This window comes from Plecotus auritus (assembly GCF_963455305.1).
Source record: "Plecotus auritus genome assembly, chromosome: 3".
NCBI classification, from domain to species: domain Eukaryota; kingdom Metazoa; phylum Chordata; class Mammalia; order Chiroptera; family Vespertilionidae; genus Plecotus; species Plecotus auritus.
In genome coordinates this window covers 95,651,097-95,720,294 of record NC_137772.1, presented here as the reverse complement: position 1 = coordinate 95,720,294, position 69,198 = coordinate 95,651,097, and the positions used below count along the sequence as shown (strand labels likewise).

Sequence of the window (69,198 nt, the reverse complement as noted above, 5' to 3'; positions counted from 1 at the left end):
TTCTTTTTTTGAGGTCTAGGCCATTCAGCATCCCTTTCTCCTCCCCACCCCCAGCTCATCCCACTCCACCATCTACTCCGGCTTCTGTTCTGTTGATATTATAGACGTCCTAGTTCCTCCAGTGAGGATCTGGGAATTTGCTAACAATCATCCTCACTCAATTTTTGCCTTCATTTTGCAGTTATTCCAACTGCAATTTTAAAATTCTAAGATACAAATTTATGACTACCCATTCTAGTCTTTTCTACTCTCATTTCTGTCTCCCCACCCATTCCTCACCTCATAAAGACTTCTATTTATGTATCTCAAAGTTGAACCACCCTAAAAGGTCTCCAGATAGGTCTGCTGCTTCAGGAGCTACTGGCCTACAGCACAGCCTTGAGAGCTTTCATTTCTACCATCTACTCACAGAATACAGGCAAACACCACAACCTGCACTTACCTCCCATCTTGATGCTCTTCCCAGCCTCAATTACCTCTCTACCCTCTTTCCACTCTCTGTGATGGATCCTGTCCATCAACTGCTCTGTATCTGGGACAGCTCTAGGCACTGGGGAAACTCAGATAAAAAGGACACAATTCTTGCCCTTAAATTGCTGCCAGCTATATTTGATTTTGAAAGTAAGATGACAGTTTGAAAACAATGTGCTAATTTTTCTTAAGCCCAAAGTCAGGCTGAGGGGGTTCTGTTTTCCCACATAACCCTTTGACCTTTCATGTATTACCTATTGGTGTACTCACCTTGTTTGATGGTTTTTGTTTGTTTGTTTTCTTTTTTTAAACCAGAGCTATGTCTTTGAGCCCTTTTGCTGTGTTGTGGGTTTACAAGTATTGTGGGCCACTGATTGAGAAGCGCTGTTAGGTGGGCTGGCTGGGGTTGTTAAGCAAAGCCTCTGGCTCAGACATCCTCTCTGCTGGGTCAACCAGCAAGCAGTGTCCTGACTAGATGGCTGTCCTCAGGGTGGCAAGAAGAGGAACAACTGACAGAACCTTTGGGGTTCCCTGATGCTGGCCACGATGCTGCTTGCCCTGGCAATGTGGTTGTTTTTAATATATAGTCTGAGAACCTGAGCTTGTAACACCCACAATGAGTACTTTCAAAATAAAATCTCTCCACATAAGGCTCCTCTCCCTTCTAGCCTATTCAAAAAGTAGCCTATTGCCCACCCCTTCTCTCTGTTCTATCTACCTCTCCTGGGGTCTCATCAACATTTAAATACACGCATCTCTCTCATGTTGAAAAAGAAAAAAAATCATTGTTGTAACCCCACATCCTTTTTCATCACCTGCCACTCCTTTACACAGCACATTTCCTGGAAGTATTGTCCATATTTGTAATCTCCATTTCTTTTCAATGCCAGATAGGGTTCAGTTTCCTTAGACACTGTTGACTCCTCCCTTGTTCTTGGAATAGTCTCTACCCTGACTTCCATAATATGATGCTCCAGGTTTTCTTCCCACCCCTCTGGTCCTGTCTCCCATGCAGCTTCCTCTATGTCTTTATGGACTGGAGTTCTCAAAGTTTGCTCCTAAGCTCTCTTCTCTTCTTTGCACCCTCTCCCTTGGCCCGTGATTTTAACTGATGTACATATGACTCCCAATGAGAATCCAGCTCTCACATCTTCTCTGTCGATCAGGCCTGTCTATCTTACTATCTCCTTGACAGATTTTCTTGGCTGTCTCAAAGGTACGTCCAATTAAAATTATACAAACTGAACTCATGATCACCACTCCCACTCTGCCATGATTCTCTTCCCCCTATTTCTCATCTCACCAAGTGGTACCATCATTTGTCTTAGTATCAAGCCAGAAATTAGATGTCATCCTTAAAAACTCTCTCTCCCTTAACTATTTATCAGTTCATCACCAGGTTCTGTCATTTCACCTTGCTAGATGTGCCCTGAAATATTTCTCTTGCCTCCTACCCCACTTTCATCTTAGTCCATTCTTTCCATCTCTCTAGGCTAGCTTATTACACTGGTCTTTCAAATGGCTTCCCACACCCATTCATGCCCTCTTATCCAGTCACCATACTCTAGCTGGAGTGCTCTTTTTAAGGGAAATCTGGCCATGTCATCCCCTCAGCAACCTAAACAATCGAAATAACTTCCTGTTGTTCTTAGAATGGAGACCAGAATTATAACAAGCCATGTGTCATCACAATCCCCCCTTTCTGCAGGCATTGTCTGTGCTTCAACTATACTAGCGTTCTTTAGTTCCTTCAATGACCAACTGTGCTTTCTCTTCAGGCACAGACTTTTGCATTTGCCAGTTTCTCTCTCTGGAATACTCTTCCTGGCTCATTGTGACCTGGTAGACTGCTGCTTGGTTGTCATAATCATTGTTGCCTGCTTGACTAGATGTATCCCCTATTTATGCATTCAGAGGACCTTAACAAAGTGGTCATTTCATATTTTTGTGTTCCTTTAATCATTCTCTCTTTTCATCTCTATGCATCATGAAGACCAGATGACTCTGTGCACCACTGTACCTTCACTGTCTAACATAGAGCTTGACATGTGCTTATTACAACAGATGCGTCTATGCTTAGCAGTTAATACTGAGCCTAGCACACAGAAGGAGTCCTTCAAATGTTTCTGAAAGGGTGACTGAGCACATGCACTATGAATGTTCTGATGCCTTTTCTAATCCCTTGGAGGAAACTAGAAAAATTCTCAAAATGTTCACTCTTAAAAAAAAAAAAAGACTATTTTATTAAAGCATTTTTCATGGGCAAGACACAATATGTAACAAAACAGACACAGTTCAAATAATTGTTTCACCCCACTGGGAAATTTCCTTACTGGAAGAAGCATGAATAAAGGGCACACTGAGTGACAGTGGTTAATTCCCATAACCCCTCAAGAATTGACCCCAATGACCCATGGACTCTTCCAGGCATGAGTAGTCTAATGTGAAAAACATTATACTGTGAACAGGCTGTGCTTTGATGCTTTCACTTTTCCATAATATTTTCCAAAATTCAAAGTATTATTTCTGAATCATCTCTAGGTGAATTAGATCATTTTCTTCTCAGTCTGTCTGACTAGCAATGTCCTACTGTGATAATGTTGATTCTGTGTCACCCCAGGGCTCTCATGGGGTAGAGGTTCTAAGCACTGATAATTTTTTGTTGTAGACTAGAATCTTCTCTCCTGGAGGGAAAGAAGCTGCCTTTTAAACATAAAGATTCCTTAGTTCCTCAGGGTTTTAGGTTAAACATTTTCCTGCTGAAGGGAAATGGGTTGATTCCACCAATCCACAGGTCTCCCACTGCATGATGATCCCGTGATCCTATTAATGTTTGACAGAGTGGCAAGTCTAAATGTGCAATTCCACATAACCCCTGAGTTTTCTCCTGGGGATGAAATTGAATAGAAAATGGAATATATTGTAGTGATGAGAATCTGGCTATATGCTTTGGAATAGTAACTAGCTGCACAGCTTGGTCACCTAGGAAACAAGCAAAGCCCCATGTGAGGATGTTGGAGAGCTTATGCTACTGACTCAAAATTTATCTGGATTTGGCTTCATGTTGGGAGCACATGTGATATTTTATCTGTGAGCCTGGGAACACTGACAAATGGTGTTCTAAGTGATTTAAGAGACCAACAGTGCATAAACCAAAAAGATCAAGATGCAAATGCTGGCTCTATGTTAAAAAGGTGGAATGTGGGTCAGTGAGCTGTGGAGAGCTTTGGGCTGTTTTGCAAATTATGCTAGATAGCAGAATAATGTTAGAAAAAAAAAAGACTGAAAACGTCTGCACATTTGGTTTACATTGATGCCAAACATTAAGATATTTGAAAACATTCAAATGTCTGGCATTACAATAACAAATGTTTTGGATAAAGAATTATGCGGATGTTTTTTTTTTTCTTCAATTCCTTATTATGGTGCTGCAAAAAAATCATTTTGAAAAGTTTCTTTATTATATGTAACTAGGATTGACATTACATTTCAAAATATAACCTGTGGCTATCCGGAGAGCTGTTTTTTTGTTTTGTTTTGTTTTGTTTTCTTTTGCTTTTTAAAAAACACAAAACATTTTCTGATTTTATCATGCAATTTTCCCCAAGAGAAAGATTATAGACATTTTAACTTGACCTGCCAGCAACAGCCCACACAGACAGCCACACCCTTCTCCCTAGAGCACTCCCTTCCCTTGATATCACCCCTTGTTTCTTCCCACATCTCTGGAGATTCCTTTGCCAGATCGTACAGATCAATCTGACTTCTTGTATTGGAGTCTCCCTGTTACACTAGTTCTACCCGCTGCCCTCACCCCCCAACCCCTACTCATTCTCATTTCCTTGGTGATTCTATGCATGCTCGTGACTACGAGTACAATCATTATGCTGATGACTTCTAAATTTGTGTCTTTGAACATTTCTCCCAGATGAGCTCCACCCCTAAGTCCAGTTTCCTACACGGCAACTCACTTAGATGTTTCAGAGATGTGTCAAATTTAACATGTCCGGCACAGAAATGATCATCTTCCTCCCAAACATGCAGCTCTTCCTCCATGTTTCTTAGTAAATGATCCTACCATCCACCAGAAACCAAGGAGTTATCTTTGATATCTCTATCTGTCCCACCTTTTACACCCAATCATCCAATTGTTCTCTTCTTTCCATCTCCACTATCACCCCCTCAGTCCAGGCCAACATCATTGCGGACCCAGATGACTGCACTGGCCTCCTGACACCCCTGTATCCACTCCTGCCTCCTAACAATCTCTTCTCTACACCAGGTAGAGAAATGTTATAGGAATGCAAACCCAGTCATGTTACTTCTTTGCTTAAAGCCTTTTTGTGATCTCCTAACATCTTAGGAGTAGTAGCAAGAATGGGCTTGCAGAGCAAGACTATGAATTGTGTCTCAGAAATGTTGAGCTTGAAATGCCTGTGGGACGTTCAGTTAGGGTCTATGGGGCAGATGCACATAGAGGTCGCAGTAGGAGATGTAACTAGAGTAGTAGCTGTTGTAACTAAGAACCAATGGAGATGTTATAAAGGTTAACTGGATGTTCCCTCAGACAGGGCTCACAGAATGGCAATGACACAAGTGGGGCCACAGCATTCTAGAGGTTTTAGAGGCTGGGGAAGTCTAATTTACTGAAGCATTTGGGGGGCAGTTTTGATCATTGATATACAATCATGTCAATTTGTTATGGCAGAAATCAGGCCAGCAGGAAGCGACAAACCAAACGCACTTGGAGGTTCAGAAAAGGAGTGTTTATTTGCACCAGTGCTGGCTCAGCGGAGTCCCCTCCAGGGGCTGAGTCCCGCTTTTTGCCTTATATATACATCCCTAGGTTCTTTGTCTCCTATATATGGCATGCATACTACACATTCTAGGCATTCTTTCTACGTTATGTGCTAAGCTTCCAGGTATCTGTTGCAGTTTGGGGAGGGGGAGCGGGCGCCACAACCAAGCAGAGGTCAGAACCTCGCCACAGGCCCAGCCCCTCTAGAGGCGCGGGTGGGTGGCCCGCCTCTCCTACTTCTATGCAGCACCGCCCTCCCACGGTTGCCCTTGTTCTCGGCTGTTTCTCCCGCTGCATTGCCCCCCGCAGCCGCTCAGGAGGATGCCGCCAAGGAGCTGAGCAGGGCCCTCCTGCTGACCCTATGGGGCCCTGGCCTCCAGAGCCGGCCCGACAGACATGACTTCCAAGCCGCATTCCGACTAGATTCCCTACAATGCCTTAGACAACCTGAGACAACAGAAGCTTAACCAGCTGTGGCCCCGCTAAAGCAGAAGCAGAAGAAGCAAGCGAGATTGCAGAAGCTGAGGCGTGGTTATGGTGGTGCAAGCAGGGAGAGGGCTTGCCATCTCAAATTGATTAACTTAAAGTGAGAAATATAACTATCAATTTCTCCCAAAGAATGTATTGAATTCACTGCTTAATACATTTTTTCCCCCTAAAGACAAATTACTGTAAGACAAATTATACCTGTAATCAGGAGACTGCTCAGTGAACATAATATCCAAGCTAGGGAAGTGAGATGAATGATTCTTATTGAATTGTTGGTCCAGATTATTCACATACAATTTTCTAGGCACTGTTGATGCTGTGCCTTAAAGTTCTGTTTTTGCTTAGCTAAACTTGAAATTGGGATAACAAACAATGAAGCAGCTTTTACTTATATATGAGAATTTTTTCTACAAATGGTTTTTCTTCCCTTTATAAAAACAAACAAACAGCACACAGCTGGAAAACACACACACACACACACACACACACACACACACAACAGAACAAAAACACAAAACCCCCACAAAGCTGTGGAAATGTTCACCATTTAGTTAGAAATATTTAGCTCAAAATGTATCATAATTCGAAAGTTAACTTTGCACTTTCAACAGGGACCAGCTGGAAGAATGTTCTACTTTATTAAACTTTACTTTGAAGAAGATAAAGTAGTTGAGAGAATAGTCATTTGATTCCTCTCTTCTGCTTGGGTCTTAGAAAAAACAACAACTATAGAGTGATAAGCACCATTCTTCTGGTGTAATTGCCTTTGGGGGGAAGGGATCAGCGAGAAGCAATCTTGACTCTAATGAACAGAAATTGGGAGAGGCGAGCTGAGTGGCCTGAGCTAAGAAATGCTAAAATTTGTAGTCTTCCTCCTACTCTCTCTGCCCATTAGGATGATAGTGAGAATTTAACTTACAGCCAGGCACTCTTCTGCACCCTTGAAATATATTAACTCACTGAATGCTTAACCTCTATGAGATAGGTGCTCTATCTCTACTTTTCAGAGGAGAATAGTGAGGCAGGTAAGTTGCTAAAGGTGCATAGCCAGGAAGTGGCTGTGCTGGGATTTGAAGCCAGGTGGTTAGATTCCTAAATTCACAGTCTCAAGATCCCACCCTCTTCCTATTGTTCTCGCTAGAAGTGTATGAGAGAAATAGAGTCCCAAGTTGGGCCTCATGGTCCCTGAAGAGCCAATAACATCGTGACTGCGATAGGCCATGATCAACTTGAAGAGACATATGCCTACAGCCATGGAGATTTCCTGCTGAGGACCAGGGTAGGGGAAGGGGCTGAGGTGAGGGCTGGGATGTCAGTGCCTTTTCTATTTTTTCTTTCTTACCCACATGCCAAAACATGGGATTATTTTCTTAAGTAGCCTGGCTACAGACTGTTTACTTCAGGCAAACCTTTTGGCAGAGTGGGGAGAACAGAGTGTGAACCACACGTTGAGCTCTCAAGTCAGACCACACAGGTTCCCCCTCCTCTGGTCTGTGCATTGGACACATAGGCAACACCACATGGTCTTGTTCTTTCTCTAGGCCACCTACCGACCACATTCTTCTATTCCAGTTTCTTCAGGAAGAGCAAAATATAAGTGTTCACATTTCAGCTTTCCTGGTTAAAAATCCCACTCCAATTGTGCCTCTGAGATGAAGGTGCTCCCAAGCCAGCTTGACCGATATTGGATAGACACAAGTAACATCAGTTTTGTATTTGTACACAATCCCTTTATTTTCTTCTATATATGGATAACATTATCACTGTGCTATTGTCTTTTTCTGTTTAACACTCAGCAAGTGACATTACTTATCAGCTAACAATGGTGATGACAGTGGGGATGGGCATGTAAATTGCCTCACGTTTCCCTATGAACTAAAGTAGGGAGGACTAACGTAGAGAGAAAGTTATGAGCATTAAGTGCGAGTTAGTGCCAGGGGGAGAGAAAAGTCAGAGCAGACTCTGGGAACATCACTATTACAGAGAGGAATAGACGAACAAGGGGTCCAGAAAATGAGGATAATCTATACTAATAAAAGGGTAATATGCTGAGAAACCAAGATGGTGGCATAGGTAAACACCTAAACTGCTGCCTCGCATAACAATTTCAAAACTACAACTAAAAGACAAAATAGACATCATCCAGAACCACAGGAAGGCTGGCTGAGTGGAAATTCTACAACTAGAAGGAAAGAGAAAAGCACACAGAGACTCAGAGGAGCTGCAGGAGGCAGAGGTACTGAGATGCGCACGCGGCGAGGACTGGCAATTGAGTGCGCGGCTGGCTTTCTCAAGCGGGAGGGAGACAAAAGCTCCCGACTGCACTGAACTCCAGTTCTGGGCGAGACTCTGGGGACCCAGACCCATTCAGGGAGAAACTGGACTGTCTGGCAGCAGGTGGAACTTGAGGGCAGCTTTCTCTCAGAGGTGCTTACAGCAATTACCCTGGGACACTGAGACACAGGGGCCTATTAGGGCAGGGCTGATGGCAAACCAATGCTGTCTGTTCTGCCCTGAGACTCTGCCCCATCCAAGCTGAGCACAGAGGCTTTTGCAAGTCTTGTCTCATAAGGGTGTCTCCAGCACAGAAGTTCTCCCAGTGTAGACACAGCTGATCCTCACAGCCAATTGGCCTGGAGGTCAATTCCGCCCGGTGATACCAACAACAATCAAGGCTTAACTACAACAAGACTGTGCACACAGCCCACAAAGAAGTGCACCAAGAGTGTCCACCTCAGGTAACTGGGGAGGCTGAGCCACTGGGCCATATAAGACACCTAGCACACAAAGCCACTCTTTTAACTCAGAGAAGCAGCCAAAATGTGGAGAAAAAGAAACAGATCCCAAATGAAAGAAATGGAGGAAAGCAAATGACTGGATATAGAGTTCAAAACCATGGTTATAAGGGTTTTCAAGAATTTTCTAGAAAGACCGATAAATTTAGCAAGACCCTCGAGGATATGAAAAAGGACCAACTAGAAATTAAGCATACACTGAAATAAAAAATATTATACAGAGATCTAACAGCAGACTAGAAGATCACAAGAATCAAGTCAAAGATTTGAAATACAAAGAAGCAAAAAACACTCAACTGGAAAAGCAAAAAGAAAAAAGAATCCAAAAATATGAAGATAGTATAAGCAGCCTCTGGGACAACCTCAAGTGTATCAATATCCGACTTATTGGGGGTGCCAGAAGAAGAGTGAGAGCAAAATACTGAAAACCTATTTGAAGAAATAATGACTGAAAACTTCCCCAACCTGGTGAAAGAAATAGACTTACAAGTCCAGGAAGCACACAGAACCCCAAACAAAAGGAATCCAAAGAGGACCACACCAAGACACATCATAATTAAAATGACAAGAGCAAAAGACAAAGAGATAATATTAAAAACAGCAAGAGAAAAACAGTTAGTTACCTACAAGGGAGCACCCATACGATTGTCAGCTGATTTCTCAACAGAAACTATGCAGGCCAGACTGGAGTGGCAAGAAATATTCAAAGTGATGAATAGCAAGAACTTACAACCAAGATTGCTCTACCCAGCAAAGCTATCATTCAGAATTGAAGGTCAGATAAAGAGCTTCACAGATAAGAAAAAGCTAAAGGAGTTCATCACCACCAAACCAGTATTATATGAAATGCTGAAAGGTATTCTTTAAGGAGAGGAAGAAGAAGAAAAAGGTAAAGATAAAAATTATGAACAGCAAATACATATCTGTCAACAAGTGAATCTAAAAATAAAGTGAATAAAAAATCTGATGAACAGAATAAACTGGTGAATATAATAGAATCAGGGGCATAGAAAGGGAATGGACTGACAATTCTCAGGGAAAAAGGGGTGTGGGGGGTGCAGGAAGAGACCGGACAAAAATCATACACCTATGGATGAGGACAGTGGGGGGTGGGGGGCTAAGGGCAGAGTGTGGTGTGGGAACCAGGTGGAGGGGAGCTATGGGGGAAAAAAAGAGAACAACTGTAATAATCTGAACAATAAAGATTTATTAAAAAAAAGGTAATATGCTAATTAGAGTGGATGTCTTCCTGATGTCCATCTGGGACAAAGCCACAGCGGCTGCGAGGCCCAGGGCTCACAGCAGCCTTGAGCCCCAGTGGCTGCGCAGCAGCAGTGGGGTGATGGGGGCAGTGCCTTACCCTGATCAGCCTGGTTGCCTCCTGCAGAGGAAGGCCATACTGCGGCTTAAGCCCGCTCCCCATGCCATCAGTAGGATCCCCTGAGGGCTCCTGGAGAGGGGGCTGGCCCACCCCAGTGCATGAATTTTTGTGCACTGGGCCTCTAGTCTTACCTAATAATAGACAAACATAAATTGACCGTACTTCCGCTACGTCCAGAGCCAATCAGAGTGAGTATGCAAATTAACCCAACAAAGATGGTGGTTAATTTGCATACATAGGCACCCAGAGGCCTGGGTCCCGGGAACTTTCTCGGCACCCAGGTCACTCTGAGGTAGGCCCTGCATGGGCCCTGAGCAACCTGGGAAGGGCCTGAGCCAGGAGGCTTCTGTGGAGGGCTGAGCCTGTGATCGGAGCCGAGGGGGCCCCTGCCTAGGCCTAAAGCCTCGGCCAGAGGCTTTAGGCCTGGGCAGGGGCAGAGCCAGCAATCAGAGGGAGCTGGGGGGCCCCTGCCCAGGCCCCGAGGCTTTAAGCCTTGGCAGGGGTGGAGCCGGCGATCGGAGGGAGCTGGGGGTCCTGTGCCCAAGCCTTGAGGCTTTAGGCCTTGGCAGGGGCGGAGCCGGTGATCGGAGTCGAGCGGCAATTGGTGTGAATTACAGAGGAAACACTTTTTCTGACCGCTCATTGGCTAAGCTCCCTGTATGCCACTGGCAATAGTCTTAGTAACTTGGGTATAAGAATCCAAAAAGGTGATTTAGGGTTTTTCCGCCACACTCCTGGGTGAAAAAAACAAAGGTCCACTGCTGGAGGGCTAAGAAATGTCATATCCTGCCCTAGCCGGTTTGGCTCAGTGGATAATGCCTCGGCCTGCCAACCGCAGGTTCTGGGTTTAATTTTGATCAAGGGCATGTACCTAGGTTGCAGGCTCCTCCCTGGCTGGGGCCCAGGTCAGGGCTCATGCAGGAGGCAACCAATCAAAGTGTCCCTCTCACATTAATGTTTCTCTCTGTCTCTCTCTCTCTCTTCCACACTCTAAAAATCAATGGACACATAACCTCAGGTGAGGATGAAAAAAAAGAAAGAAAGAAATGTCATATCCTATGAAAGACACATCTTGAAAATGCCTAAAGAAAGTTGTCATTTTTTCATGGTGAAGGGACTGGAGTCCATGTTGATGAAAACACCTTGGTGGCTGCGGTGGCTGGCAGTGGCTGCAGCAGTGGGGTGATGGGGCTGGTGCCTTCCCCTGATCAGCCCGGTCACCTCCCACAAAGGGAGGCCCATGGGGAGCAGACCTAAACCATCAGTAGGACATCCCCTGAAGGCTCCCAGTCTGTGAGAGGGGGCAGGCTGGGCTGAGGGACCACCCCCGACCCCCGCAGTGCATGAATTTCATGCACTGGGCCCCTAGTACATTAATAAAAGCCAAAGTAGGTGACAGTTTTGGAAAGGGGCTTAGTCATCAAGGATGTCAAATATTATGTGGAGGTTGAGTAGGATGAGATTCATGAAGAAGTAGCCTGACAGAAAACTGAAACAGGGTGTCATTAAAACTATGGAGAAGCTATGGCTCATGTTGAGAGCTGGGCAATAGCCAGATTTATTTATTTTAGTCCAATAGTTGCATATTTAAATTGGACTTGAGAATTAGGCAACATAGACCTGAATTCAGGTGTGTGGGCTGAGAGATTATTCCATTAGGCAGGTGTGGACTGGATGTCCTAATTGGGACAATCTCCATTAAAGGGAGCTCAAATTTTATGGCTCAGAGTCATTTGCAAAACTGCCCTGCATATCTTCAACTTGTTAATAAATAACTTTGGTTCTCAGAGGAATCACCCATGCTTTCTTGGGAGAGTCATACCACTTCTTTGGGCTAGTAACCTCAGCTCCAGGTCCCTTAGATCAATAACCCCCATTTAGTTGAGATAATAAAATTGTTTTCTTAGTGTCTTTAATCCTAGGAAATAAAGAAATGATGAAATAGATAAAATCTATTGTATTCATATTCCTGTGTTAAGTTCAGGAACAATCTTTGTATATTTGAAGTGTAAAATTTAAAAGAAATTCTCCATATTATTTAATCAACTGTACTTCTACCCCCAGGATCTTTGCACTTGCTACTCCTTTGCCTGAAAATCTCTTAGTCTCAAGAGCCTCATGCCTTGCTTTACTAAATACTCAAGTCTTTACTCAAATATAAACATATCAATAAAACTTCCTTTGGTCACTTTCTAAAAATGTTATACTTCATCACTCCACAATCTGCTTTATTTTCTTCACAGCACTAGCCACCATTTGACATACTCTTTATTCTAATTGTTGATTTGGCCCCACTGATTGTATCACCAGGTACTGTTCTAGGTGCTGGGGATGTAGTAGTAAATAAAACAGACTTGCTTTTTTGGGGAGAAAATGCCTCTATGAGCTGTTTGGGGTTGGAATGAACCCATAAGTGTATAGTTGAGTAACAAAAAATAGCTGAAAGATCTTCTCAGGCCTGATAGAAATGAAGAGTACAAAATTGTGCAAAAGGATTTCAAGCATCTTAGCACAAATTATTTTATTAATTTATATTAAGTTAATAAAAGTTTATTTGGTGATAAGATATCTTAATCTTAAAAATATATATATTCAGGGTTCTGGTCAAGATGGCAGAGTATGTGGACACTGTATTCACCTCCTCTCATGAACACACCAAAATTACAACTAAATTGTAGAACTATCAAGCTGTAGAACCATCTGAAAACTAGGTGAACAGATGTCCTATAGCTAAAGATATAAAGAAGAAGCCACATTGAGACTGCTAAGAGGGGTGGAGACACAAATCAGACTGGCCCCACATCCATGTGTGGCAGTTGAGATTCCAGAGGGATATCTTAGCTGCAGAGGTCCCATTGAAGAATGAGGGGTCTCAGACTCATGTTGGGCTCCCCAACCCAGAACAGCAGTTCCAGGAAGAGAAGCCCATATAACATCTGGCTGTAAAAATCAGCAAAGATTCCTCCATCTCAGTGAGAAGAAAGGCTACCAGGCACCCTCTTAAATGGTCAGCACACAAACACTTGTTTGTAGGCACGCACCATGGGCTCTGGTGGAGGGTCTGTGGCTTAAGGAGTGCCAGAGACATACAGAGAGAAACTGAGTTGTGTGGTTTTGGTGTAAGAGCTAAAGGGACGGCCATCATTGTCTCTGTGTTGAACTCTCCTGTTGCACAGACAAGAGACACTCCTGGAGCAACAGGTCAGGTGATGAGGAAGACTCTGCAGCTGGACCCCACAGGACACCTACTACATGAAGCCAAATTGCCAAGTCTAGAAAGTGTAGAAGATCTACCTAATGCATAGAAACAAACACAGAGAGGCAGTCAAAATGGGGTGTCAAAGAAACATGTCCTAAATGAAAGAACAAAAGAAATATCCATCAAAAGGTCTAAATGAAATAAAGTCAAGCAAGCTACCAAAAAGAGTTCAAAACACTGATTATAAGGATGCTCAAGGAGTTTAGTGAAAACATCAACAAAGCGATAGTAAGCATAAAAAAGGACATAGAAGCCATAAAAAGAACCAATAAAGAATACAATAACTGAAATGAAGAATACATTAGATGGAATCAACAGCAGATTAGATGAAGCAGAGGACTGAATGAGTAATTTAGAAGAGAAGGTAGCAGAAAACACCCATTCAGAACAGCAAAAAGAAAAAAAGTTCCAAAAAACTGAGGATAGTTTAATGACATCTGGGACAACATCAAGCATAATAACATTCTCATCATAAGGGTACAAGAAGGAGAAGACAGAGAGCAAGGGATTGAGAAAATATTTGAAGAAATAATGATTGAAAATTTCCCTAACCTGATGAAGAAAATAGACAGTCTAGGAAGTGCCAAGAATCCCAAACAAGATGAACCCAAAGAGGCCCACACCAAGACACATCATAATTAAAATGCCAAAGTTAAAGACAAAGAATATGAAAAGCAGCAAGAGAAAAGCAATTATCTAAAAATGAGCTCCCATAAGGCTGTCAGCTGATTTTTCAACAGAAACATTTTAGGCCTGAAGGAATTGGCATGAAATATTCAAAGTGATGGAAAGCAAAGACCTACAACCAAGACTATTCTACCCAGCAAAGCTATATTTTAAAATTAAAGGAAAAATAAAGAAAGGGCTTTCCAGACAAGAAAAAAGTAAGGAGTTCAAGACCACCAAACCAGTATTATAAGAAATGTTAAAATGACTTCTTTAAGAAGAAGAAGGGGAGGAAAGGAAACATAAATATGAATAATAAATACATGGCAATTACTGCTTACCTATTAAGAATCACTTTAATTGTAAATGGCTTAAACCCCCCCAATCAAAAGTCATAGAGTAGCTGAATAACATGATAAGAAAATAAGACTCATACATATGCTGTCTACAAGAGACCCACTTCAGCTTAAGACACACACAGACTGAAAGTAAAAGAATAGAAAAAGATATCTTATGCAAATGCAAAAATTTTAAAAAGCTGGGGTAGCAATATTTATATCAGAAAAAAATAGAATTTATAACCATGGCTATAAGATACAAAGAAGAACATTATACAATTATAAAGGAATCAATCCAAAAGATGATGTATCTCTTGTAAACATTTATGCACCCAACATAGGAGTACCTAAATACAGGATGGGGCAAAAGTAAGTTTACAGTTGTTGGTATGGAAAATAATGGCAATGATTAATAATGCAAGAATAAACTCTGTGTTTGGTATACTCACAATTGTAAACCTAATTTTGCCTCACCGTGTATATAAAGCAAATACTGATGGACATAAAGAGAGAGACTGACAGTAATACAGTCGTAACACCTCATTGACATTAATGGATAGATTTTCCAGATAGAAAATCAAGAAGGAAACAGTAGCCTTAAATGACACACTAGATTAGATGGATATAATTCATATTATTAGAACATTTCACACCAAAGCATCAGAATATACATTCTTTTCAGGAGCACATTGAACATTTTCCAGAATAGACCACCTGTTAGACCACAAAACAAGTCTCATTACTAAATAACACAATACTAAACAATTACTGGGCAAACAATGAGATCAAGGAAGAAGTTAAAAGGTAGCTGAGACAAATGAAAATGAAAACGCAATAATCCCAAATTTACGAATCACAACAAAAGCAGACCTAAGAGGAAAATTCAGAGCGATGTAAGTTTACCTCAATACACAAGAAAAACCTCAAATAAACAATCTAACCTTATACGTAAAGGAGCTAGAAAAAGAACAACAAACAAAGCTCAGAGTGGGTAGAAGGAAGGAAAAAATAAAGATCAGAGCAGAAATAAATGAAATAGAGTAAAAAAAAAATACAAAAGATCAATGAAACCAAGAGCTGGTTCTTTGAAAAGATAAACAAAATTGATAAATCCTTAACCACACTCATCAAGAAAAAAAAAAGGGGGACACAAATATATAAAATCAGAAATAAGAAAGAAGTGTCAACTGACAGCACATCAATACAAAGAATTATAAGAAAGTACTATGAACAACTACATGCCAATAAATTGGATAATCTGGAAGAACTGGATAAATCCTAGATACACACAATCTTCTAAGACTGAATCAAGAAGAAACAGAAAACCTGAAAAGATTGATTACTACCAAGAAAACTGAATCAGTAATCAAAAAATTCCTAATAAAAGTCCCAGATGCATGAATGGCTTCACAGCTAAATTTTACCAAACATTCAAAGAAGAATTAGCATCTCTCTTTCTCAAACTATTTCAAAAAATTCACGAAGAGGGAAGATTCCCAAGATCATTTTAGGAGTCCAGCATTACTCTGATTCCAAAACCAGGCAAAGACATTCCAAAATAAAAGTTATAGGCCAATATCCCCGATGCACAGAGATGCAAAAATCCTTAACAAAATATTAACAAACTGAATTCAGCAATACATTAAAAGTATTATACACCATGATTAAGCAGGATTTATTTCTAGGATACAATTCTGCTGGCCAGACTCTGGTGCTTCCACAGTTCCAGCACTGCCCACCTAGCCTTTTGGTTCCAGCCTATCGATGGTCACTCATTCCCACCGGCTCTGCTGCCCACATTGTGGCTGGACTGGACAGACAGCACAGGCCTGGCGGGAAGAGCCACTGCTCTGCCCACTAACTGACTTAGGCAGAGACAGATGGATCACATATTTTATTTTGTTTGGGATCAGACCTGGGCCTGCACATTCCAGCCCAAAGGGCCCAAGACCTAGCAGGCCCCACTGATCATCAGCCCTGGACTGGGTGGGCTCCTGGCACCCACCTGTACCTTCCATCTTCCCCTTTGGGCAGTGTGCACCAAGTGTCACTTTGCTGCAGCTTGTTTATTTCCAATAAAAGTTTCTGTGACTTTATTAAAAAAAAGAAAGAAAGAAAGAAAAGACAGGCCAGGCAGCAGCAACAGATTAGGAAGCACCATCCTTGTTTCCCTCTTACAGGTGAAGAAACCAAGACTCAATAGGCCAAGCCACTTGCCTTGCATCACAAAGGAGCAGAGCCAGAAGTTATACCAGATCTGGAGACAGGAAAATGGCTACTTGGGATAAAAAGACAGTCAGCCACAGGGTCAAGGTGGCTCCTGCCGAGAGGACGAGGACGAGCAAGTTCCTGAAGATTTCATTGTCGATGGGAATGACTACTATGCCTGGAATGTCAACCACAAGAAATGGGAGAATGAAGAAGAGGAGGAGGAGCAGGAGGAGCAGCCATCACCAATACTGGCCTTGGGCAGGAGGAGCAGCCATCACCAATACTGGCCTTGGGCAGGAGGAGCAGCCATCACCAATACTGGCCTTGGGCAAGGAAGGCACAGCTGCTGACCCAACTTTGGCTCCTGTCTCTGCACCCAGGGGTCCCCTAGACTTCAGGACCACATTGAGGAAGCTCTTCAGCTCCCACAGGTTTCAGGTCATCACCACTTGCCTGGTCATTCTGGATACCCTCCTGTTGCTGGCCCAGCTCATTCTGTACCTGAAGATCATTCAGCCTGACAAGTCCCCACAGTATGCCACTACAGGAGCATTGCCATCTTGACCTTCTTTATGATGGTGGTTTTCTTTAAAATATTTGTTTTCTGCTTGGAGTTCTTCCACTGGAAGTTTGAAATCCTAGGCTCCATCGCCATCATGGTTTCATTCCTCCTCAAAGTTATCCTCCTGTTCTGAGTGTGAGGCTCTTGGCCTGCTGATTCTGCTGTGGCTGTGGCAGGTGGCCTGGATAATCAATGGGATAGTTATCTTGGTTAAGACATGCTCAGAACGACAACTGTTAAGGTTAAAATAGACAAATACACAATTGGCTACCAAGATCCAACACCTTGATTCAGCTGATCTGAGAAGAAACAAGGAATTAAAAGACATAACAAGCTATTGAGATAGCATGGACTTCGTGGGGAGGTGAATTAGAGGAGTACCTGCTCCACTTTAAAGAGAAGACCCTGCCTCATGAACTTGTGCCTGTGAACGAGAATGAGAACCACCTCTCCTGGGACTGTTTGCAGGACAGGTTGAGTTTGATGTCTTTGCCTCCCTCCCACTCAGCTTGGATTCTGCAGGAGCATAGTCTTCCTTGGTGTGACTGATAGCTTTCCATCCCATTTCCACCTACATGTATCAAGAATGTATCATAAGCTGTTTAGTCATATTGAACACTTTATTCTTGCTTGAAAATGTACAATTACTAGTTGTATATAAAATTTAATCTAATTAAAAAGGAAGGATGAAAATTATATGATCATATCAATAAATGCAAAAATACAATTGACAAAATTCAGCAAACATCCTGTTTAATAAAAGCCTAATATGCTAAGTGTTCTGTCGTCCAATCATCAGTTCAACCAATCAAAGAGTAATATACTAATGATATGCTAAGCCATCTTTGACCACATGGGGGCAGCCATCTTGTGTGTTAGAGTGATGGTCAATTTGCATATTACCTCTTTATTATATAGGACTGATTAAAGTATTACATATGTCTCTTATTCCCCTTTTGACTTCTCCCAGGACACTCCCACTCCACCCCCAAGCACATGCCCTCACCCCCCTAGTGTCTATGTCTATTGGTTATGCTTATATGTATGCATGCAAGTCCTTTGGTTGATCTCTTACCCTCCCCTCTTCCCTACCTTCCTTCTGAGATTTGATGGTCTGTTTGATTCTTCTCTGTCTCTGGATCTATTTTGTTCATCAGTTTATATTGTACATTATATTCCACAAATGAGTGAGATCATGTGATATTTATCTTTCTCCAACTGGCTTATTTTGCTTAGCATAATGCTCTCCAGTTCCATCCATGCTGTTGCAAATGGTAAGAGTTTCTTCTTTTTTACAGCAGCATAGTATTCCAATGTGTAGATGTACTGCAGTTTTTTAATCCACTCATCTGCTGATGGGCACTTAGGCTGTTTCCAAATCTTAGCTATTGTAAATTGTGGTGCTATGAACATAGGGGTGCATATATCCTTTCTGATTGGTGTCTCTGATTTCTTGGGATATATCCCTAGAAGTGGGATTACTGGGTCAAAAGGGAGTTCCATTTTTTAATTTTTTGAGGAAATTCCATACTGTTCTCCACAGTGGCTGCACCAGTCTGCATTCCCACCAGCAGTGCACGAGGGTTCCTTTTTCTCTACATTCTCTCTAGCACTTGTCCTTTGTTGATTTGTTGATGATAGCCATTCTGACAGCTGTGATTGTTATTTTGATTTGCAGCTCTCAGATGATTAGTGACTTTGAGCATGTTTTCATAGGTCTCTTGGCCTTCTGTATGACCTCTTTTAAAGAGTTTCTATTTACGTCCTTTGCCCATTGTTTGATTGGGTTGTTTATCTTCCTTTTGTTAAGTTGTATGAGTTCCCTGTAAATTTTGGAGATTAAACCCTTAGCAGAAATAACATTGGCAAATATGTTCTCCCAGGCATTGGGCTTTCTTGTTATTTTGTCGATGGTTTCTTTTGCTGTGCAGAAGCTTTTTATTTTGATGTAGTCCCATTTGTTTATTTTCTCCTTAGTTTCCACTATCCTAGGATCTGTATCAGTAAAGATATTGCTACGATATATGTCTGATATTTTGCTGCCTGGGAATTCCTCTAATATTTTTATGGGTCCCGGTCTTACATTTAAGTTCTTTATTCATTTTGAGTTTATTTTTGTGTATGGTTGTAAGTTGGTGGTGTAGTTTCATTTTTTTGCATATATCTGCCCAATTTTCCCAACACCATTTATTGAAGAGACTGTCTTGACTCCATTGTATGCTCTTGCCTCCTTTGTCAAATATTAATTGAGCGTAATGGCTTGAGTCTATTTCTGGGTTCTCTGTTCTGTTACATTGGTCTATATGTCTGTTCTTGTGCCAGTACCAGACAGTTTTGCCAACAGTGGCTCAGTAATATAGCTTGATATCTGGTATTGTGATCACCCCAACCTTGGTCTTCTTTCTCAGGATTGCTGCAGCTATTTAGGGTAGTTTTTTATTCCATATGAATTTTTGGAGAGATTGTTCTAGGTCTGTGAAGTATGCCATTGGTATTTCAATGAGGATTTGCATTGAATATATAAATTGCTTTGAGTAGTATGGACATTTTAATGATGTTGATTCTACTAATCCATGAGCATGGTATATTGTTTCATTTGTTTATGTCAGTTTTTTTCAACATCCTGTAGTTTTCTGAGTACAGGTCTTTTACCTCCTAGGCATCTTTATTTTTTTGTTGCAATGGTAAGTGGGATTATTTTTTTAGTTTCTCTTTCTGTGAGTACATAGTTGGTGTATAAAAAAGCTATGGATTTCAGGGTGTTAATTTTATATCCTGCTACATTGCCAAATTCATTTATTAAGTCTAATAGTTTTTTATGGAGTCTTTAGGGTTTTCTATGTACAATATCATGTCATCTGCAAATAATGACAGTTTTACTTCTTTTCCAATTTGGATTCCTTTTATTTCTTCATTATGGCTAGCACTTCCAGTTCTATGTCGAACAAGGATGGTGAAAGTGGGCATCCCTGTCTTGTTCCTGTTCTTAGGGGAAATGAATTTAGTTTTGCCCATTGAGTATGATGTTGGCTGTAGGTTTGTCATATAAGGCTTTTATTATGTTGGGTATGATCCCTCTATTACCACTTTGCTGAGAGTTTTTATCAAGAAATTAGTGGCCCAGTGCACGAAATTCATGAACATTAAAAGGGAGACCCAGAATCAAGTCTCCGCCCACCCACATGCACCTCAAAATCGTGTGATACCTAGACCTGGCAGCCCCCCCCCCCACCATTGGGCTAGATCCAGACCTGGCCAGTCCCACCCTTGTCAAGCCCCGCTGGGCAGGGGGTGTAGCCTCAGGTCCCCTGGACCGGCGCCAGGACAGGGGGCATGGCCTGAGGTCCCCCAGATGGGATGGGGGTGTGCCTTGAGGTCCCCTGTCAATCCCCGCAAGGTGGGGGTCATGGCCTGAGATCCCCTGCCAAGCCCCGCTGGGTGGGGGATGGCCTGAGGTCCCCCGTCAAGCCCTGCCAGGTGGGGGGTTGCAGCCTCAGGTCCCCCATCAAGCCCTGCTGGGCAGGGGGCATGGCCTCAGTTCCCCCAACCCAGCACTGGGGGTCCACCTTGAGGTCCCCCGTCAAGCCCCACTGGGTGGGGAGCACGGCCTGAGGTTCCCTGTCAAGCCCCGCCAGGCAGGGGGGTGCAGCCTCAGGTCCCCTGGCCCAGTGCTTGGGCAGGGGGTGCAGCCTGAGGTCCCCTGTCAAGCCTCACCTGGTGGGGGGCGGGACCTGAGGTCCCTCGGCCTGGCGCTGGGGCGGGGGGAGCAGCCTGAGGTCCCCTAGCCCAGTACCAGGACTAGAAGCGCACCTTGAGGCCCCCCGTCAAGCCCCGCTGGGTGGGGGTCGTGGCCTTAGGTCCCCCAGCCTGACGCCTGGGCAGGGAGCATGGCCTGAGGTCCCCTGTGAAGCCCCACAGGGGCGGAGGAGGGCGTAGCCCAGCCGTGGGCCGGATCCGGCTGTTCTATCCGGTTCTCTTGCTCTCCCCTCCACTCCTTAACTTTGAATTTATATTAGTTCACACAAACACTACATCTATGCTTTTGTTCCGGCCCTCCAGTCCAGTTTAAGAACCCATTGTGGCCCTCGAGTCAAAAAGTTTGCCCACCCCTGGCGTAGCCTCAGGTCCCTGCTGATTGCTCGTTAAGGCTCCTTAACGGAACTTGGCCTCAGCTGTGGGTGCAGCCATCTTTGTGACCAAGTGATGGTCAATTAGCATATTCTCTCTTTATTAGATAGGATGGTGATGGATGTTGTCAAATGCTTTTTCTGCATCAATGGTTATGATTATGTGATTTTTGTCTCTCAATTTGTTTATGTGATGTATCATGTTCATCAATTTGTGAATATTGTACTATCCTTGCATCCCCAGAGTAAATTCCACTAGGTCATGGTGTATGATCTTTCTAATATAATGCCGGATCCAATTTGCTAGAATTTTGTTGAGGATTTTAGCATCTATGTTCATCAGGGATATTGTCCTGTAATTCTATTTCTTTGTAGTGTCTTTATCTGGTTTTGGGATTAGGGTAATGCTGGCTTCATAGAAAGAGCTTGCAAGAGTTCCTTCCTCTTGAACTTTTTGGAATAGCCTAAGGAGGATAGGTTTTAGTTCTTTGAATGGTTGGTATAATCCCCCTGTGAAGCCATCCAGACCAGGGCTTTTATTTGCTGGAAGTTTTTTATTACTGCTTCAATTTTATCAGTAGTTATCGGCCTATCCAGGTTTTTTGATTCTTCCTGATTGAGTTTTGGAAGATTGTAATTTTTCTAGGAATATGTCCATTTCTTCTAGGTTGACCAGTTTGTTGGAATAGAGTTGTTGATAGTATTTTTTAATAATCCTTTGTATGTCTGTGGGGTCAGTTGTTACTTCACCTCTTTCATTTCTGATTTTGTTTACTTGGGTCCTCTCTCTCTGCTTCTTGGTGAGCCTGGCTAGTTTCATCAATCTTGTTTATCCTTTCAAAGAACCAGCTCTTGGTTTTGTTGATCTTTTCTATTGTTTGTGTGTGTGTGTGTGTGTCTATTTCATTTATCTCCACTCTGATCTTTATTGTTTCCTTCCTTCTGCTTATGCTCTCTTGTTGCTCTCTTTCTAACTCGTTGAATTGTAGGGTTAGGTAATTTATTACCATTGTTTCTTGTTTTTTTCCTGTAGGCTTGTAGAGCTATGAACTTTCCTCTCAGGACTGCTTTCACTGTGTTCCATAGATTTTGGATGATTGTGTTTTCATTGTCATTTGTTTCCAGGATGCTTTTTATTTCTTCTTTGATCTCTTTGGTAACCCAGTCATTGTTAAATAGCATTCCCTTTAGCCTCCAAGTGCTTGACTTTTTTTCATTGTTTTTATTGTAGTTGATTTCTAATATTATTCCATTGTGATCAGAGAGGATGCTTCATATGATTTTTATCTTCTTGAATTTGAAGAGGCTTTGCCTGTGTCCCAATATATAGTCTATCTTTGAAAATGTCCCATGTGTGCTTAAGAAGAATGTATAATCTGTTGCTTTGGGATGAAATGTTCTGAAAATGTCATTAAATTCCATCTGATCCAGTGAGTCATTTAGTATTGGTGTTTCTTTGTTGACTTTTTGTTTGGAGGATTTATCCAGTGATGTTAATGGGATATTAAGATCCCCTACTATGATTGTATTTCTATTGATCTCTCCCTTGATATCTTCCAGAAGTTTTTTTTTTTTTTTAAAGTATTTGGTGCTCCTGTATTTGGTGCATATATATTTACCAGACTTATATTCTCTTGTTGAATTGCTCCCTTTAGTATTATGAAGTGGCCTTCCTTATCTCTTATTACGGCCTTCACTTTGAAGTCTATTTTATCATATATAAGTATTGCTACCCCAGCTTTTTATTCATTTTCATTTGCCTAAAATTTTTTTTCCAACCCTTCACTATCAGTCTGTGTGAGTCCTTTGTTCTGAGGTGGGGTCTCTTATAGACTGCAAATATATGGGTCATGTTTTCTTATCCATTCAGCTATCCTATGTCTTTTGATTGGAGCACTTCATCCATTTACGTTTAAGGTTATTATTGATAGGTACTTGTTTGTAGCCATTTTTATTCTTTACTAGTGCCCTGGTGCAGGGATTTGTGCACATTGAAAGAAAATCGGGAGCCTGCGCGCCCCAGGAGTTTCCAGGTACCTGTGAGCCTCAGGAAAGTAGCATGGGGAGTCTGTCCTTCTCCCAGCAGCTTCCTGAAAAAATATTTCCAAATGTCTCTTCTGTAGCCAGGGTCACACCTTGCTGGCCAGGAGGTCCCCAGTGTCCTTGGTCCATGCTGGATGCTTTCCACTGCTTGGAGCCGGATAAGAGATGCTCTGAGGTGAACAATACAAAGTTGGGGAGCTTGGAAGGCTGGGGTGCTCTCTTGCAAACACCCTCACCCTTCAGATCCATCTCTCTGACTTTTACCCTGATTGTCAGTTGCCACCTTGTGGCCACTTTTATGTTGCTGCCTTCCTCTGTAGTTCCAGGGCAATTGGGAAGGGATGAGATTTGATCTCATCTCGATGCCCAAGGCAGAGTTCTAGGAGCCCGCTGTCAGTATCAGGCTCATCCTAGTTACTCTGAGTGTCCGCGCTTCATCCGTTTCCTGGAGATTGAACCTGTAGGCTTATGTGGTATGTGCCTTGCAGCAACTTCTGGCTGAGCTGTGGGCTTCCTCCAGGCCAGGTACCAGCACTACCGGGGTCTATCTGCAGAAGCTGTGGTCCGTGGGCCCGCCCACCAGCGGGAGTCGCTGGGGATCCGTGGGGAACGTGGGAGCCCAGATGCCAGCCAGGCCCAGGAAGGGCGTGATGGGCTCTGCGTGGATACACATGGGAGACCCGCTAGTTGGATTGGAATTTTCTCACTGTTTCCAGGACTCTCTCTGGAGGTGGGGACTGGTCCGACTTGGACGAGGCAGCTGGGGGTGGTAGGAAGGAGGGAGGGAGAGGCCGATCACGGTCCTGGGTAAGATGCGTTCTTAGTATTTCAGTTCCACATCCAAAGGAACATGGCAATAGCTAAGGGTGGCCCTGATGCCCAAGGGGGAGTTCCAGGGGACCGGCGTAGGTATCAAGGTCCTCTTGGTCACGCTCTAATGTTACACGCTGCATTTGTTTGCAGTAGATTGTACCTGCAGGGTTTGGGGGTGATTTTCCACACAAATTCTGGCCCAAGTGTGGGGCTGCCTGAATTGAACAGGTCAGACCAGCACCTGCTGGTGCCCCTCTACCCACCAGAGCACATCAGCACTCTGCAGGGATCCAAGAGTGGGTATTCAGAGCCAGGATGCCAACCTTTCCAGGAAATGGGGCCAGGGCCAGATGGTAGGTGGAAGTTGTGAAGGGCTTGCTCGTGGACATGCGTGGGTGTTGGTCACTGAGCTGGACTTCACCAGTGCTCACTCTCAGCATGGGGGCCAGCCCAGGCAGTATGTGCATGAAGCACCTCTGTGGGTTTTTCCCAAGCCTGCATCTGGAGACCTAGAGGGCAATTGGTAAGAGATGTGGTGCAGCCGCAGGGTGGGGAGAGAGAGTTCCAGGGGACGGCAGCAGCTGATCTGTGGTCATTCTGGCTACACCCCCACCACTGGGTGTTGGGACTGCAGTCTGCTGACTGGAGATTATGCCTGCCAGAGGCCGGTGAAGCACACGCCCAGCTGTGCTCGCCAGCCGTGAGCCCAGCTCCTGGCTGAGCAGCACTCCTGCTATGGGAGTGCACTGACCATCAGGGGGCAGCTCCAGTGTTGAGCATCTGCCCCCTGGTGGTCAGTGTGTGTCATAGCAACTGGTAGTTCTGGTCGTTCCGCTGTAATGTTCACTGGGCTTTTATATATATACTAGAAGCCTGGTGCACTAAATTAGTGCATGTAGGGAGAGGGTCCCTCAGTCCGGCCTGCACCCTCTCGCAATCCAGGACCCCTTGGGGGTTATCCGGGACCCCTGCGGGATCGGACCTAAACCAGCAGTAGGACAGCCCTCTCACAATCTGGGACTGCTGGCTCCTAACCGCTCTCCTGCCTGCCTGCCTGATCGCCCCTGACCCCTCTGCTTTCCTGCCTGATCGCCCCTAACCACTCGCCTGCCTGCCTGATCACCCCTAACTGCTTGCCTGCCTGTCTGATCACCCCTAACCCCTCTGTATGCCTACCTGATCGCCCCTAACTGCTCGCCTGTCTGCCTGATTGCCCCTAACCGCCTCTGCCTTGGACCCCGCCACTGCAGCTTCATCAGGAAGGTCATCCGGAAGGACATCCAGGATGATGTCCAGAAGGTCATTTGGCTGTCCAGTGTAATTAGCATATTATGCTTTTATTATTATAGACTAGAGGCCCAGTGCATGAAATTCATGCACAGGTAGGGTCCCTAGGCCTGGCCGATCGGTGATCAGGGCCAATCTGTGAGGTGATTGGAGGGGCTATTGAGGGGCCCCCGCTGGCACCCACCTTGGCTGGCCTGGGGCCTGCGGGCTGGGGGAAGCTCCTGCGTCTGCCCCCTGGTGGTCGGTGCACATCACAGCAACCAGTCGTTCTGCTGGTCATTCTGCCATTTGGTTGATTTGCATATTAGGCTTTTATTATATAGGACTAGAGTCCCAGTGCAAAAAATTTGTGCACGGGGGTGGGGGGCGGAATCCCTCAGCCCAGCCTGCACCCTTTTGCAACCTGGGACCCCTTGGGGGATGTTCAACTGCCTGCAGGGATTGGGCCTAAACTGGCAGTCAGACATCCCTCTCTCAATCCAGGACCACTGGCTCCTAACCGCTGGTCTGCCTGCCTGCCTGATTGCCCCTAACCACTCTGCCTGCCAGCCTGATCACCCCTAACTGCTCACCTGCCTGCCTAATCACCCCTAACTGCTTGCCTGCCTGCCTGATCGCCCCTAACAACCTCTGCCTACCTGCCTGATCACCCCTAACCACTTGCCTGCCTGCCTGATCACCCCTAATCCCTCTGCCTGCCTGATAGACCCTAAATGCTCGCCTGCCTGCCTGATCACTCCTTACCGCCTCTGCCTGCCTGCCTGATCACCCCTAACCTCCTCTGCTTGCCTGCCTGATTGCCCCTAACTGCTCGCCTGCCTGCCTGATTGCCCCTAACTGCCTCTGCCTTCATGCCTGATGGCCTCTAACGATTCATCCTGTCTGCCTGATCACCCCTAACCACTCGCCTGCCTGCCTGATTGCCCCTAACTGCTTGCCTGCCTGCCTGATCACACCTAACTGCCTCTGTCTCAGCCCCCGCTGCCGCAGCTTCATCCAGAAGGACGTCCAGAAGGTCATTCGGCTGTTTGGTCTAATTAGCATATTACACTTTTATTATTATAGACAGATGCCTGTGTTCCTTCTTCCCTTTCTACTTCTGCTTTTTACAGCAGTCCCTTTAGCATTTCTTGCATTGCTGGCTTGGTGGTAATAAACTCCCTTAGCCTTTTTTTTTTGGTCTGTGAAGCTCCTGATTTCCCCTTCAATTTTGAATGATACCCTTGCTGGGTATAGTATTCATGGATTCAGTCTCTTGCTTTGCAACACTTTGTATACTTCATTCCATTGCCTTCTGGCCTGATGTGTTTCTGTTGAGAAATCAGTTGATAGTCTAATGGGAGATCCCTTGTAGGTAACTTTCTGTCTCTCTCTGGCAGTCTTTAAGATTCTTACTTTGTTGTTGATGTTTGCCAATTTAATTATGATGTGTCTTGGTATTGGTCTTTTTGGTTTCATCTTGTTTGGGACTCTGTGTGCTTCTTGGGCTTGTGTGGCTTTTTTCTTCCCCAAATCAGAGAAGTTTTCTGTCATTATTTCTTCAAACAGGTTTTCTAGTCCTTGCTTCATTCCCTCTCCTTCTGGCTCCCCTATTATGTGAATATTGTTTTGTTTCATGTTGTCCCAAATCTCCCTTAGGTTCTTCTCCTGCTTTTTAAGTTTTTTTTCCAGTTGCTGCTGTGCTTGGGTGTTTTCTACCTTGTCTTCTAACTCACTGATGTGGTCCTCAGCTTCTTCTAGTCTATTGTTGAGGTCTTCCATTATGTTCTTTATTGCAGCTATGTCATTATTTCCTCTTTATTCCTTTTCATGTTGTTTAAATCCTCATTCAGCTCCTTATAATTCTCATTGAGTTGTGTGTATTTGCCATCCAGACGTTTGAGCATCCTTATAACCATTACTCTGAATTCTTTCTCTGACAAATTACTTGCCTTCATTTAATTTAATTCCTTTTCTGGTGATTCCTCCTTTTCTTTCCTTTGGGGATTGTTTCTCTGTCTCCCCATTTTTGCTGTAATGTTTTAATTATTTCTATGTCTTAGATCCAACTCTTTGCTACCCAGGTTCTTTTTCAGGTGGTCCTATGTAGTTGGTGATTTGTGGGACCCAGATCTCCTGAGCTTGGTGTTCTAGTGGAGCCCCTACTTGAGCCATTTGGGTTCTCCTGATGTAGTTGTGTCTTAAATGTTAGTTTCTTGTTCATGGAGGAAGTCTCATCACAGGTAGTCTGACAATGTGACGTATCCACGCCTTGTCATGCAAGCTGTTGTGGATGTCTCATGGTTCTGGCTCTTGTGGAAAGGGTTGCCTGAGGTCTCACTGGCCTGTGAGATCCTGGAGTCCACGGCCTGGGAAGAAGTGGTCTTGGGCCCTGAGACTCAGGTAATGTGTCTCTGGCTGGTTTTGTGTGACTCTTGCTGGGGTAGTGTCACTCTGAAAATCACTGCAAAGGTCCCGAAGCCCACGACAGTGGGAGGCAGCTGTCCTGTAGTCTGCGGATGAGGCAGTGGGGCTCTGGCCAGAGTGATTTCACTCTGTGAGTCACAAGGGAGTCCAGGAACCAGCAGCTGGGGATGTGGGAGTCTTTTTTTTCAAATATACAACTATTTATTAACCACTGTTTACCAGTATTTACAATAAATATAATATACAGTTGGGTAACATTCTGTTTACTACAAAGCTATTGTTTTTCCTGGCTTTTGTTGAACCAGTAACCCCAATACGAAGACTGAGCCTACATGTAAAGACTGAGTTGGAGTAAGGAGAAAACATGCAGACCAAGAGTTTAGATTACAAAAAGTTTGTTCACCCATTTATTCCAGCAGGCCCTAAATTGCCAAGGTCTCTAACAATCTGATTAGGTATCCATGAATAAAGTCTTACACTTTGCATGACCCTAATTTTTAGCAATATAGCACAGGGATTTCAACTTCTTGTAAAGGAACATTTTACGAGGTGAAACTAAATAAGTTGCTTACCTAATTAAAACACATCAGGGTTTGCCTAGTTTTCTCATTTGGGTGAGGAGGTTATTGGCAGTGATAAAATTTTCCTTTCAGGGGTTTTGCAAATAAATTTGCATTTATGATTGTAGATATGGATTCTGATATGTCTACTTTAAATTGTCCAATTTAAACTGCTTACATTATATATATAACTGTCCAATTAATTACAAATTATCTAATTTCAAAGGTTAAAAGCTTCAGGAAAAATTTCAATTTAACTTCAAATGATTTTTTTTTTAGGTTGCTGAAAATGATGGCAGCTCAGAAACATGAGCTTATCTATGGTTGTGAAATGGTTTTGTTTTGGTTTAAAAAAAAAGAAGAAGAAAAAAGAAAACCATTTACATATGTATACACACCTACCCCCCCCCCCAATAAACAAAACCCCCACTATGATCCTTAGGCACATACAAATTCTGACTGAGTAATGACTATGCAGATTTCTCAACATTTAGAGAAATTTCTCTAATACAGAGGAAAAAATACAACAACATGGTATCAAATGTTCTTTTCTGATAAAGGAAGCAACTACAGAAAGCTTTTGTTCAAAGTAACCAGTGCTATAGATGCAACCCCCCAAACAACTCCCCAGCACTACTTCAAAACAAACATATCAAACTTGATTTTCATTATAATGTAGTTCTTTCTTCACACTAATAAATCAAAAAAAACCAAGACCCAGATTTTATATATATGTATAAATATATATAAAAAGCAATGCAAACAATTATTGGGCTTCGTCTTCTGGACAAGAATGCCAAGTTAGTCTTTCTTCATAGAAAGCAATTACAATTTGGGGACACTTCATATTTGCCTCTTTTGCCAGCACTAAATCTGCCTCGTCGGAATCTTTGCATTTCATAAGAAACATTAACTCTCCACTGCTGTCTGTGGCACCAATTATTCGTTCAGGATCAAGACCTCTGGCAAAGCCTTTTGGTTTATCAGCAGCATCTCTTTTCTTCTTTGATTTGCTATCATCAGATTCACTGTCAGATAAAGACTTTCTTTTTGTGCCATCTTTTTCTTTACCAGCTTTTTGAGAATTAAGAAATGCTTCAATTAACTCTGGACAATCTAAATTTTCTTCAGGTTCCCAAGTATTGTCAGCATCTGTGAATCCTTTCCACTTCAGGAAATACTCCACCTTCCCATTCACTACACGTCGGTCCAATACTTTTTCCACTACAAATTCTTCAGGCTCTGCCTCTTCAACTTTTTTACTCTTTCCATTCTGTTTCTTTCCCATTTTTTGCAATGTAGTTTTATTGGAGGCCATTTTTTATTGCAGACTCGAAGAGCTATTACTCCTTGTGATCGTTAGAGAGAAAGAAAGACACCGACTTCATCGCCTCCTTGCAGCTCCGCGTCCCAAGTCTGCGGCTTCTCCAGCGTCTCCGGCCCTGCGCGCCTTCAGCTCCAGCCACTTGCGAGGGGGAGGGGGCCGGGGAAACGCACGCTGGGCTGCGCTGCAAGAGGGATTGGCGCCGCCCGCGCTAGGCGACAGCGAGGGCGGATGTGGGAGTCTTGGCTGAAACAGAGCAACCTTGTCTAGGTAGGCGAGCCCTCAGTAGCTCACCGTGGTGTCTAGATGCCAACCACCAGGGAGCAAGGAGTCACAGTTTCTGTTCAGGGAGCTGTGCACCCTTGGTTGGAGAGGTGTGCACACATGGGAGGCTTACAGAGGGTCCCAGGAGCTGCCCGCCGCAGGGCAGTGGGCTCCTAAGCCCACGCACACTGGAGGGGCGCAACCGCAGTGTCCAGACGCCAGCTGCTGGGGAGTGGGGAGTGGTGGTTTCTACTGGGGGAGCCGTGCACCCTTAGAAGTGGACATCCTGGGGTCTGCTTTTCTGCAGGCAAGGCAGCACAACTTTGGCTGGAGTGGCTGCAAGATCCTGGGCAGTGTCCAAGGCCAGTCTGGGTGGTGGTGAGGCTGGGTTCCTAGTGGAGGCTGCTCTCCCCTTCATGATGGTGTGGGCTCCGTGCCTGAGCCCCGCAGCCCAGGGAATGCCCACAGTGGTGGCAGGAGCTCTCCATTCAGGAGATCCTGTCTGACAGCCCCTGAGTATCATCCTGCAGGATCTAACTGTCCCTCACTCACACACACACCACACATGTCCACACATACCCCTTTCATTCCCTTACTCACTCACACCCTCTCCCTCACTGCTGTCCTGTCAGCCGCCATCTTGCCTATCTTAATTATTTTTAAAAAATTATATTTTTATTGACTTCAGAGAGGAAGGGAAAGGGTGAGAGAGAATCATTGATTGGCTGCCTCCTGCATGCCCCCTACTGGGGACCAAGCCCACAACCTGGGCAAGTGCTCTTTACTGAAATCGAACCTGGGACCCTTCAGTCCGCAGTTCTATCCGCTGAGTGAAACTGGATAGAGCTCCCTCTTAATTCTCAACTGCCATATGTGGGTCTGGGACCAGCCTGTTTCACACCTCTGCCCTCCTACCAGTTTCAATGTGGCTTCTCTTTTGTATCCTTAGTTATACACGTTCTGCTCAGCTAGTCTTCAGGTGGCTCTCAAAGGTGGTTGTTCTTAATTTAGTTGTAATTTTGATGTGATTGTGGGAGGAGGTGAGCATAGCACTTACTCTGTCATCTTTGCTTTTGAAAAAGTTTTTTCAAGTTGTGTTTTATGAAACAAATGGAACAAACTTTAGGAAATACTAAATTTACCTTAATTTTTTGTCCTTAAGTTTTATAGAGGGAATATACAGGAACTCCTTACTAAATGTGCATTTCTGTGGGGTTTTGTTTTGTTTTTCAAAACAGTATTAAGCACACTACCAATTGAGTTACTCAATGCATATTATATAAAAAAACTTTGTGACAAATCAATACCAGGAAAAATAAATTACTTTTCCAAATGAACTGGGACTTTAAAAATATTGATCAGTGAATCAAAAATGATTCACAACATTCCAGAGCTAAAATAAACTTAAGGTAATGTAGTCAATCCCATTACTTTTGCAGAGGAGACATGGGCCCAGAGATGTTAGAGAACCTGCAGATGCTCTGGGCTCCTTAGCAGCAGGCCCCCTCCTCTCAGCCCAGTCGTCTGGTCACTGCCCTGTGGGGAACGGCTAGATGTTCCTGTCACCACACTCAGCTGCCAGGAGTCTTAGTAGTAGATCTTGTCCTTAACTACAGTAACCAATTTATCCCAGTTGCCTGATAACATCTACTAGCCTCTCTTTAAATTATTTTTTTTATTGTTTTTAATGAATATGCTTTACCTGGCTTTAAGTTAACAGCTCCAGATATTTTTAGAAAGCAGAATTATAAATTACATTAATTAAAAAATGAGTGAATCGATAGAGGAATCTACAAATTAGTCCTGTATGTTTGGAACCAGGAAAGTATTTTCCTGTGTAATCCATGTTAAACATGATGGTTAGTTTTTATCACCAAAGTTCTTAATCCATAAAGTCTGCCCCCTGGTGGTCAGTGCGCATCATAGCAACTGGTCGACCGGTTGTTCTGATTGTACTGCCATTCGGTTGCTGGGCTTTTATTATATAGGACTAGGGGCCCAGTGCATGAATTCATGCACCTTGAAAGGAACTGTGGGCCGCGAGGCTGCAGTGAGCACAGGGGCAGGTCTCAATCCTTTGCACCCCCATCTTGCCCTTCCCACCGCAGCCCCTGGTCCCCTGTTTGCTGGCAGCCCTGCTCCCACTGCTGCGGCTCCCACATGCTGATGGCACCAGCCCTGCTCGCACCCACTGATGGCATGGAGTGGTTGGGTCTGGCGCTGGCAGTGGGTGCAAGCGGGGCCATTGCCGGCAGCAGATGTGAGAGGTGGCTGCTGGCCCCGATCGCCCCTCAGGAGCAGAGGGAGGTGGAGAAGCCCTGAGAGGTGATCGGGGCCAGCAGCCACCGCTTGCACCTGCTGACAGCGCCGAGAGATTGGAGCTGGCAGTAGGTGCAAGTGGCGGCTCTGGTGCCAGCAGCAGGTGTGAGTAGGGCTGGTGCTGGCAGCAGGTGCAAGCGCCTGGCAGGACAGTGATGTGCGGGAGCAAAGAATTTTCAGTAACCACCAGAGGCTTACCCCGATGACAGTGACCAACACCCCACCTTGGTCTGGCACCCCTGCTCATCTGCTCCACCATCCCACTGCAGCCAATGTCCGCCATGTTCTGTGCTGTGCCACCTGCTGCTGACACCTGCTATGTTCCGCACATACCCCCTGGTGGTCAGCGCACATCATAGCAACCAGTTGTTCGGTTGTCCGGTTGTTCCACTGTTCGGTCTATTTGCATATAGGGTTTTATATATATAGATATGCATAGCCCATAGACATAGACAATAGTGTGGTGAAAGCCTGGGGTGGGGGCGAGTGCCTGGTTGTGGGGGTCAATGGGAAAGAAAAACCACAATGGGGACATCTGTAATACTTTCAACAATAAAGATAAATAAAAAAAATAAAAGTCAAACTCATAGAAACAGGCTAGAATGGTGGTTACTAGGGTCTGGGGGATGGGGTTTGGTGTGGAAAATGGGGAGATATTGTTTAGAGTATAAACTTCCAGTTATAAGATTAATAAATTTTGGGGATCTAATATATAGCATTTTGAGTATATTTAATAATACTTGAAAGTTGATTAGAGAGTAAATCTTAAATATTCTCACCCCCAAAAAAGAAATGCTAATTATGTGACATGGTGCTATGGTGATAATCATTTTGCAAAATATAAGTGGATCAAATCAACACATTACACTCCTTAAAACTTACATAATAAAGCTGGAAGAAAGAATGTATACTTAAAGATCTATCTTTTTCTGACCTACTGAAAAATTTTATTATTAAACTTATAAAACTAATCTTAATATACATTTATATGTCAGTATTTCAAAATACATACACATATTTAATTTTAAAGCTTTCAACTTCAGTTTTAAATATAGCTAACTTTATCAGCATGAAACTGTGTTTTATATATGTGTGTATGTGTTATAAACATATGTATGGGTGCATATGTATATATATTTATTGCCTCTCAACTCCAAATTCACCTTTCCTTGCTCTGTTTTATGGTTCTATAGTCAGATCCCATAAATATTTTTCCATTGCCTGGTGGCATGATGTTAGGCTTTGTCAGTGGAGGGTGCTTCCTTCTCTTCTTGCTTCTGTGGTGCTTACCTGCATGCAGGACACCCGGTTGGCTTCATATCCCAGTTAAGTGTCAACTGCACCCCTGAGGACAATGTCCCAGTGGATTAGTACCATGACAGGGGGTCCCTAACAAGTTCCACCAGTGCCCCTGCTCATTCTTCTTTCTCTTTCTCCTCATGAAATTTTATTTATGAAATACTATGTAGTTAATTACAGTCATTATTCCTTTCAATGTTCATGTTGTCTCAACCTTCAGTCAGTGGAAGCCTCTTCAAGCTGGCTCCTGTGCCCTTTCCATCGCTCCTATTAGTCTATAAGTGCTTCTTTGCTTTCTGACATGTCAAGATATGCAAATGTAATTGATTTGGGACTTGCTATGCAATCACATCATTTTCAATTAATGATAGTTCCAATTCTTCCCATTTAATCTGTAGAATGTTATTTATTTGCTTTCCTGCACTTGCTAGAATCACCAATAAAATATTAAATAGAAGTGGTACTTGTAGGCATTTCTGTTTTATTCTTTGTTTCAAAGTAAAATTTCATTGTTTCAGGTTAGGTATGATGTTGGTGGATGCTTTTCATCAGATTAAGGTTATTTTCTTCTACTTTATTTTACTGAGTTTCTGTAATAAGGGATGTTCAATTTTATCAAAACCCTTTCTGAAGCTCTTGAGATAACCATGTATGTAGTTTTTCTCCTTTATACTAGATCTGTGGCACATTATATTGATTGTCTAATGTAAAACCAACCTTGCATGTTGGGAATAAGCCATATATGATTGTGATGTATTACATTTTTATCTGTCTCTGAACTTTATTTGATAATGTTTTGATTAGGATTTTTGCATCTGTATTTATTACAAATATTTACCTTTCAAATATGTCGCAGGAAAATTTTTGTTTAAAGAACACGCTAACCTCATAAGTTGAGTTCCTTATCTATTGTCTGGATGAGTCTGCTGGGTGAGAAAGATTGAAATCCATGCATGGGTGAGGTCCCCTGGCCTGGCCGGCAATCGGGGAGCCAACCTGTTGTGGGGAGGGAGTGTGGGGGGTTGGCCGGCCTGGGGGAGGGACTGTGGGAGATTGGCTAGCCAGCCCCCCCCACCCAATCAGGGCCGATTAAGGGGGCCGGCCTGCCACGGAGGTTGGCTGGCTGTGGGAGGTTGGCTGTGGGAGCCCACTGACGACCAGGGGGCAGGTCCTGCGTTGAGCATCTGCCCTCTGGTGGTCAGTGTGCATCATAGCAACCAGTCCTTCAGTGGCTTAGGCTTTTCTATATATAGACTAGAGGCCTGGTGCATGAAATGAAATTCATGCACGGGGTGAGCGGGGTGTCCCTCAGCCCGGCTTGCACCCTGTCCAATCTGGGACCCCTTGGGGAACATCCCTCTCACAATCCAGGACTGCTGGCTCCTAACCGCTCACCTGCCTGCCTGCCTGATTACCCCTAACCGCTTCTGCTTGCCAGCCTGATTGCCCCCTAACTGCTCCCCTGCTGGCCTGATTGCTCCCAACTGCCCTCCCCTGCTGGCCTGATCTCACCCCCAATTGCCCTCCCCTGCCGGTTAGGGTCCCTAGGCCTAGCTGTAATCAAGGCCATGTCCACTGCCCAGTGTCGCTCCTCCACCTCCGTGGTCCCCGCCCCATGAAGCTGCACGCTAACAGCCCCTGCCCCCCAGGGCTCCTTAGCCTCTGCTGCCCACACTCTGTGACGCTCTTCTGCCTCAGCAGCCCCGTGAAGCTTCATGATCACAGCCCCTGCCCCGCTCCTTCACCTCGCTTCCACCACCCCTGCCCTGTGATACTCCTCTGCCTCAGCCACCCCAGGAAGCTCCACGCTCACAGCCCCCGCCCCGCGAGGCTCCTTGGCCTCCATGGCCCTACCCTGCCACGCCATGAGAGCCGGACCGGTCATTTGGTTGTTTCAGTCATCATGGCCCCTGGCTTTTTATATATATGGATAATTTTCTTTCTTCCTGAAATACATTCTTCAGAATTTCGTTCAGTGCAAGTCTGCTAGTGGAAATCTCAATTTTTGTTTATTTTAAAATATCTTTATTGGATTTCTTTATTTATGGATATTTTAGCAAATGTAGACTTTTAGATTTTTAAAAAATAATCAAGACAGTAATTTTACTGCATTCTGACTTCTTTTATTGATCCTGGAGATTTTTGCTGTCTACCAATTCTTAAAGATAATATGTCTTGTTTCTTTAATAGTTTTAGAGATATCCTCTTTGTTCTTAATTTTCAGAAACATACCCTGATGTATCTAGGTATGATTTGGTTCTTATATTTCTGCTTTGGACTCATAAAGCTCCTTGAATATGTGATTGGTGCCCTTCTGTAGTTCTAAAAAACTGTCACTATCTCATAAAGTATTGTTTCTTCCTCATTCTTTCTGCTTTTTGGGGGGACTCTGATTTAATGTATGTGAGACTTTCTTACTATGGACATTTTCTACTACTTTATATTCTACACTTTTTTCATCAGGTATGTCTGTGTTTTCAGTTAACATAAGCAGCCCATGGTACAACATAATAAATTATAAAAGCTTTTGGAAGCACAAATTGAAGAAAGGTAATAACTTTACAAAGTTACAACACATTGGCAAATGAATACAGTACACATTAATACAATCCTATATAATAAAAGGGTAATATGCAAATTGACCGAAAGGCGGAACGACCAGTTGCTATGATGTGCACTGACCACCAGGGGGCAGACGCTCAATGCAGGAGCTGCCCCCTGGTGGTTAGTGCACTTGCACAGGGAGTGCTGCTTAGCCACAAGCCAGGCTGAATGCTGGCGAGCACAGCAGCTCGCCTCCGTGCTTAGGACCGCCCCCCTCTTGGGGAGCTGGCTTAAGCCATCAGTCAGACATCCCCCGAGGGCTTCCAGACTGTGAAACAGTGAAGGCCAGGCTGAGGGACCCTCCCCCCACCCCACAGTGCACAAATCTCGTGCACCAGGCCTCTAGTGAAAACATATTTAGTAATAATTTTTACTCTAAAATATCATTTAAGTATCAAATTCAAACACCATGGTTCTTTGTGGTTGTTTATAACCAAACAGGTTATTTTAAACAAATTAATATGCCTTTAAAACTATACAATTTCTTTTTTGAAAGTGAGTTTCTTCAAGCAAGCGGTTGAAGTTTACTATAGAGGGCAATTGTGTATACAAAAGAGATAGCTTATCCAAAGCCACATAAAGCACCAGTGTGTGAAAAGCTTTAAAATTCTACCTTAAGGAGATTGAATATGCCAATCCACATTTCAAAGGACTTTTTAAAAAAATTGCTAAATTTTCACATAAGTACAGGAACCCTCAAAATTAGGTGAACATTTGAACAACACTGATTTCAGATGACCTCTTTATGTAAAAGCTGGCACCTCTTGGATTTGATCAGAAGTCACATAGCCTTTCTTCTGGTTACAAAAAATAAACAAACAAACAAAAAAAACAACAATTTTACCTACAATGTAGTTGTATTTTTGAAATAACAAATAAATATATTGCCAGTTTAGAGAACCTGGGAGACCCAATATTGTATCCAAATTTTCATTATTATCTCCAAATGCTGCCTTTGCTATGGGAGTTATTATATTCCTCTTATTAAAACTGCCAGGTCTTCATTTTTGGCATTTAACTTCTGTACTGCTCATTCCATTGCTTCTCAGCCTTTATTAGCATTTGAACATATAGTACTTGTCATTAGTCCTTCTAGGTAACTGATGAGACTGATTCCTTGCAAAGTCATTATGAATTCTTGAGACAAAATTTGTTTCTGGGTCTTGAGGATGTGGTTTGCATTTGTCTCCCATCTACTGAAGCCATATTTGTAAATAAAATATTACTGGATTTAAGTTCCATTATTCTCTCTTCAGGATTAACTACAGAGTGTTCTTTAAAAAAACAAACCACTTTATTGTTGAGAGTATTACAGATGTCCCCTGGTTTTCCTCCTTTATTGCTCCCTTCCACCTGGATCCTGCACCACCCCAGACCTTCACCAACCTATTGTCTATGTCCATGGGTCATGCATATATGCATATAAGTTCTTTGGTTGATCTCTTCCCCCCACTTTGCCCCCCTCCTTCCTTCTGAGTTTCTTCAGTCTGTTCCATGATTCCATGCCTCTGATTCTATTTTACTCATCAGTTTATTTTGTTCATTTTGTTCCTTGTTCATTTATTTTGACTTTTAGATTCAATTGTTGATAGATATATATTTATTGCCATTTTATTGTTCATATCTACATATATAAAAGGCTAAGCAACCGTCTGACTGTCTGACCAGTAGCTATGATGTGCAATGACCACCAGAGGGCAGATGCTCAACACAGGAGCTGCAGAGCTGCAGTGACTAGATAGTGGCAGTTCTCAGGTGACGCACTCAGAACCAGAGAGGAGGGAGCCTGATTCCAAGGTGCATCACCCAAGAACTGCCTTCTTGCAATCTGGGACCCCTTGGGGGATGTTGGAGAGCTGGTTTCAGCCCGATCCCCGCAGGCCAGGCTGAGGGACCCCACCTACCAGAGGGACCCCACTCACTTGCCAGATGACCTTCAAGCTGTGGCACCGCCCCAGGAGTGTCCAGCCAGGGAGGGACCATAGGAGGTTGGCTCCAGGGTGTGACCGGCCATCTATCCCAGTCCTGCCTCACCGTCTACCTTCTAATTGATTTCCTTTCAATGTGCATGAATCCATGCATCCGGGCACTAGTATTTTTATATATTTCTCCTCCTCCTCCTCTTCCTCCTTCTTTTTCATCAAGAAAACCCTTTAATGTTTCATGTAATACTGGTTTGGTGATGATGAACTCCTTCAGCTTTTTCTTGTCTGTGAAGCTCTTTATCTGATCTTCAATTCTAAATGATAACTTTGCTGGGTAGAGTAGTCTTGGTTGTAGGTACCTGCTATTCATCACTTTGAATATTTCTTGTCACTCCTTTCTGGCTTGCAAAGTTTCTGTTGAGAAATCAGCTGATAATCATATGGGCACTCCCTTGTAGGTAACTAACTGCTTTTCTCTTGCTGCTTTTAAGATTTTCTCTTTGTCTTTAATCTTTGACATTTTAACTATGATGTGTCTTGGTGTGGGCTTTTTTGTGTTCATCTTGTTTGGGACTCTCTGCACTTCCTGGACTTGTATGTCTACTTCTTTCACCAGGTAGGGGAAGTTTTCTGTCATTATCTTTTCAAATAGGTTTTCAATTTCTTGTTCCCTCTCTTCTCCTTCATGCACCCCTATGATGTGAATATTGGTACACTTGAAGTTGTCTCAGAGGCTCTTTACACTATGTTCATATTTTTGGATTCTTTTTTCTTTTTGCTATTCTGATTGGGTATTTTTTGCTTCCTCATATTCCAAATCATTGATTTGATTCTTGGCATCCTCTAGTCTACTATTGATTTTCTGTAAATTATTCTTCATTTCAGCGAGTGTATCCTTCATTTCTGAATGATCCTTTTTTAAATTTTATTGGTGTTCTCTCTCTAAGTTCCTTGAAATTGTCACTAAGTTCCTTGAGCAGTTATAACTATTGTTTTGAACCCTGTTAATGGTAGTTTGCTTGCTTCCATTTCATTTAGTTCTTGTTCTGGAGACTTCTTCTGTTCTTTCATTTGTGACATGTTTTTTTGTCTCTGCATTTTGGCTGTTATGTATTAGGTAGAACTGATATGTGTCCTGGGATTGGTAGAGAGGCCTGTGTAGTAGGTGTCCTGTAGGGCTCAGTGGCTCAGCCTCCCCAGTCACCTGAGCTGGGCATTCTAGGTGTGCCCTTGTGTGGGCTGTGTGTACTGTCCTGTTGTAGTTGAGCCTTGCTTACTATTGGCATCACTGGGAGGGATTTACCCCCAGGCCAGTTGGCTGTGAGGACCAGCTGTGACTACAGTGGAAGAACTGCTGTGCAGGAGACATCCCTATGGAGCAGGACTTGCTTCAGTGGGGCTTTAGTGCTCTCTGAGTCTGCCTCTTGAGTGTGTCACTTGTGGATGTACTACCATTGTAATCTGGCATGGTCTGAAGATGACCACTGGGTCCACTGACTCTGGGGCCTTCCAGGAGGTTCAAAGTCAGCTACTGCCTGTGGACTGCATGGGCCACTTGGCATGAGCTACAGAGTGAGCGGCAGATGGCTGCTACTTGTGTTGGGCTTGGAAGTGCCCAGGAGTGGCCAAGCTGTCAACCAAAGCAGGCTGCTGCTAGTGCCAGACCTGGGGTCTCTTGTTGAGAGGTATGGGCATGCTGAATCCAGCTGCTGCTTATTTGAGAGATTTTAGAAAAGTCTGAAACCTGAACCATGACAGAGTATTCATATGGAAAGACAACTGCGAACAGCTTGGGTGGGGCTGCAAATTATGTGGGACAGGGTCTCAGGGAATCACCGGGGCCAGGCAAACAATGTGAACCAGGTTGATGGAAACTCAGGTATGGCACTTGCCAGTTGGTTCTGTGGTGGGGGAGGTCTCAGCATAGGAACAATGATTTCCACCAGCACTTTTGTCTGGGTGAAAGCTGCCCCCAGTTCTTGCCCTGATGCCAGACAATTTGTGTCTCTGGATCCTTTCAAGCTGCTGCCCCAGCACTGGAGCTCAGAGGGAGTGAGTCCGAGTAAGTCCATGCACAGGCCCTTTAAGAGGAGCACCTGGGATTCCAGCAACCTTTGTGCCACTCAGCCACAATTCCTGCTGGGTTTTACAGCCCCGAGTTATGGGGACTTCTCTTTCTGGCACTGGAACCCTGGGCCAAGGAGTCTGATGTGGGTCTGGGACCTCTGCATCCAAGGTATCCCTCCCGATTAACACACACACACACACACACACACACACACACACACACACACACCACACATGGGTATCGGACCAGCCTGTTCCATGTCTCTGCTTTCTCCTACTAGTCTCAATGTGTCTTCTCTTTAATTCTCTAGTTGTAGGACTTCAGTTCTGCCAGATTTCAGGTGGTTCTGCATGATGCTTGCTCTGTGGTTTAGTTGTACTTTGGATGTGATTGTGGTAGGATGTGAGTGCCATTTATCTACACTACCATCTTGACCAGAAATCCTACAGAATGTTCTTGTTGCACCAATAAAGATTTCACAATGGAAGGCAGTTCCCACTCTGTGCTATGAAATCTATGGCTATGCAACTTTCCAGAGATATTTATGTGTCTATCCAATACATTAACTCCAATGATACTTGGGTTCATAGGATTTGAGTATGTCTGCATCACAGCTTTTGCTAAAAATTTTCTATGGATGTAAAAGACATACTCTGAAATCCAGATCTTCATGATGGTAATGATCTGGATGGGTAGGCAGTGCTAGCAAACAATGACACAAAGAGGCAACACCTGCCCCTACCCCTTCACACCTACAGCTGTCACAGCTGGCTACCTCTGCACTATACTGGAGGACAACTCATAAGAAATTATACAAAATGTAGCATGGAGAAACAAAATGATTAAAAAGTATGGTATAGCAGTGGCACTCATGTCCTCCCACAACCACATCCAAATTACAACTAAACCACAGAGCAACCATCATTCAGAACCACCTGAAATCTGGCTGAACTGAAGTCCTACAACTAGAGAATTAAAGAAGAAGCCACATTGAAACTAGCAGGAGAAAGCAGAGGCATGGAACAGGCTGGTCCAATACCCATGTGTGGTGTTTCTTTTTTTAATCGGGAGGGATACCTTGGATGCAGAGGTCCCAGACCCACATCAGACTCCTTGGCCCAGGGTTCCAGTGCCAGAAAGAGAAGTCCCCATAACTCGGGGCTGTAAAACCCAGCAGGAATTGTGGCTGAGTGACACAAAGGTTGCTTGGAGTCCAAGGTGCTCCTCTTAAAGGGCCTGTGCATGGACTTACTCGGACTCACTCCCTCTGAGATCCAGTGCTGGGGCAGCAGCTTGAAAGAATCCAGAGACACATGGAGAGAAACCAAATTGTCTGGCATCAGGGCAAGAACTGGGGGCAGCTTTCACCCAGACAAAAGTGCTGGTGGAAATCATTGTTCCTATGCTGAGACCTCCCCCACCACAGAGCCAACTGGCAAGTGCCATATCTGAGTTCCATCAACCTGTTTGCCTGGCTCTGGTGATTCCCTGAGACCCTGTCCCACATAATTTGCAGCCCCACCCAAGCTGTTCGCAGTTGTCTTTCCATATGAATACTCTGTCATGGTTCAGGTTTCAGACTTTTCTAAAATCTCTCAAATAAGCAGCAGCTGGATTCAGCATGCCTATAGCTCTCAATAAGAGACCCCAGGCTGGCACTCCAGTTCACTAATTCCTTTCAGTTGTGTCTAATTTTCTATTGAACCCATCCATGTAATTTTAAATTTTATTCTGCTTTAATTTCTATAAAATTAAAAAAAATTTTCTGCTTTGTCGTTTTATAAAATGATGAAGAGATCCTCAAGTTTGTCTTTTGTTTATTCAAATATAGTGAGCATGATTACTTTATAGACTCTGGTGGATGAGTTATCTACCAAAGCCTGTGTTCCCTGTTGCTTCTGCTGGTTATTTCTAGCTTCATTGTATGCCTAGTTTTTAATGTATGACTAGATACTGGATGTTTTATTTGAAAAAAAAATTGTTGGTATAATTTGGGACCTATAATTAATTAAGGAAACTGCATCCAGAAAGAATTTGTCATTGCTTCTGCCAGGCATGGGGTTGCTACCAGTTGTGGATAAACTTAATCAAGGTCAAAGCTTGAGATTCAGTAGGTGACCCAGAAAAAAAGATGAGGTGGAACTCCATGTGAGGACTGAACAATTTCTGGACCATCCTAGCACCATAGGCCCTTAAGGTCCCAACTAAGTTTGAGAAAAGTTTCTTGCTATATTCCCATAATGTTTACATCCACAAGGAAAATGTTTTGGGATAGACACATGCCATCAGAGCAAAGATATCTCTTTTTTGTTGTTGTTCCTGAATTATCCTTTCTTCTTCAGTTTTTATAATTCCTGATTATCTTGCAGCCGTTAGGTTTTTTTTTTTTTCTGTTTTATTTTTTTTAAATAAGTCTTTATTGTTCAGATTATTACAGTTGTTCTCCCCATAGCTCCCCTCCACCTGGTTCCCACCCCACCCCATGCCCTTACACCCCCATTGTCCTCGTTCATAGGTGTTCGATTTTTGTCCAGTCTCTCCCCACACCCCCACACTCCCTTCCCCCCTGAGAATTGTCAGTCCACTCCCTTTCTATGCCCCTGATTCTATTATATTCACCAGTTTATTCTGTTCATCATATTTTTTATTTACTAGATTTTTAGATTCACTTATTGATAGGTATGTATTTGTTGTCACTTTTTTATCTTTACCTTTTTCTTCTTCCTCTTCTTAAAGAATAACCTTCAGCATTTCAGAAGCTCTTTATCTGCCCTTCAATTCTGAATGATAGCTTTGCTGGGTGGGGTAATCTTGGTTGTAGGTTCTTGCTATTTATCACTTTGAATATTTCTTTTTTTTTTTTTTAAATATATTTTTATTGATTTTTTACAGAGAGGAAGGGAGAGGGATAGGGAGTTAGAAACATCGATGAGAGAGAAACATCGATTAGCTGCCTCTTGCACACCCCCCACCGGGGATGTGCCCGCAACCAAGGTACATGCCCTTGACCGGAATTGAACCTGGGACCCTTCAGTCCGCAGGCCAACGCTCCATCCACTGAGCCAAACCGGTTAGGGCTCTTTGAATATTTCTTGCCACTCCCTTCTGGCCTGCATAGTTTCTGTTGAGAAATCAGCTGACAGTCATATGGGTACTCCCTTGTAGGTAACTAACTGTTTTTCTCTTGCTGCTTTTAAGATTCTCTCTTTGTGTTTTTCCCTTGGCATTTTAATTATGATGTGTCTTGGTGTGGTCCTCTTTGGATTCCTCTTGTTGGAGGTTCTGTGCACTTCCTGGACTTGTAAGTCTATTTCTTTCACCAGGTGGGGGAAGTTTTCTGTCATTATTTCTTCAAATAGGTTTTCAATATCTTGCTGTCTCTCTTCCTCTGGCACCCCCATAATTCGGATGTTGGTATGCTTGAAGTTGTCCCAGGGGTTCCTTACACTATCTTCATATTTTTGGATTCTTTTTTCTTTTTGCTTTTCCAGTTGGGTGTTTTTTGCTTCTTCGTATTTCAAATCTTTGACTTGATTCTTGGGATTCTCTAGTCTGCTGTTGGATCTCTGTATATTATTCTTTATTTCAGTCAGTGTATGCTTAATTTCTAATTGGTCCTTTTTCATATCCTTGAGGATCTCACTAAATTTCTCAGAGGTTTCTAGAAGATTCTTGAGTAACCTTATCACTGTGGTTTTGAACTCTACATCCTGTAGTTTGCTTTCCTCCATTTCTTTCATTTGTGACATGTTTCTTTGTCTCCGCATTTTGGTTGCTTCCCTGTGTTGATAGGGTAGCTTTGTGTGCTAGGTGTCCTATAGGGCCCAGTGGCTCAGCCTCCCCAGTCACCTAAGGTGGACGCTCTTGGTGCACCCCTTTATGGACTGTGTGCACAGTCTTGTTGTAGTTAAGCCTTGATTGATTAACTACACTGGGCGGAATTGACCTCCAGACCAATTGGCTGTGAGGACCAGTTGTGTCTACAATGGGAGAATTGCTGTGTTGGAGACACCCTTATGGGGCAGGACTCGCTTCCATGGGGCTTTGGTGCCCACTGAGTCTTCCCCCTGAGTATGTCTCTTATGGATCTGAAGAGTTGTAATCTGGTGTGGTCTCACTTTGATCACTGGGTGCACTAGCTCTTGGATCTCCAAGGAGGTGCTAAGTCAACCCCTGCCTGAGGCCACCCAGCAGGAGCTACGGAGAGATCTGCAGTTTCCTCCTCTTAGTTTGGGATTTGGAGGTGCCCAGATGAGGCTCAGCTGTGAAGCAATGCAGGCTGCTAATGAGCCTTAGGCTGTCTTTTGGAAGCTCTGGGGTTCTTTGACCCAGCTGCAGTTTGTAAGGTTAGGTTGCAAAAGGCCAGGCCATTCATGTGCAAACGCCTCTGCGCTCAGCTTGGGTGGGGTTGTAAATTGAGTTGGGCGTGGTCTCAGGGAATCACTGGATGGAGCAAACTGCAATGGCTGCCAGTCTGCTCTGCCCAGGATAGGTTCCTGGGTCTCTGTGTCCCGCGGCCCTGTGCAGGAGCAATGAACGCTGTGACCACCTCTGAGAGAAAGCCGCCCTCGTGTTCCAGCTTGATGCCACACAGTCCAGTTTCTCCGCGTATGAGTCTGGGTCCCCAGAGTCTCACCTGGTACTGGAATTCAGAACAGTTGGGAGTTTGTATCTCCCTCCCGACCGGAAAAGACCACAGCATACTCAGTTGCCAGCCCGTTTCCACATGTGCCTCCATATCTTCGCTCTTCCGTACTTCTGCACCTCCTACCAGTCTAGATGTGTTTTTCTCTTTTCTTCTTGTTGTAGAATTTCCTCTCAGCCAGCCTTCCTGTGGTTCTGGATGAAATCCGTTTTTTCTTTTAGTTGTAGTTTTGATGTGGTTGTGCGAGATAGCAAGTTCAGGTGTTTACCTATGCTGCCATCTTGGTTCCTCCCCCTCAGCTCTTAGGTTTTTAAAGAATATTTTGTTGCAAATATTTTGTTTGGCCCTGGCCAGGTAGCTCATTTGGCTAGAGCATTGTCCCGATACTCCAAGGTTGCAGGTTCAATCCCTGGTCAGGTTACATACAAGAATCAACTAATGAATGCCTAAATAAGTGGAACAACAAATCTCTCTCTTTCTCCCTCTCCCTGTCTCTCTGAAATCAATAAATAAATTTAAAAAATTTTTGTTCTTAGGGTTTCCTGAATAATACAGCTCATTTTTACTAGAAAGAAAGGGCCTTCTTGGATATATTTTTAAGGTAAATCTAATAGGACTTTCTGATTGACTGGAAGAGGTATCTAACAAAAAGAAAAGTCAAGGATTACCGGAAATTTTTTTGCCTGACCATTTAAGAATGGAGTAGCCAATATTGAGATGAAAAAGTTAGATTTGGGACCAGGCTGGGGAAGGTCCAAGTTTATTTAGGTGTATGTTAAATGTAAGATGCCTAATAGAGATGCAGGTGGAGAAGTTGAGTAGGAAGCTGAATATATAAGCCTGAAATTCAGGGAAGAAGTTGAACCTAAACATAGATAATTTGGAGCTCTCATTGTATAGATATTGGTTGAGTCACCAAGGGAGTTGGTACAGATAGAAAAGGGGTCCAAAGACCTAACACACATTCTGGAAGTATTAATTCTCTCCTCTTCTCCTGATGCACTTAATAAATATAATGTATTGCCAGATATAGGATGGGAAGTTTTTTTCTTTTTTTCAATGAAGACTAATAATAAGTAAAAAAAATTAAGCAGAAGGAATTTGTCACTATATCCCGTCACCCTACTTCCTTACTATTGGTCTGCCCTTCCTTGTTTCCCCAACCCCACTTCACTGCCTACTCTGGGCTTTCAACATCTTTCAGCTGTTTACCACACATCCTAAGAGCTGGTCTTCCTGCTTCTGCCCACACTTCCTTATGTTTCCTGCACACCAGGGCCAGCAACCCAAGGGTGATTGCTAAAGGTCCTCTCTTGAAGTGGCAGTCATAGTTTAATATTTATTAACATCATTTTTACAAATCTAGATCAACAAGACTATAGTAATGACAAGGGTGTTACAAACTAAGAAAATAATGTAAAGTTTTTCCAAGAATATATGAGTAAAAGTGTAGCATTTTGGGCAACTATTTTCTATTCATTTCAAATCATGTGTGGTAATTAGGAAACAGAACTGTAAATAAAAGACAGAAATTTTTGTCAATTCTATGCCCACTTACCACTCAGTTTTTGTTCTATACATACATCTGTTTCTAGAATAAAAGGACCTATGTGTTCCAATCTGACACTCAGAAGGAAAGGAGTTGGTTACTCAGAAAGAATGTCAAATTTCTTCTAAGAGGCCCTTTGAAAAGAAAATTTATTCTTGTCGTCCAGATATGAGTTGGATGTGGACATGAGTAAAGGCAGGAGAGTACAGTGGAAGAGCTTTCATTTTCCTTGACCATATTCATTTAATTTTGGAGTCCATTTCTGCAACAATTAATTGGAGCAGAGGAGTTATATTTATTTTCATCACTTTTGTTTTAATTTACAAGTCCAGTGCTCTACCCTACCTCTACCTTACTCTATATCTTTATTTCTTTCATCTTTCAGTCCACACAGAAGCCATGTTAAAATGACAGATAAAGTAATCAAAATAAAATGCTGTTTTAATGGGAGCCCTTCGGAAAAAGGTTTATGATCAGTGCTAATCCTTACTGTAACTGACGTGCATTTAGTGCTTACTTTGGGCCAGGCTCTGTGCTAAGCACCATACATTGATGATTTCATATAAACCTCATCATTACCTCAGGGGCAGATACTTTTATTATTCCCATTTTAAAGATGAGGCACAGAGGACTTAAGTAGCTTGTTGAGAGCTATAAGGAGGCAGTTGAACTTCAGAGGCCCTGAATCTAATTTCTGTGTGGTGAGGCCTATAGGGAAGCAAGTCTGTGTATGTGCGAGCACCCGGGTGTTTATTGGAATCTTTATGCTTAGTCTTCAGACGTCCTTGCTTAAAGGACATTGCAGGTGCGTGTGTCTTCTCAAGGATACTTACCCTGCTGATAGTATCTAGAAGTTAATTTTAGTTCAAGCTGTTGCTACAATAAAAACCTGATGAGGCAGGTGAACAGAGCTGTTTGGTTTCTTAAGCCAAGCAGTCCTTTAGCCCTCTCTTTCACAGAAACATGTGTCAGAGTAATCAGTCATCCATTGCTCAAGGTCTGCTGGTCAACCCAAGCAAAGACCTAATGGATGGACATGTGCCCACAGTAATACTTCATTAGTAGTGAATTTCACATAGTTTTTGTACACTGAGAACCAGAGAAAACCTTGGTCAATATGAGGCATAGAGAGTGCAAACACACCTTGATTTTAAGGAGATTTATTCTCAAACCCTTTTCCTTTGTGCTCTTTCATTATTCCATATTCTTTGCAATTTCATCTTATCCCTTACCAATGTGTTTTTCTGTCTTGCATTCCTGAAATTCTGTAGCACAATAGAAACTAATATTAGTTTCAATGGGTACACTGGCTTTTGGGGAGTGGGAGCTAGAGGAGAATGGACTTTCCCTGAATAAGGGATGGAAAAACTTGAGTGAAGTCTTGAGTAGGAGAGAAGATGGCATCAGAGAGAGGAGTCTGTGGGTTAAGTACCGTGAGTGAGGAGGGCAGAGCTCTATTTGGATAGGTCTGGACTATGGAGAACAATAATATTGAACTATTTGTGATGCAACCTTGCTGTGTGATTACACAAAGTCTTTATTAATGACCTCAATAATGATGACATTCTTTGGTAATCTCATATTTTGTGGAAGATATTGAAAGGCTGAATTCATGTTATAGTTGATTTAACCTGAATCAGTGTCAAAAGGCATGGATGAGAGAATTGAAGTCTGACAGATAAAAAGATTTTTCATCATTGGTGGGGAATTGGCATTCACAGTGCCAGAGGTGGATACTTCCTGATGATGGCCAGGCCCAGGGTCTGATTATGGGAGAAGTGACTGAAAGGAAATAGTAGAAAGGTCTTTGGAAGTGAGAAAGTGAAGACACTGAGGCAGAATTCATTCATAACAACCTTCATACTCTGATCATTGCTTACTCCTTACTGCTATCACTATAATAAGCCCAATCACTATGCTTGTGTGTTTTCAATCTACTGCATCTATGTAACATTAAAATATCCAGATGAAAAGCAAAAAATTGAGGATCCTCAAGAAGATGGTTAGAGTAACACCAAGCATCCAGCAGTGGGAAAATGAAGTGTCAAGGTGATTGATGAATCACCTTTATCCAGACATTTCGAAGTGAAGTAGGAACAGCCAGAAAGCAGATATTTGCAGACAATGTCCTAGAAATGAAATTTGGAAGTTACATCTAGCCTGAGAGCCTACAGAAAATGGGGTCTTCATATTAGACAAAATTAAAGCTGGCCAAAAAGATGAAAGGCAGACAAGAGCCTCAGAAGTCTGTTGAAGGAATGATTTTGAAAATTTAGCAGGAGATGAATGACAATGTCACAGCTAAGATGAAACAGCCTTGGAAATGAAACCTACATAAGCAGCAAAGGTCAAGAAATATAGAAAGAAAGTTCAAAATACTTTAGTGATCAGGCCTAAAGGGAATATTCTGAAAATAAAATGCAATGAGACATCAAAGGGGGACTTTACAAAGTTTAAAACCTTATTTTTACCTGTGGTCTAAGATAGGATATAAGTTTTATTGGTACAACGTACAGATGAAAAATAAATAAAATTTAAGTGCACTACATAGTTTTCTTAACTAAGTAGAAGATGTCAAAATTTTGAATAATAGGAAAAGAGAAAAGAATGACCATCCTCTGTAGATGTTTCTTAAATGCTAATGTGCAGAGACTCGCCTGGGGTCTTTACTGCAGATTTTGATTCATTATGTCTGTAGTGGAGCCAGAGATTTTGCATTTTTAAGGAGCTCAGAGAAAGTGATGCCAATGCTGCTTGTCTTCAGAGCATACTGTCAGTGACAAGATTGTAGAGCAGAGGCTTCCACATCTGGATTCCCAAGGAAATTCTGCAGGAAATACTGATATGCAGCAGGATTTTGGAACCAAAATTATTGAAAAACCTGTTGTAGATTAATTAATGCAAGAAACAGAGAAATCAGGACATTCATGAAGCTTTTTCAAATAAAACATTTTTCCTACGCAGAATGTGGAAAAATATTGTAGATATTTGTATAAAATATCTAAAGCAGCCATCAAGAAATTTTGGGTGGGGTGATAGGTTTTTAATAAACTGTACAGCATTTGTTTAAAAAGTGTTGACAGCCTGTGGTGGATAAAAGAGGCAAATGGGTAAATCTGTAGACACATGAACACTTTTGTGGCTTCTTTGATACTATTTTAATTGTTTGGATAATAAATGTGGCTAGTGACTTTTAGGCATTTAAGGAGCCAGCAACACAGACAGAGTGAGGATAGGAGGGATGGAGGAGAAGAGAGAGGGAGGAGAAGAGAGAGGGAATGAGAGAGAGAATGAGAGAGAGAATCTGAGTGCATGAGACATCAAAGGGGGACTGTGTAACTGTGTATGTGTGTTTACTCAGAGCAGCCCTACCTTCAAGAACCCAGGGCCAAGAGATGCTGACATCCTGCGTGAGGGCCATGCCTTCTATCACATTCAGGTGGTGAAAATACAGTGCTCTTCAAGCACCTACCCTCTTTCAATTCACCAGACTCTTCTGATTTTTCTAGACTCCCTTATTTCTTCAGGACTCAACACAATTCAGTCTGTGCTGCATCCAATTTTGTTCCTTTTAGTGGAATGTAATTAGATGCAAATGCACATCACAACTATTGTCAGAATTCAAATGAGTTTTGATGAGAATTAATATTTTCCACTCATAGAAGGGCTGATTCAGAGCACACAATAAGGCAAAAATTCAAAATTAGGCAGAAACCACTTATTTCTCAAGCAGAAATAGCTATATTATATTCATCTTATAGAGATTAGAATTTTGCAATCCAGATATTAGAGTTTTATGCTGTAATTGATTTATCTGTCTTTCAAATCTTCTCTTCCATAACAATTGAATAAATGACTATAGGACTGAATTAATTGAATGCTATTATCTTTACTTTATAGTTTTAATTTCAGATCTTGTCTCATTAACACAATTATTCAGGAAAGCATTATGTTGAACAAACAACTGTGATATACTATATGTATTAATCAGAATTCTTGTGTTTGCAAGTGACAAACTCTACTCACACGGATTTAAACCAAAGGAAAATGAGGTAATTGCCTTATGTAACTATGAAATTGAGGTACACATTAGTAGCATTGGACCCAAAGAGTCTATTTTTCAATTTCTTTCTCTATCTTCTGTTTCCTTTATGAGTGTTGGCTTTATTCATTCCTATACCAGACAGCTTTTTCCCATTGGGGAAGGTGTTCCAAGTGGCATGCACTTATGGACGTTAGGGCTCAAGATCTCAGAAGAAAACAAAAGCACTTTTCCCCATACCCATGGCAGAAAAATCCTTGGGAAGATGTGATTTCAGCCTGGCTCAGTGCCCTTCTCTGTAACCATCACATAGCCATTGGGCTGCTGTCCCCTCACTTGGGTCACGTACCCACCCCTGGTACTGAAGTGAGGTCAGTATTGTCCCTGCCTTGACAGCCTTGAAGGAAAGGGTGATAGGCAATCTGCTCTTGTATTTCCACTCCATTACAGGCCTCGCTTGAATGGTAGGTAAGATGAGACTCACGGAGGTGCTACCAAAGACAGGAAGAGAAGTATGTGGAAGGGGCTCAGGGAAGTTTAATGGATAAGACATGTAAATAATAAAGGAGTCTCAAATTAGCATGTATGTGAATGTGTGTGCAGTAAGATTTATATCTATTGGTAGTGCACTTCAGACAAGCTGTCAAGGGTATAGTAACCTGTAATGGACAGTAAAATTGGCTGCCTGAAATTAATCTCATAGGAGATTAACAAGCATGAAAGCATTTATTATTAAGTGCAAAGAATAGTTGATAATGATGTGTGATCTTAGCTATAAAATTAACCTCAAATATTTTTGAAGCATAATTACATGATTATGTGTTGTGTTAGCTCAGCTGAGCTCTCAGGTGTCGGAGTAGCTGACTAAAGCAACAAGCCAAAATGAAAGTAACAATGAAGCTTCTAATCACTTACTGTGATAGTGTAAGCAAGAAGCTAACGCCGGAGAACACCCACCCACTCCCCTCTGATCCACTTTTCCTAACAGAATAGTGCGCCTGGCGAGGTCAAGTGGATCCACGCAGACTTGGGGTTGCCTCATATTGAGGTAGCCCTGAACACAGCACTCCTGCAGCTTAATAGCTCCTGCGGTTTTATGGATCATATATCAACATGATTAGACTCATGTTTAACCTGGGGGCTGGAAGGAGGGAGGAGAGGGGGTGCTATAAGTGGAAAAGTACTGAATACCGAGTCAGTGTGGGGGAAAGTGTCTTCAAAGTGTTCCCATAAAAAGACCTCAAATCAAGGTGCTTGGGCTAGAAATGCAGCTATGCGTAAAAGTAGGGCCAGCCAGGAGGGCCGGAGTCTTTGATGACAACTTCCTTCAGAGCCTGCCATGCCCTGGCTTTGTGCTAAGTGTTGTGTGGGCAGGGCAGGCTTCCTCCACGAGACTCCCGGGTAAAGCCTTTGTGACTGCTTATGGTTGAAAATTTGCACAAAGGGTTTTAGGTAGAAGCTAAACTCCTCAAATTTGTTTCTATTAAACATTTTAATAGAAATGTTTAAATGCTAGCATTTTAACATACAAAAAAGATGTTTTTCTCACAGATCACTCTTATCATGGCAAGAAAGTTAAGAGTTGATGATAAATGAGTTATTTCTATAACTCCTTGTCCCAAGGATTCTCATGCTAAGCAGAATAAGAATTCTAAAACCCTCAAAGTTAAAAGAACCTATAGATTTCATTTACCCAAACTTTTTAATCCTAGATAATAAAAGCCCAGCAACTGAAACAGTGGAATGACCAGAAAGACCAGAGACCAGAACGACTGCGGCCCCTCGCCCAGGCTGGCCCAGCCCCCCAACAGGGACCTTCCCACCCTGATCGGGGGCGTGGCCAGCCTGCAAACCACCCATGGCCCCTCACCCTGGCCAGCCCCACCCCCAGAGGGGACCCCTCACCCCAATCCAGGGCCCCAGCAGGGCAGGCCAGCTGACCCCCACCTGTGCACCAGGCCTTTTTCCTATATAATAAAAGGGTAATGTGCATATTGACCTTAAGGGTAATGTGCATATTGACCTTAACGGCAGAATGACCAAAATGACTGCTGGGCCAGTCACTATGAGGCGCACTGACCACCTCTCGGTCCCTTTCCCCAGCCGGCAGGCTCTGGTTGACTAATGGTGAATGGGGAATTGGGGGTGGGTGGTGGGGGATGCGGGTGGTGCCAGGCCAAGGCCCCCGCCCCACCGGTCTCCCCACACACAGAGGGTGACCTGTGTCGGGGGCAGGGCTGGTGAGTGGGTGGGAACAGCTGACCTCTCAGTCCCGCCCCTTGGACGTCAGGCACCAATCATCCAATGGTAAACGGGGTATCAGGGGTGAGTGGCGGCTGGGGGCAGGGCTGGCTGTGGGCAGCCAGGGAAAATGGCCCTTACTGCAGGCCTAGGGACCATTCCCGCACACAAATTTCCTGTGCCAAGCCTCTAGCATTTATATATTACCCATCCCCAAGTGGTCTTCCTACCTATGACTGAATTCCAGTGACAAGAACCTGGTACTTTCTAAAGTAATTCATCACATTTTCTCAGACTCTGATGGTCAAAAAATTCTTTATGAGGCAAAATTTGTCTTCCTGTCTCTTCACCCACTGATTTTAGGACCATTTATAACAACTATATTCTCTCTTACAACAGGTTGTTTTTCGAATGTTTAAGTTAATGGTCACATGTCTTTCAGTCTAGTCTTCCCAGAGTAAATGTCTTTAGTTGCTTCATTATTCCTTTTACACTAAGGTTTTGAGAACCTTCACTCTGTAGTCCATCTCCTCTGAGCAACCTTGCCTGTCAGTAGCAGTATCAGTATGGAGCCCACAACCGTTCAGTGTGGGGAGCAACCATCATCTCTGTTGTTTAGATTTTGTATCTTTATCACCGTGGCTAAAGACCAGGTTAGCTCTTAGGAATTGTTTTAGCATAGTGTTAATGCACACTGAGCTTACTATAAAAGAAAACTCACAAGTTCTTTTCATGCAAATCTTACATCTTTATTTCTGTTTCTTCAGTCGGTTTTGGACTCAAAATTTTAGTGTAAAAAAAAAATGAAGCCTCACCTGGTGGGTGTGGCTCCATAGTTGAGCAAGGACCTATGAGCCAGGAGGTCACATTCCTGGTCAGGGCACATGCCCAAATTTCACTGGATCCCCAGTAGGGGGCATGCAGAAAGCAGCACATCCACAATTCTCTTATCATTGATGTTTCTATCTCGCTCTCCTTCTCCCTTCCTTTCTCTGAAATCAATAAAAATATATTTTAAACTTTTTTTAAATGCAACCTTCTTTATATCTGACATGTATCATAAGGTCCCCATATCTATCTTAATAGCACTACAGGAAATCAATAAACAATTGTAATTAAACACAGACTTAAAAAAAAACAATGTTACATTTTAAAACAAGCCTGATGCAAAAGAAGCTGCAGAACAAATGTTTGCTTAAAAAGCTATAAGCTAACAACCAGGTCAGGAAATAGAATTTGGCCAGTCACTCCAGAAGTCCTTGCAAAGCAGAGGGACAGGCAGGCCAGAGAGCAAAGGGAGGGGGGGGCGCAATTGTGGAGCTGGTGCAGGGGCAGAGCAGTGCAGGGGCTGCCTGGATGCCCTGCACCAGGTCTGGCAGATTGCTGCTAAAATTGATTCAACTTCTCACTTGAATAATCCCACACCTCTAGTGGACCCTTCAGGGTATGAATATGGAGTATAAGAATGGTTTTGGGGGCCTTGGTACATCAGAGGATACTAATAACAGAAGAATTCAAAGTGCCTGATAAAATGGTTGGATTTATTATTGGCAGGGGAGGTGAGCAGGCAGATTTCTCGGATTCAAGCACAATCTGGTTACTCAATTCAGATTGCTTCAGAGCGTTCTGGGATTTCAGAGGGGTCCTGTGTATTTAACCAAACCCCAGAACGTACTGAGCAAGCCACATGGCTCCTGGGTCAGATTGTGGACGGCTGTCGGAATGGACCTGGCTTTCATAATGACATAGCAGCAGCACAACCCAGAAGATGCTTGTCCCGGCGTCCAAGGTGGGTCTGGCTTTCGGCAAAGGAGGGGAACAACAAAGCAGTTGCAGGAGCGGATGGGTGTGAAATGGTCATAATCCAGCACGCCCATTGCCTACGGGAGCGGACAAGCCTCCTTGCATCATGGAGACCCTTTGAAGAACAAGCAAGAGAAGTGGTATTAGAGACCATCCGAGAAAAAGACCAAGCTGACGCTCGCCGTGTATGCGGTGACGTCACATCCCAAACTGGAGGAGGCAGTATAGAGTGTCTTGCCTAGGCTTGCTGTTGGGATGGCACAAGGAAGAGACGGAGAAATGATCAGGAAGAGCCAGAATGACGCTGGTGTGAGCATTCAGTTCAAACCAGACGGTGTAGTATTAGCCTAGAGAGAGCTGCACAGGTCCCGGGACCTCCACCGATGTCGGCACACAGCGCTCGTCCTCAACGAGCTTATTCTTACAGCCCAGCAGAAAGATGACTTGGAGGCCCTGCAGTTGCTAGACGAGGAGTCCGTGGCCGTGGCTGTGCCCTGGAGCGTGGGAATCCCTGGAGGCATCCAAGAGATAACACAGTCATCAGCAAAGGGGGTGAGAACGTCAGAAGCATAAGCCAGCAGTCAGGAGCACGCATAGGCTGCATCGGCGCCCCCTCCCAACACCGAACCAACCTGCGAATGCTCGTCAGGGGGTTCCTCAGCAGATCCAGGGGGCCACACATCTAGATGAGAAAGTTGGCGGTTCCAGTCTTGGAGCACCTGGAGCCTTTGGTCTGAGCTCCTTCAGCCAGCCACCTGCCGTGCCTAGTGAACACACCTCTCCTCCAAGGAGCGCAGGGTGCTTCCCAGGCATTGCTGCTACAGTGAACGAAAACGCTCACAGCACCCCTGGGAGTGGTCCTCCGGCTTTCTGACCCGAGGCTGGGGCAGGTGCGGCAGCAGCCCACGCCTGGCAGGTGCGGCAGCAGCCCACACAGCAAGTCCCGGGTCTCGCTGCCAGCGCGTCCCTCAGGCCGGCTCTCCACCGGACTACGCTGTGGCCTGGGCGGAGTACTACAGACAGCGGGTCACTTTCTGCCGCCAGACATTAGGGCAAGCTCAGGCCCACAGCCCCGAATGGTAGCACAGCGACCCTCCTCCCCAAACCATTGTGACGAAACGTATTTTTAACAGAGGTTTTTAGATTTGCAAATCTTTTAATGAAGAATCTTTGTTTTGCTCTGTGAAACACTTATATTTAGATTAACAGATTTTTTCTAAAAACCAGGAAATTAGTTACTAAAATTTGCTGATAGTTTTTGTTATTTCAAATGTGGAAGCTCTAAGATTCTTTTTGGAGCAATATATGCAAATTCAGGCACTAGAATGTGCCTCATAGCAGTGACATTTTAATTTGTGTTTTTGTTGTTGTTTTGTTGGTTTGTTTGTGTGTTTTTTTTGTGTGTGTATCTTTTTATTTACAGTTGTTTCTGTTGCAAAGTGTCTTGGAAGTCTTAGGTGGGATGTAACATTATTTTTTAAAAAATTTTACACAGTATTTAAATTTCTTAAATGTGTAAATTCATTAACTGTCTTACTTCTAATTTTTTATATCTTGACTGTCTGGTTTTATTGCATTAAAAAAAAGACCTGAACTATTATGTATTGTAATTATGTGAATTCTGAATAGAGAATTATATTGCTGTCCAACAGGGGTTTGGAGGATGCATTTTATAGGGTTTGTGTAATTTCTAAAAATGTGTTCAGTGGTTAGCATGTTATTTTCATATCTCCATTACCAGTTGCAATTGTGTATCTAAGACCTTCACACTTTTTTAAAAACAAAACAACCTTTCTCTATTCTCTCAGAAATATAAATACTGTTATTTTTAATATTAAAAAGAAATTTGATATAACTTTTAATAAACACTGTGGAATACTAAACCACATAAAAACGTAGTAACTATTTTTCAATTCCAAGGTATTCTTTGCTTTTTTCTTTTAAATATTTTTTAGTATTTGTCAAATAAACTAGATGAATACATAAATCTAGTATTCACCACAATGTGAATTAAGTAAATTTGATTTAATAAAAGGGCTAATATGATTTTCAATGTTTACTGTAGTGTATCTTGTACAGATAACATGTATTTTTAAAGGAAAGAAAAATGGAATTGAAGCTATTTTTTCTTTTATTTTTAATTGACCTGGGGGACATTATGTTTGAAATGTACTGAAGTTATACTTTCTGGGTTTTTCTCCTTATTTTCCTTATAATACTTGAAATGTCTGACTATTTAAAAAGGCTGTTGGAAAATGTTATGCATGTTGTGTGTTTTTTTAAAGTGTTCTTTTTATTTGACTGACAATTCATTTTACATTCTAGCTAATAAAATTTCCACAAGACATCTTGTGGGAGAAGTAAAAAAAAAGTCCTTCCACGTGGCCCACTATATTAATATGATAAATATAAACTAATCTAGTAATCAATTATTTATTTTGTTCAAATATCTTTATTATCCAGATACATCCTAAACACATCTTTCTCATTTAAAAAAATATGACTAAGTCTTTTTTAATCGCTAATTTCCCCTTTATCTCTTCTCTTATCTTAAAATTGATTTGTTGCATTTGACCTGAAGAATTATGTATAGCATGGAAATTTTTATTGTATAATCATGGTGCAATTCAGTATGGTCCTTTGTCCTTCATATTTCTTGCAAATTGATGGTTGGATCCAAAGTCTCAATCAGACTCATGTTTAATCCTTTTGGCAAGGCTATAGTTATAAGGTGCTAAGTTATTTCCCTTACCCCTAAGCTTTATTGAGATACCATTGACATAAACATTGTGTAAGTTTAAGGTGTACAATGTGTTGATTTGATACACTTATGTGTTTATTAGATACATTTATATATTGCAAAATGATTTCCATCATAGCCTTAGCTAGCATCACATCACATAATTACCATTTCTTTTTCTGTAGTGAGAACATTTAAGATCTGCCCTCTTAGCAACTTTCAAGTCTATTATTAACTACTAGAGGCGCGATGCACGAAGATTCGTGCAAGAATGGGCCTTCCTTCCCCTGGCTGCCGGCACCGCCTTCGCTCCGGCTGGAACCACCTTTTCATTCTGGCCTAGAGCCGCCTTTCCGCCTTCCCACGCTGCCCAGAGGCCCGGAGCAGCTGGGGTGGTGTGGAACGCTTGCGTCCCACCCTGCCCTTGGCCACTTAGCGCCTGTGTATACAAATTAATCCGCCATCCTTGTTGGGTTAATTTGCATACTCACTCCTGATTGGCTGGTGGGCATCATGAAGGTACCATCAATTTGCATCTTACTCTTTTATTAGTGTAGACTAGAGGCCCAGCGCAAAATTGAAATCGCACAAGGAGGCACCCCATCTCCCACCATGCGAGGAGGCACCTGGCGGGGGGCCGGGACCCGTGCCTGACTTGTGCAGCACTGGCTGCCACAGGAGTCAGGCCAGATCAGTGCTGCAGAAGGCCGACTGGCGCTGTGTGGGGCCGGGACCCGTGCCTGACTCGCAGCATCCCCTGGTCCCCCTGCCTTTGTCCACTCCGGGCCTTCCCGAGCCATTGCACCGGCCCGGGCAGGCCCCCCTGCCTCTGTCTCCATCTCTGCTCTGGCCTCACCTGCGCGCGCAACCTTCTCCTGTCTGGTCATGACCTGTTATGGAGTCCTGGCCTAATTTGCATATTACCTCTTTATAATATAGACTAGAGGCCCAGTGCATGAAATTCGTGCACTGGTAGGGTCCCTAGCGGCTGCCGGTTGCCAACCGGGTACTCCCTCCCTTCCCCTGGCTGCCTGCCCCCTGCCACTGCCACTGGTTGCTGCCTGGGGGGCCCGATCGCCCTCCCCCTGATTGCCCCACCGCCACCTGGCTCCCAGGTGCTGAGGGAGCCTGTTGGCAGCACTGCCCCCCTGACCCCCACCACTGCTGCTAATTGCCCTGCAATCAGATCGGCAGAACATCAGGCCCCCTCCCGGTTCCCTCAGTGCCTGGGAGCCTGGCAGTGGCAGGGGGATCGGCGGAGCAATTGGCCCCCACCTGGCGACCAGTGGCTCACACCTGCCTTGGACTGGCACGGCCCATTCACCTGCTCCACCATCCCGCCCTGGTCCCACTCTCGTCGGGGGCCATCGGGGCCTGCAGTGCCTCCACTGCTGCCCGCTGCCAGTGCCTCATGCCAACACCTGCCATGTTCCATGCCACCCCCTTGTGGTCAGCGCACATCATAGCAAGTGGTCAAACTCCCGGCAGAACTCCTGGTTGAGGGGACAATTTGCATATTAGGCTTTTATTATATAGGATAATCATTATGCTGTGCATTTGATCCCCAGACCCTAATCATCTTATAACTGGAAGTCTGTACTCTTTGCTTAGTGCTGTGTTCTTTAATGAGGAGGCACATCTTGTCTGGACATTTCTTTCTGTGATGTTAGCAGCTGATGATGCTCAATGCTTATAGATCTATTAATTCATTGGAATTTGGAAATAGTGCTATTTTAATTCTATCACTTCTCACAATTTAGTTATTGTAGAACTCTTTATAAAGAAACATTTTACTCATCTATAATTTTGTTATTAAGTGGCATAATTTACATAGAAAGTCATGATGAATATTTTTTTCTTTCCCTTTACTTACTAGTTTCCAAGACGATAAATTGCTTTCCTATCATTATTTGAAGGTGAACAATTAGATTTTCAAAATATCATTATGAATCCATTGATTTAATGGACTTAGTCAATTCCAATTTTCCCTTCGAAGCTCAAATTGTTCCTCTGGCCAGTGGGAGCCTCTTCAAGTTGTTTTCTGAGTATTTTTGACATAAATATCTTATTCTTTCATAGCTTTCTTGATATCTGGTATTCTAGACTCATTTTGTTCATTTCTTACCTTAGATGTGGAATCAGTTATTTTCCCAAAGAAATTCTGGCTTTTTTGTGAAAAGGGTTAAGGTTAAGGTATTTTTAAGACCATAATCTGGGTGTTAATTGTTTCTAGGCTTAGTAGATAGAGTTAATATGTACCTCTGTATACTATATGCTATATAATCTCATGAGTTCATATGGACTTTTAATTCAAATTCAGTTCAGATGTAGAGGTTTTTTTTTCTTAAGATTTTATATTATTTCTATATCTTATTTTTCCACACTGAGAATCTGAAAATCCTGGTTCTCAAGGACTCGAGGAATGATAGAATTAAAAATTTCATAAATACCCATTTTCTTTTTTCCACATTACACACATAACAGTCTAACCATCTCTATAATAAAGAGCCAGGGTGTAAGGATGATCATGACTAAAGGCTGACCATCCAGAAGTCAGCGCTGGGTTGCCATGGGGACCCAGTGCTGACTACTCCGGCTGCAGGCGGGGTGACCCAGCAGTGACTGCTGAGGGGGCTTTGAATCAGGCCCATAAAGAGACCTGAAGAGAGAAGCAGGGGCTGATCTGTAGCTTTGAGGCAGCTTTTGACCAGCACTTGCCTCTCTCTTTCCCTCTGAGCCTGGCCAGCAGTCCTGCCTCCATTTCTCTTTGAGCCTCCATCGGGGCTGCTGATCAACCCTGCCTTTCTGATCAGGCCCTGTTGATAGGCCCAGAGATGCTGACTGGCATAGAAACTGGCCAATCAGAACCAAATCTGGGTCAACTGTGAGTAGGCAATGGCTGCCTAGGAGACAGAGCTTTTGACGCTGACTGGCATAGAAACTGACCAATTAGAACCAAATCTGGGTCAACTGTGAGGAGCCAAGAGCTGCCTTGGAGGTGGAGCTTTTGACACTGACTGGCATAGAAACTGATCAATTAGAACCAAATTGGCCAGCAGAGGAGGGCAGTTGGGGGCGAGATCAGGCCAGCAAGGGAGGGCAGTTAGGGGTGATCAGGCAGGCAGAGGCAGTTAGGGGTGATCAGGCAGGCAGGCAGGTGAATGGTTAGGAGCCAGTGGTCCCAGATTGCGAGAGGGATGTCTGACTGCCGGTTTAGGCCTGATCCCGATCGGGCCTAAACCGGCAGTCGAACATCCCCCAAGGGGTCCCCAATTGGAGAGGTGCAGGCTGGGCTGAGGGAACCGCCCCCTCTGTGCACAAATTTCATGCACCAGGCCACTAGTATTTTTAATAATACTATCACCAGTTACATTTTTTGTATGTGCTCCCCGTTCTGACCCCATTTTTGCAATTTTATCATTTTTACACTGTCTGATTATATAGGTACTAGGGGCCTAGTGCATGAATTCATGCACCTTGAAAGGAACTGTGGGCTGTGAGGCTGTGGGGGGCACAGAGATAGGTCTTGGCCCATCCTCCGCACCCCCACCTGGCCCCTCCTGCTGCCAGCCCCCGGTCCCCTGTCTGCCAGCAGCTCCGCTCCTGCCGCTGCCACTCCCATGCGCTGACAGCACCAGCCCCACTCGCACGCGCTGATCATGCAGAGCAATTGGGGCCAATACCATCAGCGGGTACAAGCAGTGGCTGCCGGCCCCAATTGCCCCTCAGGAGCAGGGGGAGGTGGAGAAGCCCTCAGGGGCAATTGGGGCCAGCAGCCACCACTTGCACCTGCTGACGGTGCCAAGCGATTTGGGTCAGCGCTGGGCACTGGCAGGGGGTGCGAGCGGCAGCCCTGGCGCCAGCTGTGGGTGTGACAGGTGGCTGCCAGCCCCAATCACCCCTCAGGAGCAGGGGGAGGTGAAGTAGCCCTCAAGGGCAATAGGGGCCGGCAGCCTAAATTCACACCCGCTGACAGTATCAAGCAATCCGGTCCTGGCTGCTGGCTACAGGTGTGAGTGGGGCTGGCACCGGCAGCAGGTGAGAGCGCTGGGCGGGACCATGGTGAGTGGGAGCAAAGAATTTTCAGTAACCAGCAGAGGCTTGCCCCATGACAGCGACTGGCGCCCTGCCTTGGTCTGGCGCCCCCACTCACCAGCTCCACCATCCCACCACAGCCGACGCCCACCATGTTTCACGCTCTGCCGCCTGCCACCAATTCTCGCCTTGTTCCATGCGTGTCCCCTGGTGTTCCGTGCATGTCATAATAACCAATTGTTCTGTTATTCTGTTGTTCAGTTGTTCTGCTGTTTGGTCTATTTGCATATTAGGGTTTTATATATACAGATTGTATATTACTATCTATATTATTTTCAGCTTCATTTAATTCTATAAGTAAATGTGTATTTAATATTTACCACTCCTTATTTTGTTGTCTAATTATTTGAAGTTCATTCTTTAGTATATATTTGATTTCTCTCTAATCAATTGGAAGTTCATTATTTTGCATATTCTTCAGTAAAGGCTTATGGAAGCCATATATCCTAAGTTCTTGTCATGTTAGTTTACCTGTTGCCTCTATATTGGAAAGTCAGTTTAGCTGATTATTTAACAATTGTTTATAGTTTTCTTTGAATATCTAAAATATGTTACTCCACTTTCTTTTGCCATAACCATTGATGTTCAAAATTCTGGTGACAATTTACTGTTATTTTCCTTATGTATTATTTACTAGTTTTGCCTAAATGACCATAAGGTTTTTCCTTTTTCTTTAAAATTTAATAGTTTATCCAACATGACTTACTGTGATCATTCTGAGTTATTATTCTCAGGCCCATGGCGTACTACTTCAAAATGCACTTTCAAAAAAATATTTTTAATTTTAAGAGCTTTCTCAACTTTTATTTTTTAGTATTTAGTCTATTCCCATGTTTTATGTTTCTTCTTCTGTGACTCCTATTATATATATAATGAATTTTCTTTGCCTATTTTCAGTATTTGTCACATTTTCTTGAGTCTTTTTAAAAAATCGATTTCTTTTTAATTAAAGAATTCCCTCCTTTCACCAACTTTCCTCTTAAGCTATCACAGTTGCGTTTATTTGCTTTGTGTTTCTTCCAGTTTAGTCTTAATTTCTAAAATGAATTTTTTTTTTACTTCTTTCCTGAATCCTATTACTCATTTATGAAGTGAAGATATACTGTTGGCCCTATTAGATAAAAGCAAACCACACCAAGATGTCACTTGAAAAGTACAGTTGGAAAGAAATTTACCTCAAAGAAAAAAAAGTAGTGAAAGAGACTTATTTAAAACAGATGACAGCATATTACTTTAACTGGTAAATTTAAGTCCCTATGTTGTTTACCCATCTCATCTTCCCCCATTGAGTAGGAAGTAAACCAATTATATAAGAAAGAGAAGCTGTTTCCTTTAGACATCTGATTAATTTTCTATAAAATTTTGATCTCACTAATTAATGCAGTCCCTAGTCTAGAAAAAAGTAAAGAAGGGATCTATATGTCATGTCAGTTCAAACATTTGCACTGAAAACAAAAGATAGAAAGTAAAATTCTGAAATAGTTTGGGTTCATTTTTATTATGCTAGTAAATCTAATTTTTAAGCTGTTAATTGGAATTATGCTTCTCCTGATGTGGGTAAAAAATAATAGTGGTAGGAGTGGTTGTGGAGTGGAAGTAATTCTGAGGAGATCTTTACTGTTCAAAATAATGAAAGAAAGGATATTTTTTTCTGAAATATTCTCTAAGAAATATGAAGAGAGTATAATCACTGGGAGAAATGAGATGAGCTAAGGATAAGGAAGAGAATAAGATACATAATTAAGCAAACATATTTTGTATTTAAATATTCATTCAAAAACACTAATTATGCAGATATTCTTACGTTAATTTTTATACAATTTCTGTGCAATTACGACAGTTTCAAACCACATCAAGATGTCACTTGCTCCCACACATTTGCTTCTCTCTACAAAATTCACTTGTGATATTCTTAAAATTCTACAAAGAATATAATATGGTCAAGAGTTTAATAGCCCAAAGCAAAAAGGTAAAAATATAGATATGGTTATGTGGGAATCAATCCATACAGTATTACATCAGATTATATTAAATGGAAATACCTCAAGTTTCATTTTTAGCCTCTTCTAGAGCAATTGGGGAATAAACAAAATCAAATGCATAATAAACAAATCTCCACTGAACACTTTATCTGTAAATGACTATACTAGGTACTGTGGGATAAACAATGATGTGTGAGATCACTAAATCACAAGTCCAAGTAAAGCTATCACCTAAGACAGTGGTCGGCAAACCACGGCTCTCGAGCCACATACGCGGCTCGCATATGCCACAATTGCCTAATCCTCACAGTTTCCAACTACACAGTAACATTTAGTCTAGTCCAGTGGTCGGCAAACTCATTAGTCAACAGAGCGGCAAACCGCAGCTCGCAGTTTGCCGACCACTGACCTAAGAGAAACTTTTTGTACTAAAGTTTATAGCAAATTTCCAAGCTCTGTGTGTGATTAACTGAGTATATAAAGAATTAACTGTAAATCACATACTTAAAAGTTGCTTCGAAAGTAGAGCTTTAATGTTCTTACCATAATAACAACGACAAAATGGTAATTATGTGAGATAAAGGATGTGTCAACTAAACTTAATGTAGTAAACATTTTACCATATATAAATGCATCAAATGATCACATTGTACACTTTGAGTTCACACCAAGTTGTTTGTCAGTTATATCTCAGTAAAGCTAGGAAAAATGTATTGAAGATGTTGATTATGAGATAAAGATGATTTCCATGTGTCCAAGAAGTTACCTATCAAAAATGCAATCAAAGTTAAAGCAGTTAAACATTTTGTAAATGTTTATCATTTATTCATTCATTAATTTAATGGGCATGTAATTACTGTGTGCCAGGAGCTCAAAAGAGAGTACTACTAAAACTGAAGATGTATCTATGGAGGTCTGTGGCATATACATAGTAATTAAAGGTATGGCAATGTTCAGAGAGAGTTTCTGGAACAAGACTGTCTTTAAGAAACATCAACACTCAACGAATGAGTAGTGCAGAAGCCGGCAAAGGAGACTGAAAGATTTGGCCCAAGAGGAAGGAAGAAACAGAAGAGCAAGTACAAAAAAATAGCCCAGTGGAGAGAGTTTTCCCAGAGAGTATCAAATTTTGTTGAGAGTTCAGTCAAGATAAATATTTAAAAGTTCCATCAGACTTAGTGATAAGGGGACCACTGGGGTAGACCCTCGTCAAAGTTCAGGAAAAGAGCAGAAAAGATATATGGACTAGTGATATAATTTTAAAATTGGATTGAGTGTTTTTTGGCTACTGAGTTATATGAATTCTTTATATATTTTGACTATTAACCCTTAACCAGATATATCATTTGTAAATACATTCTCTCATTCCATATAGGTTGCCTTTTCATTCTACTGATTGTTTTCTTTGATGTGCAGACGCTCTTTGGTTTGATGTAGTCCCACTTACGTATTTTAGTTTTTGTTGCCTGTGTCATATCCATTAAATCATTGCCAAAATCAATGTCATGAAGCTTTTTCCCAAAATGTTTTCTTCCAGGAGTTTTACAGTTTTGGGTCTCAGGTTTAAGTCTTTAATCCATTTCCAGTTGACTTTTTGGTATGGTGTAAGATACGGGTCCAATTTAATTCTGTTACGTGCTGAGGTCCAGTTTTTCCAACACCATATTTTGAAGAAACTATGCTTTCCCCATTGTCTATTTGTGGCTCTCTTATTGAAAATTAGTTGACCATATATGCATGGGTTTATTTCTCAGTTTTGTATTCTGTTCCATAGGAATAAAATTAACTAAGAAGGTAAAAGAATTTTATATTAAAAATTACAAAACTTTGATGAAAGGAATTAAACAAGACAGAAACAAATGGAAAGCCATCTTGTATTTGTGGATTGGAAGACTTAGTACTGTATTGTTAAAATGTCTGTAATATCTAAAACTATCTGTAAATAATTTGATGCAATCCCTATCAAAATTCCAAAGAATTTTTTTATATAAACAGAAAAAACAATTCTATAGTTCATATAGAAACACAAAAGACCATGAATAGTTAAGTGGATGCTAAGAAAGAACAAAGATGGAGGCATCACATTTCCTGACTTCAAAATATATCATGAAGTGACAGTAATCAAAATTGCATGGTAATGAGGTAGCCTAGAAGGAGCTCACATCACTTTCACTTACTTTCCATTTGTCAAACTTCATTACATAACTATATCATGTTACAAGAAAGGCTGGGAAACAACCTATACTTTGATAAACCATTTGTTCAGCTAAAATTGACAGAGAAGTGAGAATGGTTACTGGGAGGTAACTAGCAATCTCTGGCACATAAGACTTTACAAGACAATGGGAAACTGCTTATTTCATCTAGGTAATAAATAATCTTAACAAATCCTACCTGTCTCTTACTAACTGGACCTCACACAGGTATGTTTTCTTGTCTATAAAATAGAGACAAGAAATGGGGATTAATGTCTATAAGGTGTCTGTTAGAGCACCTGGTACATAGTAAGTGTTCAACAATACTAGTAAAGGGGCCCTTTCTTCTCCCCTTTATTGAAAGTATGAAACTGGCAATTCTATCAGGAAGGCTGTATTGTGTAGCTACCTGAAGGCTTAGAACCCAGATGTCTTGGTGGGAATTTCATCTCCTGGCGGGAAACACACACATCTGGAGAGTTTACGATAAATACTTACCCCTGAGAATACAGAGCTTACAGATATTAAAACTAAAATCCATAAGGCAGCAGGATGTGTAGTACACCCAAAGCCTGGTAATCAAGTTAGAAAAGCAGTATTCCTCCCACATACCTACATACCTGGCTGGAGTCAGAAACCCCTAGAGTTGATTAGTTGAAGACCAATTAGGCATTTATGCCTGTATAAGAGACATCCACCCAGAAGATTAAAAAGAAATAAATGGAGTACTGAAACTTTTCTAACCAATAAAATGGAATTTAAAGCCCATTTGTCACTTTCCTGTCATTTTGCCTCATAAAGAACTTACAAAGTATTATGCTAAGTGAAATAAGCCAGTCAGAGAAAGGTAAGTATCACATGATCTCACTCATATGTGAAATCTAATGAACAAAATAAACTGATGAACAAAATAGATCCAGAGACATAGAAGCATGAACAGACTGAGGAATCTCAGAGGGAAGGCAGGGGTGGATGGGGAGAGATTAACCAGGGAACTTATATGCATCTATGCATAACCCATGAACACACACAATAGTGTGGTGAGGGCCTGGGAGGGGTTAGTGTGGGGTGGAGGTGGTCAATGGGGGAAAATAAGGAGGGGTATCTATAATACTTTCAACAATAAAGATGAAAGAGAGAGAGAGAGAGAGAGAGAGAGAGAGAGAGAGAGAGAGAGAGAGACTTGCAGTCCCCAGGAGCTGCCCTATTCTCCCATCCTGAGCAGCAAGCAGGCCTCCTCTGCCATGGCTGGAAGGGAAGGCCCAGGTCTCCAGTGGCTAACTCGTTAGTCTCTGTTCCAGGGAGGGATTTGGGGAATCCTAGAGTCAAGAGTTTTATAACTATTGACACTATACAGATATCTAAACAGGGCTTTTCAGTTTTAAAAGGTGTTTTATATACTTTCTTCTAGAACCCCACTCCTTCCTCTGACTTGCCTAAAGACACATAATACCCAGGCCACCATCCCCAACACTCCCCCAGAGGTGTATGTGAACACCTGTGCATGTGTAAGAGAGTGTTTGAGTGTAAGTATGTGTTGATTACCTTTGAAGTTCAAATGCAGCAAACTCCAGGTGGGTGTCTGGGCTAGAATTACTTGGTATTTGAGGTTTTTATTTTAGTCTTGGAGAAATATTGGACATTCTAATGTTTCATATTTGAATATAGAACGGAGATTTGCTGTGGCATTCATGTTTATCATATAGGAAGTTTAAAATCATGCTTGTTTTTATTAAACAACTTTTTAATTGTAAATTTATTTGTTTGCATAATGAAGTAAAAAAAAATATGCTGGAAAGGATACAGTTTTATTCCAATTCCAGCTCCTCTACCTCTTCACTTTCTGGGGAAATGATGTGACTTCTCTGTGTCAGCATCGCTCCTCTGAACCCGCCACCAGAACAGAAGTCCATTAAAGCAGACACATTTTCCTATTTTGATTATTGATGTATCATCCCTTATATTTAGAACATTACTTGGCCCATAGTAATATATATTGGATGAATCAGTTAAATGGGAATAATAATTCTGTCTCATGGGATTGTTATGAAGATTAAATAAGATAATATATGCAAAGCACCTGACCCAAAATATGGTTCTTTTTTTTAAGTTTTTTATTAAGGTATTATATGTGTACATATCTTACCATTGCCCCCCCCCACCCCACTCCCATACATGCCCTCACCCCCCAATGTTTTGCATCCATTGGTTACTCTTATATGCATGCATATAAGTCCTTCAGTTGATCTCTTATTTCCCCCACCTCTCCCTAACCTTACCGCTGTAATTTGACAGTCTGTTTGATGCTTTACTGCGTCTGTATCTATCTTTTTGTTCATCAGTTTATAATGTTTTTCATTATCCCCAAATGAGTGAGATCATGTGGTATTTTTCTTTCATTGACTGGCTTATTTCACTTAGCATAATGTTCTCTAATTCCATCCAGGTGCCTACAAATGGTAGTAATTCCTTCTTTTTTATGGCAGCATAGTATTCCATTGTGTAGATGTACCATAGTTTTCTGATCCAGTCATCTGCTGATGGGCACTTAGGCTGTTTCCAAATCTTAGCTATTGTAAATTGTGCTGCTATAAACATAGGTGTGCATATATCCTTTCTGATTGGTGTTTCTAGATTCTTAGGATATATTCCTAGGAGTGGGATTACTGGGTCAAATGGGAGTTCCATTTTCAGGTTTTTGAGGAAACTCCATACTGTTCTCCACAGTGGCTGCACCAGTCTGCATTCCCACCAGCAGTGCACGAGGGTTCCTTTTTCTCCGCATCCTCGCCAACACTTGTCGTTTGTTGATTTGTTGATGATAGCCATTCTGACAGGTGTGAGATGGTATCGCATTGTCGTTTTGATTTGCATCTCTCAGATGATTAGTGACTTTGAGCATGTTTTCATGTGTCTCTTGGCTTTCCTTCTGTCTTCTTTCGAAAAGATTCTATTTAGGTCCGTTGCCCATTTTTTTATTGGATCATTTATCTTCCTTTTATTAAGTTGTATAAGCTGCCTGTAGATGTTGGAGATTAAACCTTTATCAGTGATAACATTTGCAAATATGTTCTCCCATACAGTGGGGTTTCTTCTTGTTTTGTTGATGGTTTCTTTTGCTGTGCAAAAGCTTTTTATTTTGATGTAGTCCCATTTGTTTATTTTCTCTTTGGCTTACATTGCCCTAGGGGCAGTATCAGTGAAAAAGTTCTTTTGGCATATGTCTGAGATTTTGCTGCCTGTGGATTCCTCTAGTATTTTTATGGTTTCCCGTCTTATATTTAAGTCCTGTACCCATTTTGAGTTTATTTTTGTGTATGGTGTAAGTTGGTGATCTAGTTTCATTTTTTTGCATGTATCTGTCCAATTTTCCCAACCCATTTATTGAAGAGACTGTCTTGACTCCATTGTATGCTGATGCCTCCTTTGTCAAATATTAATTGCGCATATTAGTTTGGGTCGATATCTGGATTCTCTATTCTATTCCATTGATCTATATGTCTGTTCTTGTGCCAGTACCAGGCTGTTTTGAGGACAGCGGCTTTGTAATACAGCTTGAAGTCTGGTATTGAGATCCCTCCTACTTTATTCTTCTTTCTCAGGATTGCTGTGGCTATTCGGGGTCTTTTTTTATTCCAGATGAATTTTTGGAGAGTTCTTTCTAGGTCTGTGAAATATGCCATTGGTATTTTAATGGGGAGTGCATTGAATCTATAGATTGCTTTGGGTAGTATGGACATTTTAATGATGTTGATTCTACCAATCCATGAACATGGTATGTTCTTCCATCTGTTTACATCTTCCTCTATCTCTTTTTTCAGTGTCCTGTAGTTTTCTGCATATAGGTCTTTTACCTCCTTGGTTAGGTTTATTCCTAAGTATCTTAATTTTTTTGGT

At 42.7% G+C, this 69,198-nt stretch overlaps 1 protein-coding gene and 2 pseudogenes across 3 annotated transcripts; 2 read left to right on the top strand and 1 right to left on the bottom strand.

Annotated features, from left to right (window-relative positions):
- Nucleotides 1-16,456: 16,456 nt before the first annotated feature.
- On the top strand, nt 16,457-17,343 carry LOC308244439 (voltage-gated hydrogen channel 1-like; annotated as a pseudogene). Its single transcript has 2 exons — nt 16,457-16,626; nt 16,706-17,343. The product of its transcript is annotated as a voltage-gated hydrogen channel 1-like (transcript).
- An 11,504-nt stretch (nt 17,344-28,847) lies between these two features.
- On the bottom strand, nt 28,848-29,605 carry LOC308245105 (chromobox protein homolog 3-like). Its single transcript, XM_080661851.1, has one exon. It carries the CDS (start codon nt 29,522-29,524, stop codon nt 28,973-28,975), a length of 552 nt encoding a protein of 183 aa, XP_080517977.1. The 5' UTR covers nt 29,525-29,605; the 3' UTR covers nt 28,848-28,972.
- Nucleotides 29,606-51,518: 21,913 nt separating this feature from the next.
- On the top strand, nt 51,519-55,372 carry LOC308244093 (far upstream element-binding protein 3-like; annotated as a pseudogene). The gene is made up of 2 exons: nt 51,519-51,528; nt 53,816-55,372. The product of its transcript is annotated as a far upstream element-binding protein 3-like (transcript).
- Nucleotides 55,373-69,198: the final 13,826 nt, after the last annotated feature.

Excerpts from the sequence above, each read along its gene's own strand:
- LOC308245105 (XM_080661851.1), bottom strand. The coding sequence starts at position 29,524 with ATGGCCTCCAATAAAACTACATTGCAAAAAATGGGAAAGAAACAGAAT.